General features: G+C 42.1%; 4 protein-coding genes across 7 annotated transcripts; 3 read left to right on the forward strand and 1 right to left on the reverse strand.

Moving 5' to 3' along the window:
- The first annotated feature begins 1,399 nt into the window (after positions 1-1,399).
- On the forward strand, positions 1,400-40,656 carry filip1l (filamin A interacting protein 1-like). Of its 3 annotated transcripts, XM_067260377.1 has the most exons (6): positions 1,400-1,977; positions 14,617-14,938; positions 15,869-16,042; positions 16,124-16,302; positions 34,272-37,077; positions 39,977-40,656. In XM_067260377.1, the coding sequence occupies exons 2-6, from the start codon at positions 14,627-14,629 to the stop codon at positions 40,172-40,174; spliced, it is 3,669 nt and encodes a 1,222-aa protein (XP_067116478.1). In that variant the 5' UTR covers positions 1,400-1,977; positions 14,617-14,626; the 3' UTR covers positions 40,175-40,656. The 3 variants fall into 3 exon arrangements, with proteins under 3 accessions (XP_067116478.1, XP_067116480.1, XP_067116479.1); XM_067260379.1 differs by lacking the exons at positions 1,400-1,977; positions 14,617-14,938; positions 15,869-16,042; positions 16,124-16,302 and adding an exon at positions 16,309-16,457; XM_067260378.1 differs by lacking the exons at positions 1,400-1,977; positions 14,617-14,938; positions 15,869-16,042; positions 16,124-16,302 and adding an exon at positions 30,522-30,628.
- Positions 40,657-41,097: 441 nt separating this feature from the next.
- LOC136966306 (uncharacterized) lies at positions 41,098-43,895 on the forward strand. Its single transcript, XM_067260780.1, has 6 exons — positions 41,098-41,354; positions 41,719-41,826; positions 42,076-42,200; positions 42,367-42,534; positions 42,684-42,910; positions 43,034-43,895. The coding sequence occupies exons 1-6, from the start codon at positions 41,288-41,290 to the stop codon at positions 43,131-43,133; spliced, it is 795 nt and encodes a 264-aa protein (XP_067116881.1). The 5' UTR covers positions 41,098-41,287; the 3' UTR covers positions 43,134-43,895.
- A 165-nt stretch (positions 43,896-44,060) lies between these two features.
- LOC136966075 (uncharacterized) lies at positions 44,061-47,701 on the forward strand. The gene is made up of 10 exons (XM_067260442.1): positions 44,061-44,200; positions 44,948-45,220; positions 45,376-45,642; positions 45,858-45,959; positions 46,195-46,215; positions 46,336-46,356; positions 46,525-46,551; positions 46,632-46,721; positions 47,185-47,240; positions 47,442-47,701. The coding sequence occupies exons 1-9, from the start codon at positions 44,137-44,139 to the stop codon at positions 47,205-47,207; spliced, it is 888 nt and encodes a 295-aa protein (XP_067116543.1). The 5' UTR covers positions 44,061-44,136; the 3' UTR covers positions 47,208-47,240; positions 47,442-47,701.
- A 1,225-nt stretch (positions 47,702-48,926) lies between these two features.
- On the reverse strand, positions 48,927-50,858 carry pjvk (pejvakin). Of its 2 annotated transcripts, XM_067260877.1 has the most exons (6): positions 50,648-50,858; positions 50,282-50,477; positions 49,956-50,097; positions 49,717-49,834; positions 49,470-49,613; positions 48,927-49,228 (listed from the first exon to the last, which is right to left on the reverse strand). In XM_067260877.1, exons 1-6 carry the CDS (start codon positions 50,856-50,858, stop codon positions 48,927-48,929), a joined length of 1,113 nt encoding a protein of 370 aa, XP_067116978.1. The 2 variants fall into 2 exon arrangements, with proteins under 2 accessions (XP_067116978.1, XP_067116979.1); XM_067260878.1 differs by lacking the exon at positions 49,470-49,613.
- Positions 50,859-55,368: the final 4,510 nt, after the last annotated feature.

The raw sequence follows: 55,368 nt of genomic DNA on the forward strand, positions 1-55,368 counted from the left end.
CATTCAGGCAGCGCTGTGGATTTTTCTTGATGAAAAAAGAGGAAACCTTGTTTTTCTGTCCCTGGGCAAGGTGGAAAGCTATACCCATGTTATCCTCTAGTTTTATCTTCTTATCTTAAAATAATAAAAATACAAAGAAAACACACACAGCCACATCCATCACTCTGCTAACTGCAGAGGATGTGAAATGGCATTGCAGTCTGCTGTAGGCCTAAATAAACCAGGAACCTAATACCCATCTCTCTCAAAATGGCTGACATAGCTGTACTGTAGCTGTCAATGAGGTCCATCAGTGCTGGCATCCGGCATTCAGCATCCTCCTGTGGCTAAGCCTTATTCATCAGGCCTCAGCTGAAGGGCAGCTATGAGCGAGTCATACCTGAGAGAGGCCAGGGAAGTCTGAGTTCTCGGTGACGTGAGATTCTTAAAGCAGCAAAAGAGACACCAAGACAAGTGCACTCTTTCACCTCTATCAATCTCACTCTGAAACCGACCATGTACGTATCCATGACAGCCTAATGTGTCTTCAAACAGAAGTGTGTGTGTGTGTGTGTGTGCGTTTGTACACGTACAGATTGTTCACAACTCTGTGGGGATGTAGCTTCAGACATGATTCATCACAAATCCTTTTTTTCTCCCCACAGTCTAATTAAACCAGGAGTACAGTACTGTACAAAGTGAAGTGGTGGAACTTCATGTTACCCTGAGAAAGACAACAGTTGCCTTTGACAGCCCACAAACACAAGCTGAACCCTGCTATGACAACGCAGGCCTTGTGGTAAATAGGAGGAGGAGGGGGGGTCTATAGCAGGGGTTGTACTGCTGACCCCAGAGCAGGAGTATGTGAAGCAAACCTCGCTGTGTTTTTCTGAGAAGATTTATGAGTGTATGTCAAGGAGAGGGTCCGGTGACAGCAGGGGACACTCATCCTGACGCAATGGAAGTCTCACACACATGCACAAAACACACACACACACACACACAGACAAACCCACATGTAGGCATGTGTCTGCAGGCGCAAATGCAAATACACATGTGGGTAGAGACACAGTTAACACATAGGATGCATTTCATTGGCGTAATGTACATGCTGTATAGCTCTCTCTCTCTCTCTCTCTCTCTCTCTCTCTCTCTCTCTCTCTCTCTCTCTCTCTCTCTCTCTCTCTCTCTCTTTCTCTCCTTTCCTACTGGGGAACAGTCCCCGACTCCCAAGGGCTGTGTCCACTGACAGCCATCTGGCTAAAGCTGTGTGTGTGTGTGTGTGTTTTTTTTGAGGCAGCAGGAGTGAGGTGTCAGGGGGAGGGGGTGGGTTATTTTTAGCAGAGAGTGGCTGATATCTTCATGCCAGGTCCTGTCCTATCCCTCCCTTCCTCCTTCCTTCACCCTCTCTGGTCATCTCTTGCTCCAATCTTCTGTTCAATCCCTCTGTTTGGCACTATTGTAATCTCAGCTCTTTCCCTCGCCTTTCTCTCTCTCTTGCTGTTTGTTTCCCTTACCTCTCATTTTCTGACTCTCATTCCTCTCTCTCTCTGTTTCTACCCCTCAGTCTCTCTTTTTCTCTCAGTTTTTTTTTTTCTCTCTCTCTCTCTCTCTCTCTCTCTCTCTCTCTCTCTCTCTCTCTCTCTCTCTCTCTCTCTCTCTCTCTCTCTCTCTCACACACACACACGCACACACACGCAGGCACGTTTCCCATCTCCAGTGAGAACCAACCAGGGAGCCATTCAGCACACACACATCCTCCCACCCCCCATCCACCTGGATCGTACAGAGAGGCAAGCTGAGGACATCACAGATCTGACTTCTCACCGGGGAAGGAAGGAGGCGAGTGACTGCAGAGGACGTCTCACACTGGATATCATTTCTTCTCTGCTGGCAGAGACCATAGCAACACTGACGCGGCACAAGTCTTAGCGGAAGAAGCAGACAGAGCAATAACTGCAGTCTGGACTAAAGCTTCGTGGCTCAGCACTCACGAAGGTAAGACTATCGTGAGGATTGTACTTTTATATTTGTATTAATTATAGCACACACACACGAATGCACCCCCAGCTATTTGCATGCACGGTTACAGAAATATACAACAGCCCCTTGCGTATCTCTCAGATTGTGCAAAGTCAGACTAGCTGTCAGTCAGTGATGAGACGAAGGAGCTGTGTGATGATGAGGCAAATCTACTCAATCTAGCCACAAACAGATCTATGGCATGGTTGTACACATCTAGACAGCAAATGCAATTTTCTGCAGTAGTACCACGAGTCCCTTGCAAGTGCGTTAATGCAATGCCTGTCCACTCACAGTAAGTGGATTTTCTGCGTAAACCTCAGTAACATCTGTGACTAGAGCATTCGCTTGCTGTAACATACATCAGCTGCAGGAAAGACATGAGGGGGCAGGGTAAAAAAGCTTGGACAGATATACAGCAATCATGCAGTCCTCTTAGCTGATTGTATGGGAAGGTATAGATGGAGAGCTTGGTGAAATGGGCTGTGAGATGGATCCTAATGCATCATACTGCATTGTCATCTGCTGTCTTGATGTTGCTGGCTGCGGCAGTCCAGATGATGCAAATGAATTGCAATGCATAACTCGGTAAGACATGAACTGATTGAGAATTTAGCCAAATGACTGCTGATGTACTTTACATCGGTTGACAAAGGGTGTTTGTCATGTATGTAAACTTCCAGTTCCAGTTGTATAGTTCCAGCTACTCCAGGGATCAATATATTTAGTCCTGCATGCTCATATCTACACACCACCGAAAGACAGCAGGCTATAATGCACCAGCCACCAATCCCTGGTTGCATTCATCGGTTACATTTACAGCCATCGCACATAGTTATTGGGCAAAGTAGCTGAGCGTATAGATTGCAGGGTATTTCCAAAGGGCATCCTGTCCAGAAAGCCCTGAGTGTCTTGTCGAGAGGGTGGGGGTGGGGGGGTGGTGAGGGTGGGGGGGGGGGGTCTCATTGGGCCAGTGCCTCCTCCGGTTACAGGGCCTCCACCCTCTGCTAGTTCAGTAATGATTGCACCATGGGAAAGAGAGGAAGAGGAGGAGAGGACTGCTTGGTTCCTGCTCCAAGCCTTGCTGTAGCCAGTTTCAATCAAACTTCAAATGTGCTATTGTTAGAAGGTGTTGACCACTGCACTCACAGGCGACCTGACCGGCCCATCCCAAGGTGGTGGATGTTGATCTCTTTCTGGGTTGCTGAGACCATCTCACACCAAGTTGTCTCAAGTCCATCCCTGTATCAGTCCTCAACACCCTATCCTACTTGTTCACCCTCTTGCAAACAGATGTTGGGCCACATGCTCCAATGTAATCTTTCCTTTAATCCTTCTCCTGTAAGTAAACATTTAGACTGACAGAAGGAGACCAAGCCAATGCTCCAGATGCACTTTTAAAAGGCTTTGGACCAAAGGAGAGCAGTTGGTAGTCCAAGTGTCGGGCTAATCTCTTTAGAGCAAGCACTGGAGCGTGGAGAGCCCCCCTGAGCTGTCTGCCTCAGAGAGGCAGGAGCAGCCCTGTGGTGGGATGTCTGTTCTGTGTGAAGTCGCTGTAGATCTTAGGGAGAGTGTAAAACTCAGATTAGAATGATCAGTTATATCATAGCATGTGAGGAGAGGTGTCGGATTGAGAGTACAGTTGTACAGACCTCTATCAGAGGCCTTTCCAGATCATGGAATCTTACCAAAATGAATATTCTCTGCACAGTAAAACCTAACAGTGAGTTTTTAAAGTCGGAGTGTGACCAATTTACTGGAATAATCTTACCAGGAAAGACGTTGGACAGCACTCATACTGGAGCAATCAGACTAGAGGTGACTCCCTCATTTGGCCGATGTGAAGCACTGAGAACCTGATCATCATCATTCTGTCCCATTAACATGTGGTGGTGGGCCATGGCCCCTGATACCAGCCAAGGCTGCATTAATTCGCCTCCCTTTCAACTCATGCCAGGCGCTGTCAAAGTTCTCAGAGAACAGATGTTTCAAAACTCCTGTAAAGTAGCCTATCGACACGTGGCTGGAAAGTGACAACCACCCCCACACTTTACAGAGAGCTCCATAAATACAAGCCGGAGTGTGAAGTTGGACCAGGGATGGTTGACCAAAAATGGTCGACCAAAACATGGGTTTCAATAATGTTTGTTTATCGTCCGAGTGGCCAAAGAGGAGTCAGGGGGCGGAGCTAGCCAGCGAGAGTAAGTAAGTTAAGTAAGACTTTATTTATATAGCACTTTTCATACAAGAATTGCAGCTCAAAGTGCTTTACATAAAATCAACAAAAACAATAATACAAGTGTTGATCTAAAACGTTTAACAAACCAAACTAGCCGCACTCTATCTGCGGTCTCTCGAATCCATCTTAGAGTGACAGCGGGTGTTGAGTTGAGGCTAACGTTGACCAGTGCGAAGTACATAGAATGCACATGGCGTTCCCCAAAGAGGGGCAGTGGGGCCAGAGTCGGTTTTAGACCAGGGGATCCAGTTTCCTCACAAAATGCCAATGGTGGGGCTCTGGGAAAAGAACTCTATAAATATCAGATCCTGGGTCAAATTCTATTTGCAAATACCGCCAAATACTTTGGGTGCACTTGATGACGTTAACCCAGTACATTGAAGCCAATCAAACCATCCAAAAGGTACTAGTTATGTTCTAAATCCAATCCAATACTTCAATACTTTGATTTGATGCTTTTGATTCAAGTACTGTATCTAACCCAGGTCTGAAAAACACTATTGCGAGAATATTTCATTACAACCACTCACAAACTCTGCCTGCCTGCCACGAAACTGTGCTTCTCAGTAAAACGATTGTGAGTTTGATGTTAATCCTATTGCTGTAATGTTTGGATGCTTAACTCTGATGTCGGCTAGTGGCTAAAGTGTTTAAGTGTGATTTGTAAAGACAAGTGTCTTCAAATGTCAGAGGCCATTGCAGTGTGGCCAACTGCCCCTACTTCTCTCTCCATAACATGAAATGAAGTAAATGAATGACTGCCAGTTGCTGCATAAAATATACCCAAGTCCAGAGTGATTCATGGAGTGTGTGCAGCATTCAAAACTCAGCAGCGAAATAAAAGGGCCTCCATTTAATGTATGAAAGAGCCAGAGGAATTCTAACCTGGGTGTCTCACAGCCGTGTGAATCCCCTACAGTATAAAGCTGTCAGAGGGAGCTGGATGCACTGCTGAAGACAGTGTACCTGCTGGGGAACAAACCTCTGGTTAGGTCAAATAAGAAATACCAAAGGTAGGGTGGGAATTTTCAGGCTATCCAAATATCCTCTGCAACACACAAACACTCTCAATCACACATTATATCTTACAATATACAATTCGAGTTATAACCAGGAGGTCTGATTGAACTAAATGTTCCAGTTTTTTTTTCACATTGGGGAGTTGGACATTAAAAGTGAAACAGTATATAGGCAAATCAATGTTTTCTTTTTGATAAAGGTACAGTGGATGTTCTACTACAGGAATCTTTCAGGATGTGGTGGGATGGTACTGTTCCATGTCATACGGTTATGATGGTTATTATTAACCATCATAACCATAACGGTTATTATTATCATACCTGATATGCCAATAGGAGATTGATTAAAATATTTTTATTGGAGTGTTTTGGCACCCTTGTCAGCATTCTCAGAGTAGCCTACAGTCAACATCTGATTTGCTAATTTACCTTCCCTTGGTGAATTAAGGTCCACAATACTGTAGTACATGCAACCTTTCACCATCCTCTAAAGCCTGGAGAATGTTCTATTTAGGCTATGTATTCTCAGCTTGGGTTGTGAAATTCTTAAAATGCACAACATGATTAGATACTGCACAGGTGCTAGCTCACTGCTAAATAAGTGCTGGTAAAGGGTAGAGGTCGCTAAGGGAAGGAGAGAAAGAGAGCGAGAGGGAGAGAGAGAGCTGAATAGATAAATATAGAGATAGAGAAACAAAGAGAGAGGGAGAGATGAGTTGTTAAAATGTCCCCTATTGTCCCATCAGCCCCATTGTTGTCCATGTGTGGTTTTGTGTCGCTAGGGACCGTCTCTAACAGTGACAGTGGGCTTAACAAGTCCACATGGCCCTTTTGCAAGTCTAGCATTCCTCAAATGACAGGGGCAATTATCTGTCTATTTTCTGCCCCTCTACCCTCTCTTCTTCCACCCTATACTTTCTACACCCTGTACCCTGAACATTGGTTTGCTCTCATTATTTAAAACTGCTGACACATGTACAGCACTTTGGGTGATGGAGTGGGATTCATGTAGGGTCAGGGAGGGCTTGATTGGGTCTGGGTTAAAGAAGGTTGGGTAAGGTGAAGACATGGAGAGCAAGGGAAAGGGCACATGGAGGAGGGAGGTTTGAAAGTCTGTCACAATGGAAAAAATACAACTATTTTGCCTAAATTAGATGAGAGATCTTTCAAACATCTCATGTACTCTGTAAATGTGTACATTTTTGCTGTCCGAGTTCAGATCTCCTGACGATAGTGATAATCAATAATGGTAAGTGGTTGTAAAGAGCCAAACCACTCTCTTTTTAGATCAATGAGGAGGCGCTCATTGATTCATCGAGTGCCACAGGGAAATCATTGGTCCCCCTATATGACCCCGACAGCTGGTCAATGGTCTGAAACTGTGTTACCTCAACTTGACGTGTTGTCGAAGCAAATTCCCTGCAGTCTCGTGTAAACAACCCATGGTAATGCTACATCCTCAGTGTGACCCTAGCACACCAGACAGGAAGGCAACCTGACAGACAGACAACCAGATTCTATCGATTGACAGAGACAGAGAGACACCTGGCCTAGAAAGACCTGCTGCTTGCGTAGAGCTAATCTGATAAACTGGTGATAAAACCACCATATGCGGTTCTTGGTGTGGCGCTAAGCAATTAGTTTGATTAAAAGGACCAGTCAATACTAATAGACTAAGACATTGGCCACCTCACTATTACACAAACATACACACACACACATCACACAGAATATTGCACAAGAGAAAGCTTCTGAAAGCCAGCGATGGAGGTCACAAAGTACAGTACACCCCCTGTGTCTGTGTCTGGCTGTCTCTCCCTTCACTACAGCACAGTGGATAGAGTGACCCCTAATAATAGCTACAGGTCCGTTGGCCGGCGAGCGGCGTGGATTACAGGGCGATCATCCGAACTCAAGCCCGGGCGCATAAACACAGCAGAGGAATGTGGAGGGGGGGGGGGGGGGGGATGTGGGATCAGCACGGTGGAGGCTTAATAAGGGCAACGCAGACAGCAAGCCCGGCTAGGGCCCACTCCCCTATGGACGTGCTGACCATATCAGCAGCGGCGGCCACAGCTATGTGTGTGTGTGTGTGTGTGTGTGTGTGTGTGTGGGGGGGGGCAGGGGGGTGAAACTGGGAGAAGACTTTACAGCATATAGAGTGAAGCATATATGGCCACTAAACCGCATTATAGACTAGACTAGGACAAAACATATGTTCATCAAATTAGTGCTTTCTCTGTAAGATCTGTTTTATAGCTGCATTGCAGGATTTATTTTGTCCAGTGTGTTTTCCATTTAGTCCTGTAGAGGGCACCATCCTAAAATGTGTGAGACGAAGCGGTCAGAACTTTTGCAGCAACTCTAAATCATATGATTCCTGGATTATAATATTCTTGAAATAAAAATACTTCTGTAAAAATACACACACACTTTAAATTGAGTGTGGCTAAAAGAGACTCTTACTATGCTGTAGTAAAACCAAAATACCTCACGCAGTCTAGATTTGGTAAACCTTGTATTAGCCAGTGAAATATTAGTAGGAGGTTAAAATACATTTCCATGCTGAAAAGATGAGACCAGTGATCATATAAAGCAACTTGTTTGCCTCCATTCTCAAGATTAAGTGTTTGTTGCAAATTTACTCTAATTTAAAGAGTACCTGTTCCTTATTTTAGCATTGTTGTGCCTGAACTCTTGAAAGGATTCAAAAGTATACTTGTGAGGATGCGAGGCAGTGAAAGTGATGAAATGAAGAATGGCACCATGGAGATGGATCACTATAGAGAGAAGACTGTGAAAACCCAACCTGATTGACCAACCTTCTGTTTAGTGGACCCTCTAACCCCCTAATCTAACCCTGTAATCTCACCCTGTCAGACCTCCGTCACAGCAGCATCAAGGAGACATGGATGCAGTGAGCCAGTTAGCCAAGTAGCTTGCTTTAAGGGACATGGCTAGCTAGCCAGCTAGTAAGCATCATTTGGATTTACCTTCCTCATGGAAATCTTGCCATAGTAGCTAGTAAACTGCTACATTTAGTGCAGTCGTGTTGAGTAATGGTGAACTTTATGAGGAATTGTGTTTTCTCACTAAAATACAATGTTAAGTCAAGACTTTTAACAGTTTTCATGTGGTGCTTGCTCCTCGCTCTCTTCAGCCACTTTCACCTAGCAACAAAGAGTGTTGTTTAGTCTTACTCTAACATAATGGTATTTTTCAGTCTCTGTGTGAACATTGAGCTTCTTACCCAAGAGGTGTCAAATTGCTGCCACCTAGATCAGAGACAGAGGCAGCTCTTACACAACATTCTTCAGACAGACCCTAATGGGACTTTTGCATATGGTTTTGAAACAATAGGACTTGCAGCAGGTCCACAGGGAGCAACAGTACAGTAGGAATGTGTACAGTATGTCTGATACAGGACGGAAAGACTACCACCTCGCTTGTGAGTGTATGGGTACAAAACGATCAGTCTTCCATAGCGGCCCTCGCGGTGACAGGCCATCCCCACTATACACACTACCGCGATGGGCCCCTGTCTGGGACTGCCACACCAGCCCCTCACCCTTACCTTATATTCCCTTAACACATGCTCCATGCTAAGTCAGTCCCAACATCTGGGACAGTACTCTAGGCAGCAGGCCTCTCCCTTCAGACAGGCGATCGCTGGACTCGGATGTCAGCTGCGTGATTTGAAAGCAGAAGCTGGTGTGACTATCTGACAGCTCTTGGCCTCATACACCGTCTCCCCTCAGGCTCCTCATTCTCCTCATTATCACTTGCAAAAGGGAAATATTACAGTCTGGTGCTGAAGATGATCCTTTGCTGCCTTGCCCTGCCAAACGAGGAAACCGGAGAGTTGGTATCAAATATGGTTTTACTGTACAGTAGATGGACATGGCCACACAACCACAGACTCACACACAAGCACATGCGCACACACGCACATATGCCTAAACATAAGCAAACTCATTGAAACACGCATATACTGTTCACAGACATACACACATTTCTTCCCCACATACCACCTTGCTCATAAACCATCCTATTAGACTTCGGCATCTGGATTAGACAATGACATCATGTGATAGAAGACTCTCCATGGCAACACTTCAACACAAGCGGAAACATTTTGATAGAGAGCCAATTCTCTACTATTGAATCTTTATTGTGAGTGTGTAGTGGGGTGTGTGTGTGTGTGCGTGCGTGTACTCTGTGAAAAAAAATGAAACTGAACAAAAAAGGAAAATGAAAGGTAAAGAAAGAAAAAGTGAAGGACAAAGACGTGAAGTTCCTGAACATCTTTAAAGTTTAAACCTTTCTGCAACGTGTACCTGGCAGGTAACGTCCCAGCTCAGACTGGTTGTTCTTCCTGGTTTACCTCCCTGAGGGGAAGTGGCCCCATTGTCCCCTCTGTCAGCGGTTCAGGTTATTAGAGAGAGCTCAGAGATTTGAAACAGATTTATCTGTTTGCTTTGGCTGAGTACGTGGGAGGGGATTTGTATCCCTCAATGTTGAATGTGTTTGCGTGTGTTTGGTTGCAAGTCTTCTCCTCTTTCTCTTTTTAATGTTGTGTTGCACGCTCTCTCTCTCTCTCTCTCTCTCTCTCTCTCTCTCTCTCTCTCTCTCTCTCCCTTTCTATCTCTCTCTCTGCTTTCTCTCTCTGTCCTTGTTTATCGCTTCTCATTTGGAAGTGGTAGTGGTTGATAGTGGTGATCATCTCATTTGGAAATTCTAAATTCACGTCCCTCAATCTAAAAGGCTGTGTGACCTACTTAAACCCCAAGGCTAACTTTTCTGTGAATGAGTAATCAAGGATTTAATTGTGTCACTGACCCCCGCAAAACGTACTGAGGCACTTTCTAGCATGTCTGTACGTGCTTCATGTACATGCATGCATGCTTGTTTGGACGTGAGTGTACATTGTGTCCAGTCTCTTTCTCTTCTTGAGAAGCATTAGCCTTCCACCACAAAAGCCACAATGAGCCACCGTTGTCATATTCCTCAGGGACATACTTTGTAGTTGAACTAATAGTTCCAGTTTGGCCTGGTCGGCCCAGTCTCAAACATCCCTCCTTCACTTTCTTAGGAGTTACAGTTGTGTCCCAGGCAGAGCCTTTCTATACCTCAGAGCAATGGAATTCCCAAATGAGTTCTCTGTTGTTTTACAGTTCGGGACTAATGTACCAGGAAACTCTCGGACGGTTTTATAGCCCGCCGTCCACCTCCTGAGGGAGCCAAGATCGCTGCCCGTTGCCACGGTGATCACACCGCTGTTTGTAAACAACTCTCCCCTTGGCCTGGCGACGGGAAAGCCAGAGGCTCCTGACTGAGAGACTTGGCTGAAGATTTTCTCGTTTCTTTTGAGGTGTTAACGGCAGGCCTACAGATGAACTACCACCAGCCGATCAAGTGACGATGTACTATTCCACAAGTAATTTGTTGTTAAAAATATTCGAGAAAAAAAATGATAATGTCCTTGCTCTTTCACTGTCAGTTCACATGACACTGACAGTAAAGGTGCAATTTGAAGTGTAGTCTACTGTACTCCATTAGTTGTGCAGTATTGGGAAACACGTAAACCCCCCCAACACCCCCCTACGCACACACACAGCAAAGGACAGTCCTGGGTCAAGGTTCTGGTGTGAAATATTTGAGGAAAGTGATAAAGGTAAGACATGGAGAGGGGCTGATGCAGTGGTGATTGATGACGCTGAAGCAGGGCATGACAAGGTGTCATCTACGCATTTGCTGCCAGAAGCCCGCTGTGTCAACATGCTGCACTGACACTGGAGCAGCAGCACTTCTGAATTGTACGTCTTGTTTTAAACTTAGTTCAACTTTAATTGTGTATTTGCTCAAATCAGATCAGATTCTTTCAGAGTTGTTCTTGTGTGTTCATGTGTGTTTGGCCAGTTGCATGCATGTGTGTGAGTGTGTGTGTTTGGCCAATTGCATGCATGCATGTGTGTGAGTGTGTGTGTTTGGCCAATTGCATGCATGTGTGTGAGTGTGTGTGTTTGGCCAATTGCATGCATGTGTGTGAGTGTGTGTGTTTGGCCAATTGCATGCATGTGTGTGAATGTGTTTGTATGTGTATGGGTAATTGTTTTCCCTGTGCAGGCAGAAATCAGACTGAAGAAAAATATGACATTGTGATGTGTTAGGAACGATAAATGACAAGCACAAAATGGACCCTTCAAATAAGCACAGGGGAATACTCCTTCTGGTATTTGCAGCAGAAAAAAAAAATCTATTCAGTAACACGTATGTGATAGCTGTCATAAATCACGGAACAAAAAGTGATCTACGATTACGCAGTCCGACAACGGATATGATCTTTCTTCCGTTTGCGCTTGCATTCAGGCTTCTTGCATTCAGGCTTCTTGCATTCAGGCTGCTTGCATTCAGGCTTCTTGCATTCAGGCTTCTTGCATTCAGGCTGCTTGCATTCAGGCTGCTTGCACAATGCTCTGAGCTTGAAAAGCTAGTGTGTATCCGGGTGGGGAGAGTGTGTAAGATAATCTTGTTTAACATTCTGTGCCATTATGTGTATTGTTCTCATTCTTACAGTGTCTCAGGAGACAACGACTACGTGAGAAGAGTGTTACATTAAATCATATTGTCACTATGTTTTATGATAAGGTGATATTAGCGTTTAACTTTTGTGCAACCCTGGGGGTTTTAATAATGTCAAATGTTGACAAATCTAATTTGGTGTATGTGTGTTTGTGTATGTTTGTGTCATCTTGACAAGAACTGACTTTCCTCTCCTCCGCCTTTCTCTTTTACCTTCTCTCAGTCATATTGACAGGGTCGTGATATGGGCTCCAAGAATTTGAACTGTATTTTAGCAGTTACGTGCATGTGCGTCAGTGTGTGTGTGTGTCTGTGAACTTTCATCTTTGTGTGTTTGTCTGTGTGTTTATGCGCGTGTGTATATTTGTTAGTGTTCAAGTGGAAAAACAGTGGAAAAGTTAACTGTTGGAAGCACACCTGCATCCTCACCTTTCGACCCGTCCCTTTTAACAACCTCCCCTCCCCCGGCCTTCCAGCACACACACGTGAAGTGAAGTCATCACCGTAACGGACTCTGCATTCTGGGACTGCAAACACCCCCTTTGACAGCCGAGGACTCCTGCTAAGAAAGACTTCATGCATTACGGAGTTGCTATAGTATCTATAGCATAGCACTAACAAGGAGAATAGCACTCTTATCCAGCCACAGGATAAATTATTAGAGAAATTGGGAGAGAGAAAGAGAGAGAAAACAAGGCATCATTGCATGGGTCAGGCGCCTTTGACCATTTTTGTTCCACTGGGTAAGGCTGGGTCCAGCCTGTCTCTCCGCCAGGTCCGTGACCTCATAACCAGGCTGGAGCACAGTGGATCCTTATGAATCCACAACCACACAGTCCTCGTTCTCCCCTGGGTGGCTAAACCACTTTCCTGTCACAAGCTGTCACAGATAATCTCATTACTGAGTGATGAAATCTTTAGCAGCGGCAATGGAATGTTAGGAGCTATGACATTTCGATTGTTTGTAAAAACGGCAGATATTCAAGTAAACACGGTGTGCTGGTCATACTGTGTGTGTGTGTGTGTTTCGGTGTGAGACAGAAATGTGTGTTAATCATAAGGTTGCAGCAAGTAAATAAGTTGTGAACCGAAAGGTGGGTTTGAGATATGTGCCTTCTAATATTATTCTGAAGCAATATAATTTCCTAAAACATGCAGGAGCATGAAAAAATGACTGTTGCGTGTGTACAATGTAGTCCTCTGAGCCAAAAACGAAGGCTAATCCCTTGAAATGGTATGAGCGGCTGGTCATCATTAGATCACCTTTTGGCACAGATCTGTGATCACATTACTACACAGAAGAAGGGGCCTGAACCAGCCAGTTTGAAAATGACATATGACGCTAGATTGTTGAGATTAATGAGAGATCACAGTGAAGTCATCGTTAGTCAGATTGGCACACAAACTACACTCACAAGAGTGTAGGGTAAGGTGATATTTGACCTTATCTGGTTTCAAAATGGGAAGGATGTTGTGGGTTTTTTGTGACTGTGTATATAAGCTTGGTTTAGTGAATTTCTACATTGATCATGGGTGGGATAGAAATAACAGAGAAATAATTCTTGATAAAGTTGCTTTAGATATTTTTAGAGATATATTGTTTGGTGTAAATAGTCTTTGTGTCTTGCTTTGTGTTCTTTGTGCTTTTAACATGGTTATCCCCTCTGACTCCCTATGTTACTAATGCCCTGCTTTGTCTGAACCCATTAGATTTTCCAGCGAGTCTCCGATTGACTCCTGGAACAGGTCTGCCTTAAGAACTGTCAAACTCAACACTGACCAGTGGTGTTAGCCCTTGGCAGTGTTTACTCTCCAAACACAGAGCTTTGTCTAAGAAATCAGTGCCAAATGAAGACATACACAGGGCGCTACGGTAAACTGAAATCAACTTTCTTTCAGTTTCCCCACAATGCTTTACAGGACTGGATGACATGTCTGAGACTGAAGAGATTGCACTTCACAGAGATTTTGTATACACACAGGGGCTCAGGCTGTGTGTGTGTGTGTATGTGTGTGTGTAAAGTTGAACAACCTCACTTGAAACCTGGATCCTTGAATTACAATAGCCATCTCACAAAGACATGGCAAAGCATACAGTGTGAGTAATAACCATGTCTAGTCAGGGTCTGAACTTGTCGTGTTGTTCTATTGCAAAACCTTACTCATCAGCAGAGAAACTGACAATGGGTTCTTGGAGGTCGGGCCTCAATACGGTTTTCCTGAGAATCTGCATTGTGATACCGTGAGCAAACACTTACGGATCTGGCTTTCTATGCCTGGAGCCCAGATCTGGGAGTTGATCACTCGAGCTAGTCCTAAACTGTAGGGATGACATCATGCTTGAATCATTCTGTTTTTTGCCGCAAATGTACATGTGCAATCACCCAGCCATCCTTCTTACTCATAAACTGTCAGAAAGGCACACTAATACAACTTGTGCTGATATAAATCACCGGGGGTGATTTTCATCAGCTCAAACACAAAGACAAAAGAGATTTTTAGTTTAGTTTTCACTTTCAACATTCTCTTTGTATTTTACACAGTAAATCATAAATTACAGCATGAAAGGAGTGGTTGGCTTTCCCAACTTACACAACTTAATCATTGTCATGAGTGACTAAATCCATCTACATACAATGCTTGGGTGAACAGTCCCTCAGGCCGAATACATCACACACATCACACACTCTGCCATTCATAGTCCAGCTGTCTCCCGTCCCGATCCCAACCCTGAGGCGCACACATTCACCACATCCCTCCCTGTCGCCCCCACAGGTAAACAAAGATGCGTTCCCGTAGCAACAGCCTGGAGGACGTGGCGAAGGCCAAGCTGGCGCAGCAGCCGACGTGCTCCCGGAGACGGGCCGCCGAGCGGGAGGAGCCGTCGGGCCGTGCAGGGGGGCGGGCGAGGCACCGCGAGCCGCCCGACGACACGGGAACCGTCCAGAGGAATCACAAGAGCGGGCGTGGCAGCGCCAGCAGCAGCAGCGCTGGAGGCAACACGACCCAGAAGGAGAAGATGGCGAGCGGGAAGGGCAGGGACCTTTCTCGTGATGACCTCCTGTTCCTCCTCAGCATGCTGGAGGGAGAGCTGCAGGTGAGGTGGGAGGTGGGGACTAATAGTTTGGCAGTCAGGGAGATACAGCTTGTAGAGTCAATGTATCTGGCCTGAAAGGAGTGGTTGTACAGTGGATCTGGCTAAAGGGGTCGTTGTGTAAATAGATGTACTGGATGGAGAAGAAAGCCGGACCTGTGTTGAAGGAAAGTGAGCAGAGAATGGTTTTCCGAAAACAAACAGATCAGGAACAAACCCAGGAAAATTCCTTGTGAACAAAGTTGGACTGGGCAGCGGGTTCATTTGGCATTGGTTCCACAGGCCTGGCAATGGGTCAACTAGGTCAGGCCTTGTCTGTGATATTGGTGCATCAAGCAATGAGTTGTCTGGGCAAAGGCCTTCTCCTGGTAACAGACAGACAACAGCTGGGGAGTGTTCCGACATCAGGCACCGGGGGCACTCCCCCCACGGTGATGGATGGCGCACACATCCGTAACACAGAGGCCTATAAAAAGAGATGAACCGGTGAGATGAACCTATTAAAAGAAAACAGCACATCTACAGCCTTTTATGAATCCTCAGACTTGAGGCCCCAAATCCTTTCCGCAGACGGCCGAGTCATGGTGACCTTGGCTGCAGGAGTGGAACGCCCCTCACTACCGTGGCTTTTTGATAGAGTGTGACCACGGTTGGTGGGATAGAGGGATGTAAGGACAGAGGGATGAAGGGATTGAGGGATGGTCTGGAGGCCCTGGACACTGTTCTTTAGTCTAAACATTAATTTATCAACTTCTGAAACAGAGGTTGGTGGTGGTCTGAAAATAAAACTTGCACAAACCTTTGACCAAAACCACTGGTGTAAGAAATATCTCAAAGTGAAATAAACATATTTTTCTTCATTCCTTTTAGTTCACATTACATTACATGTACATTAAGGTCGATTTACTAGGCTTGACTCTCCTCCACTCGCAGGCCAGAGATGAGGTGATCACTGTGCTGAAGGCTGAGAAGATCGACCTGGCTCTGCTTGAGGCCAAATATGGCTTTGTCACTCCACAGAAGGTGCTTCAAGCTCTACAGAGAGACGGCATCCAGGGCAAAGTAGACGTCTTCGAGGAGGACATCTACGAGAAGCCCATGGCTGAGGTACAACAGCTTCGAGTAATGTTGACGTTTCCCCCAAAGGTCTTTTGTCCTTAATTCAAACCCTTTGATGTTTGTCCTCAGCTGGACAAGCTGGTGGAGAAGCAGAGGGAGACCCACCGCCGCATGCTGGAGCAGCTTCTGATGGCGGAGCAGTCTCACAAGCAGGCGCTCTACAAGCTGGACGATGAGAAGAGCAACCACGGGGAGTTCATGAGGAAGAGTGACGAGTTCACCAACCTGCTGGAGCAGGAGCGAGAGAGGTCGGTCTAAATCTCGGAAACAGGAGCTTACGTAAAGCAAAGTTTGATTAATCATCAAATATTATAGAACAGTCTCTGGATGACTTTTCAATAGAAAGACCTACCTTGAGGAAAAGTGACGAGTTCACCAACTTGCTGGAGCAGGAGCGAGAGAGGTCGGTACTGTAGGCTGTCCTGGTGGTGATTGTGATTTTAGTGGTGCCGAAAAGAGGTTGGCGCACATCATGATTTATGGTGATTGTCAAGGTTGTTCAACTATACTGCTTGGCTGTTTGTAAATCATAGCAACATTATCAATAACTTGATGTTATGACTTCAAGTTTTCAATCTTTGCTGAAATATACTACCACTTGTGCCAAGTCTCAGAAGTAAGATGTCAAACAATTATTTTCTCTGTCTAAATCTCAGAAACAGGGGCTTACGTAAAGCAAAGTTTGATTAATCATCAAATACTATAGAACAGTCTCTGGATGGCTTTCAATAGAAATACCTACCTTGAAAATGAGCTAACTTCAGTTCTGTTGAAACATGTTACCCTGAAGCAAAGGAACTACAGTTTATAAGAAGTCTTTAGTTTCTAGCTTCAAAGCACCTTCAAAAAATAATGAAACAACAGCTGCCGAGCATCACAAGAAATCGACGACAGCGTAAGATGATTGCAAGCAACAAATCCAAATCTTTTAATTTATTTGAACAGAGGTACAGACTGTTACCCTGTTATAATTGTGAAATAGTTCACCCATGACCCACTCTTGGACAGGAAATGTGACTTTTGTTGGCTGGACACAACAGCTGGAACATAACTTGGCCTAAAGACTTGGCCCAGAATGAAACTTCCCTGTGTCGTTGTTATAGCAGTGTTTCACTAAAGCTTCCACAAACACATACGCTGGCCTAGTCTAGGGGCTCAAATGTGAATGTCTTTATTAGGCAGAAACATTGGAAGTATCAAGTCAAAGGGGAAGCGAACACTAACACCGTTACAACGCGCGATAAGGGAGGAAATGAAATTTGAGGAAATGTCCTTCAGTGTACCGATTACCAGTGTAATCGGTGTGAACCTGAATGGAGGGTACCGTACGTGCAGGTCGGTTACAGTAATGTCATAGGTAATCTAATCATGTTCGATCAAGAATCTTGACACAGTGAAAAAACAGTTGAACAAGGGTGGTGTGATATCCGTCCTCTAAAGCTGAGGTAAGAAAGAGCTCTCCCCGCTGCCTCAGATACTTCACACACTTGCCAAACCCCCCTCAGGCTCACAGGGTACAGATCAGTGGCAGGTAGCCCACAGAAGTGGTCTGTCTCTGGTGGCAGCATTATCTGTGCTGTGTTGGCGTACAGTATTATTTGGCTTAATAGTGGTGATGAGGATGAGGGCCTGCGCTCCGTCACTGAGCATGTCAGGAAAGAGAGGCCGCCATGAAAAACAGTCATCTGTCCAGGGTCATGTTAATTATCCCGTTGAGCAAAAGCGAAAGATTTATATGGGGTGAAAAAAGGCAAGGAATACAATGACTTGGAGAAGCATTAATTATAGCTCATGTTCAACAAGTTGTCAGGTTGTCATGGAAACGGACGGACCTTTTTTTTTTTTGTGCAGGGAGGCTACAAGTCTGCCAGAGGACATTTGGCTGCAGTGGACATGGATATGTGTGTGTGTGTGTGTGAATGAGTGTGAAAACAAGTTTCTGTATTTTAAAGAAGGAGTGAGAGAACAAATGAGCTGTGCTGAAGGTTTCTCTACATCTGCCATCGTCATCAATCTCTGCTCAGGGACTCTGCTCTATGTTTGTCTAACAGAGAGCTACGTTACATCAGCAGAGTAAATGTGTGTTTCTTAGGTGTTCTTTTACTTCTTCTAATCCCAGGTTGTTTGTCTAGACAATCCTCTGAAGAGAGATTAGCCTTTTCATTGGTCTAATCCGGGTAATTAAGAGTTATGCTTTACCATTTCATGCTATCAAATATCCCTGTGTCTCTGACCTTTAGGAGTTGTTTGGAGTTTTTATGTAGGCTCAGTGTAGCGAGGCTGGCAGCTGTCATGGGAGGATGTACAGTGTTTAGTGTCTCGTTTCCTTGTTCAAAATCAGCAAAGTAGGGCACTGCTTGATCATTTTAAAGCTTATGAAATCGGTTGGATGTAAACCAACATGGAACCTCGTAATGTCTTTTTTGGCATTCCTTTGTTTATGGATTAAATTGAGCCGAATTGAGCAGAAGTAGATACTGCAGCACACAGCCATCCAGCCATTCACGGACCTCAGTGAGTGCTGTTACGGCTTCTGTTCTTAAAAGCTCTTTCCTCCCTAAGACCCAGCCACGGAGGTTAGAAAAACAGTGAACTCCGGAACATTCAGCTTCTAAAAGGAACTACTTATCACTTCTCTGAAGAGGGTAACAACAACTGTCTCTGTTATCAAAGCCACAAGCTGGGTCGTGGCTGGCCTGTTTGAAGATCACAGCTCTGCACCGGGTTTTAATTTCACGCTTGTTAATCCATTGTTGTACGACGCATTTTAGCTGGATGTAATCATTTCCTTTCCTGGGTCCTGGCAAGCTGTGGCGGTGATTACATACTCTGTAGGCTATGTGTAGACAGCTTTGGGAACAGACACCATGGTCCTCTCTTTCTTTCTCCCTCACACACTCTACTCTACTTCTTTTTATTTTGACCTTGTTTCATGGCTCTGAGCCTCCGACTGTTGGGTGACCCCTCCTTGGAAAGCCCAAGCAGCATGTTAATCTGGGGGGGTTATGGGTCAACCGGTACCCCCCCCCCCCACCCCCCCCCCCCGGTCCTCCTCCGATTAAATGGCTATTGAGCTGCCGTCCAGGGCTGATGACCTCACTGCTGCAAGCCTGCTACAACAGGCCAGGGATGTGAGAGTCTAGCTCCACTCTAACCATGAGCAGATGTTGCAGCAAACATAACTTAAGCACACACATGCATACGCTCAAGCATACACACACCCACATACCCTGACCCTGCAACTTGCTTCAAATGTTCTCTTTGGACATTTAATTTATCTTGCAAAATAGCACTCAAACGTCCCAAGGCTGAAAACACAGATATCATATTTGCTTATAGCATTCTTCCCCTCCCAAAGGTTTCCCAGTCTCAGGTAGCTCAGTATTTTTGTGCAGTTGTGTTATTTCAGCAATGACATCATTCAGGTGCATGTGGAACATTCCATTGTGATGTCATCGTTGCCAGAGATGCTTATTATCCAGTCCTGCCTCCCTTACTCTTTGAAAATAGTACATTGCGTGTCCATTTGCTATCTTGAATCCATTATTATTTATGACCACCTTACACTTTTGCTTCAGGCTAGGTAGTGAACTTTCCATGTATGTGCATATCTGCTACAAATCGCTCTGTTACAGGAAGATGTCAGCCAGCTGCCCATTTCTTGCTGCAAGCGTGAGCAGCATCCACCTTCACAACTCTACAACTGCATGTCTGGTCCATGTACAACAGACACCATCACTCCAGTGCTCGTTGAAAAGACTGGCATCAAAAACATCATTCATCTAGCTGACAAATTGGATTCCTGAGCCCACAGCCAAGGTTCTTATGTCTGTCATGACTCTTCAGAATTGCACACCTGTATTCTGACGACTTCCCAAATGGTTTTCACTCGAGCATACTGTACATTCTTTTAGTTTTTTACCGCTGATTACCAGGGCATGAAGAATTCATCAAGTGACTGCGTGCAACATGTAAATCACGAAACCCTACTTGACATGAAATGTATGTTTTAGCCTTGCTTTGTGTGACGGTGACCATCAGGAATCACACAAATATGACACATTTACCAATTCCTTCAAAAAATAAAGAAAATACTTAATTGCCTCGAAGACACTTAATTGCCCAAACAAACTCATCACTATTTCCATGTGAACACATTTTACACAGATGTGTTTGTTGTAAAATATGTTTATGTTCATGCTTTTATTTGAGATGCTCTGGAATGGATACTACACAAGCTTCTCTTTCCCCTTCATGGCCTTCTTGAGTGTCTCACTAATGTCACTGTTTCAGACAGGCGTGGTTTTGGACACTTTGGAAAAAGTGAGCCAATTCCTGATTGTGCTAACTTCGACTAGTCTGCCAGCCACCCTGCCCCCCCCACCCTGCCCCCCCCCCTACCTCCTGCTCCTTCTATTACGTCCAGATAGTGACTGGATTGTCCCATTCACTCAGCCATGGGAAACCAAAGAATCACTGAAGTTGAAATCTGTTCGATAAGACCACTGTGATCAAAGTGTTCCACTTGAAGTTCTGTAACTCCAGCCGCTTGCTGATCATTTAGATTAGCCGGTTTGTTTGCTTGTTATTTAGCTAACACTAACTAGCAGAAGCTAAACTCAAGGCATTTTAGCATTCTGCCTTAGTAGCAAATAGATTTCCGTTTATAATACAGACTTTTCACGTCACCTAATACTCAAAGAGCAGCATCTTTGCAATCCCTTCATCCTGCAGATCCCAACTCAGCGTGTGTTTCAATGGGGTGGAGTACGACTGAGACCCACATGAAAGTCCAGTTTAAAGAGTGTGTTTCTGCCAGACAGAAAATCCTTCTTTACCTCCATAAATGTAAAAGGTATTTAGGTGGGAGTCAGGTGGCTGAGCGGTGATGGAATTGGGCTAGTAATCCGAAGGTTGCCAGTTCGATTCTCGGTCATGCCAACTGACGTTGTGTCCTTGGGCAAGGCACTTCACCCTACTTGCCTCGGGGGAATGTCCCTGTACTTACTGTAAGTCACTCTGGATAAGAGTGTCTGCTAAATGACTAAATGTAAGGTCCAGGGAGCCATCACTGTATGGCTTCATGTGATTACAGATCCCTGAGAGAATGCAGTGATTACCCCCACCAGCCACAGCAGCCTCACAGCTCGTATTATTTTTCCTCGTTCTCCAGTTTTTGTTGAGGGGTAATGCCTTGTAAGGAATACACGATTAAAGGGAATAGTCTTCCCTGGTTATCACACTGGATGGCATTTCCCAAAGATAAGGTCATGGAAAATAAAGGACTAAATATGGCAGAGATTTCTGTGGGGGTTTGATTGAAAAATACAGAAAGTCTACCATACAGGGATGTGTGTGGGCCCGAGTAAATTACACTACCTGACCAGTTCTGTGGCCAATTTTGGAATTTTTGGCTGAACTATCATGTATCACATTTTGCATCTTCAATTTAAACTTGCGTAGATTTGCCAAGTTTGTGTCACTGTCAAGAATAAAACAATTGATGCCTTCAGCTGGCTTCAATATCACTTGAGGGACTGTTTTCTAAAGTGGAGGCCAATGTTATATTATGAACTAAAGAGCTAAATAGTCAGTCAACAATCAGTCAATAGTCATCAACAGGGTTGGTCAAGCAGTATATTTCTACTGAAAGTTCAAGTCTGTCCGAGTAAAGAAACAGAACATAGAATCTATTTCCTGCACTTTCTGTGAACCATGTAATGTTACTACCGAAGCCAAAGACGGAGAATACAAAAACTGAAGAGCAAATATTCCAATAATGACACGTGGAGGGTACTTTTACCAACCAGGCCAGCAATTATTATCTAATTTATCATAGTTTCAGAGACATTACAGGATAACTCTTGAATTACGACTTGGCAAAAGTTGCAATAGAGGAAAACACCAGGCAATTTTTTTCCCTCTGGTTTTGTCAGCCTGGAAGGAAACGACAGTGAGAATTTGGACATGACGTCCTTAAGGCTGGCAGCTGCTGTGTCTGAACAATGAGGCTGTGCTTGTGCTCCTAGTAGTGCCAACATGGTGTCAAGATAGTGAGTGAAATATGGACGAAGAAAAAGGCCCTAAAGCTGCCAGTTGAAATCTCTTATCACGGTGAAGGCGTTCTCCGTCCGGCTCCAGTTGAATTGTGCAAACGAATGTGCTAATGTTCCTTGTTGTTTCATTGGAAGATCACAGAGAGATTTGTATATGTTTAAAGTGCTGACAAACATGGGCCAGTTCATTGTTCTGTATTGTTTCAAGTGGAGTGACAACCAGCAGTAAGAAACCAGACATGTCCTAGAGAACTGCTTGTAACATACAGTGACAAGGCCAGTTGTGAGTAGGTTTTGCTTGTCTTTGTCATTAGTTGCCACTGAGGTAAGGTGTTATGGTTTATTTCAGCTGCTGTTGAGTTTGTTGAGGCTTTCGCAAGTTTTATTGAAATACTCCAGATTGTTCTCTTCCCAGGAACTGCAAATCATCACAGTATATGGTCCAAAATATGACAGCTTCATAGACAGTGAACACGGTACATGGTACAGGTATAGCTCAGTGATTTAATATTTGACTGTACATTAAGAGGTCTCAGATTGAAATTCCCCTGCACATTGTTTTGCATGATAGCGTCTGCTAAATAAACACGTTATAATTATTATAAATTCAGAACAATGTCATATTAACTGAAAATTCTAAATGATTGCAAGAAAGCTATTGTATATTGCTTGCCATATTCCTGTTATTTGGATTACCAGTTAGTGGGTTCCTGGCACTGTGGTGTCAAACAGAGCTTCTGAAAGTGGTTAATTAGATTTGTTTAAAATCTTTTTTTGTGTGTGTTAGGAAACAACACTAGGTAAGACCAGTTAATTACTAACACGTACAGGGATGGGGCCTCAATTCACTTTTCCTTGACGGAGCTCAACTGATGCAGACTCAATAGGGTTGTCAAAAAGATCATTGTGTTGTTTACTTGCTCGTTGTGAATGCACCCTTTGTTTGAGAAGAGGTAGATTGGCTTTCTCATGCTCCTTTCTGTAACTTTCCCCACCCACATTCATCAATTTTGGGAATTTACAAGTGTCGACTTTCCAGTGTTTCAAGTCCAAGTTGAATAGAGCTGAAACTGAAGTGGGGGTGGAAGGAGGTGGGTTACCATGGGAGAAATAGATTCAAGGCCATATCCTGAAGCCCAACACTGCCTGTCGAGATTGAGGTGGTCGGATGTCAAGGCGGGATATAGAAACCAAAACTAAAATATTTGGGCTGGACTCGTTGGCAAGTAACAATGGATCTGTTCGAAGGATCACACTGTCCCAATCCATCCATTGGAGGACTAAGCACTAAAGAGACACTGTTGGGTCTTAAATTTCGTTCCTCCTTATGTCTTGGCAAGGTTTAATGTGAGGTGTTTCACATGATTGATGATGGACTATTCCTCCAACATACAGTAGGATTGAACATCAGAAGTATAATCTTTTCTTTGCTATTTTGTAATGTTAAAAATACCATGATATAGAGTGCCTCTTGTAGTAGTAATTGAGAATGTTGCAGCAAAATTATTATTTAAACTATTAATTTATAATTACATTATAAAATGTTGACAAAGGAGGTTATTAATCATTGCCACATGGGCTTACAGTAATTGAAACATGATGTATCAAACTGTTCATAGCCAACCAATTTTTATACGGAAAATTGCTTATGAAATTTAGACATGCATGGATTAACATAGAACTTGTCACATTTTTATAGAAACTGTAGAGGAATCATTTAATTCATTTAATGGTTGTAAACTGCAAGTCTATTGGCTCAAAGAGTTAATTATTCAGGCAATAATAATACATGGCTGTAACTATAATCCAAATGCAGAGTGGATTTGATTTAATCCAAACATGTTTTGTTCTTCTCAAAAACATAATTATAAAGTAATCTGCAAACTTTCTTTGTAATGCTAATCTCTTGTTGTTTTCAGTGGTTTCACCGCACAGGACCCAAAAACACAGTGTACTAAATATACTCCCCAAGGGTAACATAAGTAAGGGCCAATTTGTGTGACACTACTTGGAACATTAAAGGATAAAGGAACAGAACATTGGGGCCAGGGGATCACTAGGGATTAGGTATCATACTCTGACTTCACTTTAAGATTAGAATGATGAAACTGAACCCACCACCATCATAACCCCCTGTATATATATATTTTTTTTAAAGTTTTGCTCTTCTCTTCTCACACAATGAACACATGGTCTTACTGGGTCTGACTCCAGAAGCTGATATCTGAGGTAAACTCAGAGGGGTCACAAATAAGGTAATACCCTGGCTGTGAAAAAAGTGCCTTACATTTATGAGTGGGGGCTGGAGAGAGGACGGGTTCAAAGACATTTTAAAGCTGGCTATAGCATTTCGGGAGCCATGCCAAACAGTTGGCTTAAGTTAAAAGGGCAACTGGGAAGTTTCAATGTCAAGAGGATAAGTCAGGTTTTCACCTTTTTATCACAGAGCCTGGTGAACATCTAGAGAGTTTGAGACAAACCCTAAACATAGACAAAAACGACCAACATTTTCTTTCATTCTTTGCATTATGTAAATATGTTTGTTTACAGTATTGTAATTATTCCATTCTGGAGTTGTGATGCCAAATTAGAAGACATTCCTCCAGCCTCCTTTCCTCCATCTTTCTCCCTTTTTTCTCCCTCGTTCTACTCATCCTTCAAATGACATCATGCAATGAGTTTAGCCAATAGCCATAAAGTTTGAGTCTGCATGGAAGGTAGTGACATAGACAAGCAAGCACATGAGAATTAAATAGTGCTTAAACACTATGGCTGGATCTCTAATTTGATTTAATTATACCATGACTTCATGTCTAAAGTACACTTTTTTTTTACAAAGAACATTATGATCTCATGTTTCATGTACCCATATATTACTGGCAGTTGATTGCCCCAAAATAACATGAAAAATCTGATATACTTTTAGGGTTCTATCAATCTTGACTAAGATGCTTACTCACAGTAAATAGTTAAAAACATAAATCTCCAACCCCAATCAAATCGTGAAATTTAGAAATCTTCACAGTATTTACGTGCCCCAAAGGCAACACAACACTTTGAAATGGAAAAGGAAAAAAGCAATAGAGATGTGTTTTATGTCAGGGAGCATATTTCAAGTTGTCAAAGAATGCAATATAAATGCATCGGAATGATAACAAGGTTGCTTTCCAGACCATTCTCAGATCTCTCAGAGGTTTCCCACTGGCAGGATAGAGAGAGCACCCTCCTGTGCTCTACCAAAGGGCCAGAACAAATCCAAACCATCTGTTGTGTCTTGTCACTGAGGTGAGAACAGCTATGTCCCAGACTATGACATCAGCCACAGAACAGACCTGCAAGAGTCAAGGGAGCTCTCATTAATATCTCAGAGTTGATCCCCTCATGTCAGACAGGCCCTTGACACGGTCAATGATCTCCTACTAAAGTACTTGATCAAGATTATACACAGTACGTGAACTGTACTGTTCACTAACTATGTCTCAGTCTCTGTAACTCTGAGTATACAGTATGTCTCTCCTTATAACTCACTTGTTTAGAAAAGCTGCTGGCCAAATAGGGAAAGAATCAGAAGGAAATGATGTAATTGCCTAGACAAAGCTGTAATCTCACCCCCCTACAAACAACTAAAACATTTATCACAGTCCGACAGACTTGTCGCTTTTTACTGAACACCAGTGAGTGTCAAGCCTGGTTATCAAATCACTATCATTTACATTCTTAGTTGAATACAAATGCTTACATGTTTATCTGTGGTGTGGAAGGGAGGGTCTGGAGCAATCTGTTGGCTAGCTTTAGTGGAAATGCTGAGTGGACAGGGGAAATGTATGTGTGTGCGGTGTGTGTGTGTGATGGAAGCAAAGCTGAACAATCCCTGTGTCATTGGGTGGACTGTTCTGTTAAGCTGTCCAAAATCTTGCCACACTTTGATTAAAGATCAAATGTTGGCATGGGTGAATCTTCATTGACATGAGAGAGAGAGAGAGAGAGAGAGAGAGAGAGAGAGAGAGAGAGAGAGAGAGAGAGAGAGAGAGAGAGAGAGAGAGAGAGACTGGCTAACCACAATTAGTTTACTGTGTGTCTGTTCCTTCTCCTAATTGAAAACAGGCTGATGTGTTCAGTAGGTAACTAACGATTGAAACATTCAGCAAAACCGTCATTGCCATCTATAATTAGAACTGTTTACAAGGAAGAGACAAAAATGTCCACTTGACTGCCTCTGTTTTGACATAGCTATGTGGTGATGTTGGATGACAGAGGGCTTATTTACTAACAGAGAACCTCCTGCTTGTGAGTTTTTCCCCCAGTGCAATTGCAAAAGAATGAATAGATTGGGAAATCATTTCCTCTGTATATAATAACCCAGCAGTGTTTAGACATATAAGATAATAGCCTTCTATCAGCATCTCTCTCTTCCCGTCTCCATCCTCTCTCTCTCTCTCTCTCTCTCTCTCTCTCTCTCTCTCTCTCTCTCTCTCTCTCTCTCTCTCTCTCTCTCTCTCTCTCTCTCTCTCATCGAGGGGAATAAATCACTCACAGCAGCCTCCATTTTGCTTGCATTAACAAGTGTTGCTTACTGTAGGTTTGTTGGGTAATTGAGGGGGGCGCGAGCCGTGAAGACTTTGAAGTATACAGGTATGCTAATTGCACAAATTTTACCTCAGTATTGTTTCAAGCTGAGACTGGAGGGAACACCAGACGTTTGTACTGCTACTTAGACACACAGTAGGGGTAGAAAAGGGAGTGGCCAGACATTTTAAATGGCAGCTTCATATTCTTGGCATCTTTTTCTCATCTTTCAGGCGATGATGTAGCCTGTGATGTTAAGCATGGCAACAGCTGAGTGTATCTAAGGATAAAGCAGGGAGTGTTGGTTCCTTTTATAATAGGTGTTTACACACTCTCTGTTTCCTGTCCACAGACACTAACTGTAAACTAAGCATTGATGCTACAGGGAATGGGCTTGATTGGGTTGTATGGCCAGTGCTGGGACAAGGAGACTTAAGGCTAATAGTATCATCCATTCATCAGTGTTTTTATAGGACATCTTTTACTGACCTGGAGAACAATTGGCTCACTCTTCAGGGGTCTTAACCAAATTCAAAAACTCAAAAAAAACACCTTGACAGTTTGGGACTTGGGCTATTTGTAGCAAGTGGCTATTTATGGAGGTTAGCTGGAGCCAGCCTCTGGCTTCTCTGCATGGGGAGCTAACAAGTCGTTTGAAGAGGGGGGCGAGAGGCACAATCCCACACTGTCTGATGTCTAGCTGAGCTCAAGCAAGTGGTTGTGAAAACAGTTATTGGAGCATCCTCTGTTGTACCCCGGGGGGCATCAAAGTCCAAACACTCCCAGCAGTAATCATTATCAGCTGTGCCCAGCATCAGACATATATCCTGATGTCTACACACATTATGGACACACACACACACACACACACACACACACACACACACACACACACACACACACACACACACACACACACACACACACACACACACACACACAGTGTCAATAACAGTTATATGGCTCTGAATTATAGTTTGTCAGGTCACAGCTCACTGACTGTAGCTGTTCATTATGCAACATAGATAAGATTCAGGTTCACATTCTGTTTGAAAGAGACAAATACTCTATGTATATATGTGTGTGTGTGTAGGAAATAGTAAACCTGAACCTTATCAATGTTGCATAATGACAGCTAAAATATCAATATAGATATATACACTATACAAATATGTGTATAGAGAGAGAGAGAGAGAAAGGGAGAAATAGAAAGTCAACAGCTGTAAACACAATTAGTGATTGGTACTTGGTACTTGGTAAACACACAGGATATGAGCCAATCAGGATGTCCCCGTTTAAACACAGAGGCCCCTGGTGTATGACATAAACATTAACTTCAAACGCGTGTGTACATGAATCTCATAAAACTCACTCAGCGGTTGAACTATGTAAATCATGCAGAGGTTTGAGAAAGAGAGAGAGAGGGAGGAAGGGGGAGCGAGCGAAACATGTGGAGTTGATTATGAGCCAGTGATGTCATGTGTCAGGTGATCAGGCCGCAGGCAGCTATGTTGTAGCACTAGTCTCTTCACAAACGGGTGTCTCAGCCTGCAGTCTGAACACTCGCTGCAGTCATGAAGGAGAGTGCGTCCGAGACATCGATAGAGCCGTGCTCTGCCGCCTCACGGCAAGACCTTCCGGGGTTCAATTACTGCATGGGGCACACCCTATATGGTTGTGTGTGTACCACATAATACATAAAAAGATGAATCTTCTTCCTCTAGAACAGTGGTTCTCAAACCTGTCCTCAAGTACCACCATGTTTTAGATGTTTCCCTGCTCCAACACACCTGATTCAAATAAATGGGGCGTTATCTAGCTCTGTAGAAGCCTGGTAACGAACATGCATTTGAATCAGGTGTGTTGGAGCAGGGAAACATCTAAAACATGCAGGACAGGTGGTACTTGAGGACAGGTTTGAGAACCACTGCTCTAGAAGACTATAGTCACTCAGGTAAGACCAGCTGACTGGGCTTCGCCAGGCCTGATTATTTGGTTCGACCGATACAATAGTGTAGCCGGTGTTGATCGGTTAAACTCACTCCTCAGGTATGTAGCTGGCCACCCGCGCCAGCGAATAGCTAGCTTTTCGTTGGCGTAGCTGGTAGTGGTCGCGCATGGGATGTCAGAGGTGGCGGGTTCCATCCCTGTGAGGGGCGAACATCGGCCGAGTGTACCTCTGATGGAGCAAGGCCACGTCTGTTACAATAGCTCATTAAGGTTTTGGAGGGAAACAGAAAGGATATGCTTAGTTTTTCCTCTCCACAACACTTAGCAATGCACGGTTCCGAACTTGTGACTAGTTGTGTCTACAAAAGACTTCACATTTTGTACTGACGCATATATGACACTGGATCATGAGGTTTAGGAGCCCATGCTCCAGCATGAGGTGGCCAAAAACTGTTCTGGGGAAAACACACAAGTTATTGAAACAGGCCCAATCCTCGCACTTAACATTTCTCGTCACTGTGTCAGAGGAAGAGCTTGCACCAGAACGTTGCATAATACAGCTTCATTTTGCCATTATTTGCCATTTGGAAGATGTTCACAAAGCTAACTTGTTTGTGTGGCCAACTGTTACAGATAAATCTGAACATCTGGCTTGTTTGAGCCCTAAAGCCTTTGGAAATGTCCAAATTCGGTAACTAGGCAGATCTATTTTGGGTCTCTATTTAGAGGTGTGTGTTTGTTCCAACAAACTATTTATTTTGGGGTAAACAAGTAAGAAGCTGAGACATCCGTTCGGCAATCTATTACAAAGTAGTATGTGACAATCAAGTCTTTTGAAAGTCTCTCAAAAGACAGCAGCATTACATACTATAGGATAAATAGCCTTACTTTCCATAAGGCTTTTTTATTTTAGTGTGGTGACTGACATCTATTTGTTCTGGACAACAGAACAAAATGATGTTGGATGTTCTCAGAGACATCTCTATTTCCTTCTTTTTGGCAACTCTCCCTACATTGGTTTGGCAGCAGACTCCAGGCCATTGTACAAACTGTGACATATCAAGTGATTTAGAACTTTCCAGACAGAACATGTCTCTATGTTTCCTTGGTTCACCCTAATGAACATGACTGATGCCCCAGTAAATCCGTTCGGATGCTGAGTTCTCTCTGCTGTTCAAGCAAACAGTAGATTTTCTTCCAATGAACAATAGGAGCTTTTCAACAGGAAGATGGAAGAAGGAATGTGATCATGTTTATCACTATCACTGTTACATAAAATCAACTGAACCTATTGTTTCAAATTGGAATTATTCGAAACCACAATGTGGACATATATTGAGTATAAATAAGTTAATATGTAATAAGTGTGGATGTATTGATTTGGATACTAAGACTAATTAGCAAGGCACAGTATGGAACGTACAGTTGTTTATTATTCTGTACTATGGTGTCCAAGACAACTTACATTTATTTATCAAAATACATATATATATAATCCACCCACAGATTGTCTTACTAAGTGGTCTTTTACGGACACATTTCTTGACAGAATGAATGACCTTTCCTGAGGAAAGCCAGAAGGAAATGCTGTAGCCTAAACCACTTGTCTCTCCTCGCTCTCTGGTTTCTTCTTCTCTTAAGTACTGACAGAGAGAACAGATATTGCAGATGTTACACACATCACACTTTTCTTTCCTGGTTTTTAAGACACACACACGTTGGTTGACACTCTCTCTCTCCATGTCTCTCTCACACACACATGCACACACACACACACACACACACCGACGAGCACACCCCCATTGAGAGCCAGTAGAGCATAAAGCTCCATATAAGGACATGGTGATGATGTAATGCTTATGGGCAGGGAGCATGCAGTGAGCACATCTCTTATTGTTTGGTTTCCTTGCTGGAATGTCCACACCACAGTCGATGAGAGAGTTGAGAGTACGGCCAAGGATAGAGCTTCAATCAGTGAGAGTTGGATAGACGTATGGCACAGGTAAGAGGCAAAGCATTGAAAGTTTGGGTTCTCTGTACAGGTTTTGAAACTTTCAAAACTGTGGTCATTCTTTACATGTAAATCTCGAACTGTGAGTGAGTGCTGTGATAAGTTTCAAGATTGAAAGATTGTGGGGTTTCTAGATCCATTTAGAAGTAGCTTTGTCCAAAAGTATGTAAAAAAAACATTAAAAAAATATTTAGCAAGCAGATATTACTCCTAATGTACCACTTTAATAGCATTATGATTAAAATATATATTTTCTATGTAATTCACAAATTGTACTTTGGTATATATTATTTTGCTTATGCTATTTATCTTATTGATACAACATTGCTGTTGAGACACCTGTACCTTACTTGTTCTTAAACACTTGTTAAGCAATTACTATACTATGAAGTCCCTCTTAATAAGTGTCCCAAGATACTGTCTATGTAAGTTAAAGCATGTTTCTCTGGCAAGATCCTTTGAACCATTTTTTATTTATTTATTTTTAATATATTTTTTACTTTTTCAAATATATCAATGTCAAGAGAAAGCTAGATGACTGAAATAATGAAAAAGGATGATTTTTCGGGAGATCTGATCAGATTTGAAGGATACAGTACATAAGGCTTTACTTCAATTTACCAATTATACAATCTTTAATTTGTCTGCAGTAGATTTATGTCTTAACTAGAGTCAGATTAGTCGGGTTTGTTTCTCATGTTTTAATCTTGACTTTAGTTTACCGTACAGAACTGTCAGGGCTGCTGACAGATTGCCATCTACTGGCCCAACGCAAACTCATTCAATGTGCTTTAAACTAAAGGACACCCCCCAATTCACTAACAAATCTATCTTGACATGAATACATGGCATTTACATGAAAACCTCTACATAGCCCGATTTAATCAGTTATAGGAAATTACATTAGACACAGACATGGCCAAAGTACTCAATACACATGCCCAAACTTAAGTCTACTGCCAACATTAAATCGGCAGAAAATTGGAGCCAGAGTTTCTTAGATCGTTGTTTCTCATGTATATATGAGGGAATATCCTCTGTTAGTCAGTGATGATGCACTAATTCCTGCATTTAATTTTTACCATATGCATATTTTAATACATATTTTTACACTGCTTTCGGACGTCCTTTGACTCTTTTCTTGTGAATTATTTCAGTAATTTATTCAGTTATTTAACATTCAGGCTGCTGACATCCTGTGTGTTGGTGAGCTTAGGGATCATATCAAAAGGTTATGCATGGGTTGAATCACCATCTGTGCCCTACCCACACCCCACGACATTATTACTGCTTACTGTGCAGTCTGTACAACTTTCCATGACATATTAACTACTTTTGGGAGTGCACCATTTTTGAGCAACTAAAATGTGCTTGTGAAAATAAACTGTGACGATGTAAGTAATATAGTTAAGATTTAGATGTAAAGTATCATGCAATTAACAGTCAAGTAAAATATGAGTTAAATTTGAGTAATAATATGAGTGACATGAGTTATACAGATATTTTGGTATACTGAAAGATTTTAACTAAATTATAAGTTATAAACTACAAAAGATGACATGCTTTAGGATTTCTGAACCATTCTTATCTCATCTTAATTTCTCGGGGTAGTGTATTTACTAGTGGTTTTATAAAATTGTATTTAATTAATACATTTTTTAAAGAGGATTACTAACAACATGGGACATAGTCAAATTACATTCCTATAGAAGGAAACCCGTTCTTGGGTCAAGTGATTAATTTAGTGTAATATACACTTCCTACCTTGATCAATTTCATGTAACACATGACAGACAATACACAGTGCATTTCCCAGTCTTGGATAGCCTATATGTCAACAAGTTATGTTAAGCTTGAATGTTTCCGACTGGAGGAAATACGTTGACTGGCTGGCCAGTCTGAAGTCCAATCCAGGGACTCATTACATCACTGAATAAACAGTGGTGAGAGTAAAGTGATAAGGGTCAATTTAGATTACAAGAAGGCATTAGAGAGAGCTTTACTCATGGTTTCTCTTTGCCAAGGGTTGTATGCTCAACTAACCTGACTTCAGAAGAAAGTCTTCCTATTGAAAAATAAGTAAACTATTAAATCTTTCTGTTTTAGGTATATTAATTAAATAGGACCAGATGTTACATAGGTTTTAAATCACTTGAGCCCGTTATTAACAGCCACAAAAAACAGTGAAATTACAGATGATTTACCTAAAATCAGCTTTGATCAGATCTTTCCCTGCCACACTGGAACATGTGGAATACATTCAATCATTTACTTTTGCCTTCCCCCCTGCTCCTTCCATCCCCGGCAGCCGAACACACGGGGGTGACACATAGTGGGGTTGGGTGAGAGAGGGACCCGCCCTGCCTTGATGACATCATGATTCTACACTGGAGGCTTCGTGGAGTCACTGATCCCTCAGAGAGGGGGCTCTGCCCAGCTACGCTGCAATTGACTCTGGAAGAGGGGGGGGGCGGCGATTCCTCTTTGTATAAAAAGTAGTGGTACTGGTGGTGAGGGAGTTCGAGGTGGGAGGGGTAGAGGAACTCCTTAATTAAGGGATTGTTCCATGCCAGTACGACATCTGTGGAGCACGCTGGCAGCTGCGCACACACAAGTCATAACATCCCCTCCAACACTGCTGGCACTTGGCCTGGTGTTGTACTGCATGCCAGCCACCATGACCATGACTTCCCCCATATACTCCCAGCAATGTACCATACAATGTATGCCTTTGACGCAGATAAACTGGGTAAAAAAAAGACAGAAACACAACTACAGGCCCACAACACAATACATTTTACCACTACCCACCAAATTGGTTGTTAAACTAATGTTTTGAGCACAGAGAAGTAGTCTCTTGAGGCAAGTCTAAAGCTTTAACTCGACTAGGAACAACATTTTCAAATTTGGGTCAGTGCAAACTATCAGCACTCCAGATCTGTCTAGTTGGAAACAGAGATCAGAACAGACAGTTCAAACATTATGTAGAGGGTGCTCTTCCTGAGTGATTTGCAAAGCTCTTCATTTACTTTATCATACATGTTTGGAAAGACACCTGTACAGTAAATCCGTAAGTGTTTTGGTATTCTTTGGTGTGTCTTGGTTATTGGTTATGATTACATAGATCTATTTAGGAGTTTAATAAACCATTTGTGAAGGAATTGGCATCAGGGGAAATAAAAACTTGCCCTGAAAGTATTTTCGGCAATGGGCCTGGGATAGTTAAACACAGGGGAATTTATGATCTGTGAAAGTTTCCATGACATTAAGTTTCAAACTCTTACACCCTTACGATATTTTCAATGGTTGAATAAAATGGCTCTCATGAGTGTTTGAGTGTTTATTGTGTGCCTTTATTGGGACTAAGACAGGTGTATGGGTCCAAAATGCAACTGAAGGTTTACAATATATTAAGTCTATATGGTTTTCAAATTATCGACTCATTATTACCATTCAGCTATAACTCTTCTGTCCATTGTTTACTTTTTTGTGGATTTGTATTTATCACACTGTATCCAAATTCTCTTCTGTCAATAAATATGTTAACACATTTTTTGCATTTATATCTGACTTAATACTGTTATAGAGAAGTTCATTCTTTATCTTAAGTTCCTCTTTTGTTTTGTTTTTCCAGACTGAAGCTACTAATTGACCAAGAGAAGGCTTATCAGATAAGAAAGGAGGAAGAGAGCAACAAGAAGGTCAGCAGCCTCAAAGAAGAGTTGACCAAACTGAAGTCATTTGCGTTGATGGTTGTGGATGAGCAGCAGCGTCTTACAGAACAACTGACTCAGCAGACAACTAAGGTCCAGGAGCTAACCACCACAACTTCCCAAGCTCAGGAAGAGGTGAGCTCTGCTAATGTCAGACTGCAGGAGGAGGAGAACAAAGTATTTCGCTTAGAGTCAGAGCTACGCGACCAAGCCAGTCGCCACCACCAGGAACAGGAAGCCATGACTGCCAAACTGACCAATGAGGATGCTCAGAGCCGGCAGCTCCGACAGAAGCTGTCCACACTCAGCAGGCAGCTGGACGAGTTAGAGGAGACCAACAAGACTCTGCGAAGGTCTGAGGATGAGCTCCAGGAGCTAAGGGACAAAATCAGTCGTGGGGAGTGCGGCAACTCCAGCCTCATGTCAGAAGTGGAGGAGTTACAGAAAAGGGTCCTGGAGATGGAGGGGAAGGATGAGGAGTTGATCAGGATGGAGGATCAGTGCAGAGACCTCAACAAGAAACTGGAGAAGGAAAGCAGTCAGAGTAGAAGCCTAAAAGCAGAGGTGGACAAGCTCAACCAGAGGATTATGGATCTGGAAAAACTAGAGGACGCATTTGGCAAAAGCAAACAAGAGTGCTGTTCGCTGAAGTGTAATCTGGATAAGGAGAAGACCGTGTCCAAGCTTCTGTCCAGTGAGCTTGACGCCCTGAAAGTGAAAGTCAAAGAACTGGAGTCTGTTGAGAGTCAGCTGGAGAAGACAGAACTTACCCTGAAGGAAGATCTCACCAAGCTGAAGACACTGACTGTTATGCTTGTGGATGAGAGAAAGACCATGACTGAGAAGCTCAAACAGATGGAGGATAAGGTCCACAACAGCACAGGCAAACTGCAAGCCGAGCAGGACAAAGTTACCACCGTCACAGAAAAACTCATTGAAGAGAGCAAGAAAGCACTGAGGTCAAAGGCTGATCTGGAGGAGAGAATGTGCAGTGCCACCAAGGACAGAGATGAACTCCAGGCTCAACTCAAAGCCGAGGAGGAAAAGAGCAATGATCTGCAGTCCAAAGTCAGCATGATGAAAAAGAGGCTGCAATCACTGGAGGCAGTGGAAAGGGAATTCTTAAGGAGTAAAGCTAAAGAGGAACAAATCAAGGCACCAACTGCCAATCGTTTTCAACAAGAGGACAACAAAGTCAAGGACTTAACACAGGAAGTTGAACGACTGAGACGCAAATTAAAAGACATGAAGGTGGTGGAGGATGACCTGTTGAAGACAGAGGACGAGTTTGAGTCCCTGGAAAAGAGATACTCTAATGAACACGAGAGGGCCAAGTCCTTGTTGGAGGAGTTGGAAATATCCAGGAATGAACTCTCAAAGTACCAACTGGCAGAAAAGAAAGAATCTAACCAAGAGCATGTTCTATACAAGCGTTTGAAAGAAGAGGAAGCGAAATCTGGTCATCTTACCAGAGAAGTGGCAGCCCTAAAAGAGAAGATCCATGAATACATGGGAACAGAGGAATCCATCTGTCACATGAAGAATGATCACTCGACCTTGCAGAGGAAACTCACCCAGCAAGAGGTTCGGAACAAGGAACTAGCTCGAGAGATGGAGACCCTCACTAGAGAGCTGGAGAGATACAGACGTTTCAGCAAGAGTCTTCGTCCTGGCATGAATGGGCGGCGCTTCTCTGACCTGCATATGTCTACGAAGGAAGTCCAGACTGACCCAGCTGACCATCTGCCAGCCAACTCCAAGAGCGTTGCGCCACTGGAACGTGCTGTGGTGAATGGAAAACTGTACGAGGAGAGTGATCCAGAGGAAGATCCGAATTACAATCACGAACTTCCCCTCACAAAGTGTAACCCGTCCCTCATCAACAATGTCAATAACCTGAACAACAACATGAGAAGAGCCAGAGTCCCTTTACTTAAGAGCAAAGAGAGCCCCCAGCTGGTCAATGGCAAAGTGCAACCCAGACTGAATGGAAACCATGTTCAGCAAGATTTGGTTTTGACACACAGTCCTGGGCAGCCATTGCACATCAAGGTGACTCCAGATCATGGCCACAACACAGCCATGCTTGAGATAACCAGTCCCACTACAGAAAACACCCAATCATTCACCAGCACTGCAGTCATACCCACAAGTGGAGGTCCGCCTAAACCGAGAATCACCATCATACAGAATGCAGCCATTTCTCCAACAGCAAAATCTAAAGGTTCGTCGTCATCATCTGAGGGCATCTGCACTCCGGACAGGGCTGTGTCACCTTTCACTATGGCTACCTATTCGAGGGCCATGACCCCAGACTCTTCTGGTTCTGTGACTCCGGACCGAGCGATGTCACCCATCCAGATCGTGTCCGTCACAACCGGCACCCCTGACCGATCCTTGTCAACTGAGCCGGTAGAGGTCGTTGGGGGTCATGCCGTGTTTCGGGTGACACCTGAGAGGCAGAGCAGCTGGCAGGTTCAGAGGTCAAACAGCACGGGCCCAAAGGTCATCACAACAGAAGACAACAAAATTCACATACATTTAGGAAGCCCCTTCATTCAGAGTATTAACAGTCCATCCCAGCCTGTCAGTCCTTGCTATACACCTGGGCAGGAGCCAAGAACTCCACTGTCCAATGGTACACCTACAAAAAGCAACAGCAAAATCACAAGTAGTATCACTATAAAACCCACCTCCAACCCAATCCAAAGACCTTCACATATTACAGTAAGTAATGCCTATAACTGACACCTTACCGCCCCCACCCCCCCTAAAAAAAATCCCATCATACCCACCACCAACACTCATCGACCCATCCACCTTTTTCGTTTGATGTTGTTTAGAACCTGATCCATATTTAATTTCTCCATTCTATCAGTCGTAGTTGTAAATGTGTTTGGTTCTATTTGGTTTGTTAGTTTGTTGGATTCTGTTTGGAAAGATGTTTGCATGCATGAAGTCTTATTTCATCCCATAAAAATTAACACTTTGAAAGCACTAGAAACTTTAGTTTAACTCTTGTGTGCACTTACTGTATTCGCTCAATGGTGAATTGCCATGTAACAAGACTATTCACGGATGTACCCTTTTAATTCTGTTTATACTTCATATTACACAACTTGCATTGTTAAAGTTTATTTCTTTTCTAAAATTAAAGTGTGCCAAAAATTGTCATATGTTTTAGTTTGTCATCCATGCCTGCATATCTTATTTACTCACTCAAAATTGTGCAAAACAACGCATGATGAATGATGGAGTTTGAAGATAATGATCTGGTTTACAGAACCAGAATAAAATCTATATTCAGATTGGATTTTATTGCAAACAACGCATGTACATTTTAATTGAAATGTTGAAATGGTATTGTGCCAATGAAAGCTATGACAAAGTGACAGTCAATAGTTCATTTCATTACACTTTTTTAAGTATCTGAACCAGACAGGATCCTGGAGGAACCCCCATGTTCACAACGTGCAGCGTTTACATAAAAAGACAAGGAAGGAAAAAAAAAGGGATTCTGACATGTGTTTGCTTGGTTGGGTTAAATTCATAGGCTGATGTCATAGTTACTCCCACCATCCAAAACACAGAAACCCAGTTACTGAGAGTAAAAACTAGCATGAGTGAATCTGAAGTCCTATTTAATGATACAATGGAAAGTTTGCTTGGTTCTGAAATATTTTAACTGTAAGTCCTCCATAAATGTAGTTGATGGCTTTTCCAAACTTTTCCAGAAAAGGCTTATTTATTTTTCAGATTTTTCTAATTATTCAATCATTTGATTGCAGAGGGTTGAAGTCAAAGCAATTCAGCACACGACACTGCTTCAACATTTCACATATTTGAACTTGTCTTGTATTTGAGGCCATTGAACCTTTACTCAGAAAAATAGGTTATACAACACACATACGGGTGTACCTCACATCTTGGATAGATGATAGGCTCACTGTATGTTACAGTATGTATGTATCACTATATGCTAGCTTAAATGTTGCATGCTTACTGGACACAGGCAATTTGCAAATCAGCAAAGTGGAAGAAAAATCATTACAATCCTTAAGCTTCCGCTGTCGGTATTCATGAGATCAGAGACAGAATTTAAATTGTACTGCATTGGCTCATACACACATAGGCACACAAAACGACCAAGTCCAAGAATAAGTTGCCTGCCAAACAAGTTGCTATTCATTCATGGGGATTGGAACAGCTGTGAGTAAAAAATACATTGTTCTTTGTCCTTGCACATCCCCAAATGCCTCATTTAAGATCACTGTAGGCTGACTTCTACTGAGAAAGGCCTGATTTTAAACAATGGAGATTTAGTTAAAATAATGTACTCAAATCAAACCAAACTATTTAGGCTAAATCACTTTCTACTTCTTCGGGGTACCAATTTCCAGTGTCAGTTTTCGAAACTTAACCCTAATCAAAGCAACCCGGGTGATGTACACACCTCAAAATACAGAAGTGTTTTACATAATAAGAAAACAGCAAACCACTCAGTGACATGGCCAATTGTTAACAAAGGTCCATGTGAATAAAATAGTATCCTGGGGAGTTTAACTTGAGTTCAAAGTGCCTCTTTACCACTCGAATCCAAGCGCCCCCAAACAAATCCTGTGTTTGGTTGCCATGGAGAGAGCTGTGCCAGTATTGCAGAACACATGCTGGTCCCTGGCAGGAGAAATGCAAACCCTGACTCTATCCTGCTCCTGGGATTCAATAGGAGACATTTAATTATGGGTCACCAGTGTAACATCAATATCACGGCCCCCTTGACATGATCTCTGTAGAGTTTTTTTGGTCAACTGCCTTTGCTAAAGGGATTAGGCTCTGCCCAAAACCATGTTTCATATGTATGACCACATTAGGTTCACAGTACTGTCCATCGTACAAATAATTATGTTCAAAGGCACGTTGTGGTTTCATCCTCAGAAAGCAACCACACCAAACTGACCTTATCCTTGAATTCTTCAACAACTTAGATGTTACCGCACAGGTGTGGGATTCACAAAGGAGATCTTTGATGAATAGTGATCAGTTGTTCCTAAAGACCACAAAACACACAAGCACAAGCACATATTCTCAGAGCAATAATGACTCGTATGTGAATTCACCATGTGGCAACACTGAGTAAGATAATTATTTACATTTTAATAATTTTGCAGATGCTAACATTACATTATACAACAGTTGAGGAGCTGATTCTGCAGGAAACAGAAAAGTCATCCAAACAATGTTAATGGATTTGACACCACATCACAGAAACCTCCAAATATACACATACTCCATGCTTTCTTTTTTGTTCCCCTCTTACTCTTATTGATATTATTTGGTGAAACTTATTCCATTGACTCACTTTAAGTTTAGATGACCAGACCAAAAGCACAGATTATATTATATGTATTCTCACTATACATTATGTCCGCTTAGCAATTACATGAAAACACTGTCATTTTGGAAACGCAGCAGAGGCACTCAAAAACATATCATTTGGCACCATCTAGTGGTCAAGGGTATTTTGTAATGGTTTGGGACCTTCATTATGTTGAATTCAGAAATAGTTGAATCAGAGGGTAAACTACATGTTTGTTTTGAACTTTTTTATTTCTCTCTCTTCTCCCAGATACCTATAGAAGCATTCCGACGTCCAGGCCCAACAAGGATCCCTAAACCCAAAGGCTACAGCATGCCTAAAGGGACAAGCAGTGTGGTAAATCCAGGCCAGGGCAAAGGTCAGCCTCTTCCTCTAGCCACAGGGAAAGACCAACACACAAGTCCAGCAAACAACCTCAATATGATCAACCGCCCCACAAAAATATGACATTTATGATTCTGGTTCCATCTGAATATCTTTTTAAAGGGTGTCTTGACACCCTTTTAATACATTGGCTATCCTACCTGTGCAACAAGACTAAAGCTGGCAAGGAACTTTATTTTATGGCGTGCACAGACACAGTTCTACTTACCGATGTGTGAACACTAACCCATATATGGCTCATTCAATCACAGAAAATATATTTTCACACTGATCAGATGATGTAGACCTGTTACTGCAAATTGCAGATCAAATACTGTGACATTATAGTATTGTAAGTAGATAATAAATAATAATAATGTTCTTGTTGTATCGTTTTTGATGTTATCTGATGCGCATCCTGTACTTCAGATATGTCCCAAGTTCATGGCAAAAGAATCATTCTCTGGAAATAATGTACATAAAGATGTATTGTTGGTTATTGATGTATTATGAGTGTAATCTTCTCAGAGATGGTCTATACAGTGTAATAGTTACATGTGGTTATCTTGATGTGGTTATCAATAAAGATTTTTATACCTTCCTTTTGTTTTCCTGTTGTTGACTGACTTATTATCGAAACATGTAGCCTAGGAGTAGTATGCTGGAAACGAACACGTATTGCTTATTTTTATATATTTTATTGAGTAATTTATTTCCTTATAGATTGCACAGATAACATTTTAGGAAATTAACAGTAAGGTTCTTTTTTCCACGTTTCCTCTGTTTCCTTTAATGTTCATCGCCTTTACATTTTGCGCCTGACCGATTTTGACCAATCTGTGGTTGAAGCCAAATTAAACCACGCCCGCGCGGCAAATTCTTGTTAATGCAAGTTGCGCCTCTTCTTCATTTGAGTTTAGCATAGGCGGGAAGAGTACTTTTCTGATTTGCTTACCTTAGATATGTAGTTTGTATAGCAGACTATCAAGAGTTAGTTTAGGACTGTCAATGCACTTTTAATAATTTACGTGTTTATTTTTTTCTAAACGTTTACCTTTACACCGAGGCTAACCGAGCGGCTCTGTTTCATTTGACCAGGATAGCTACCCAACTAGTTTTCGCAGGCTAACAGAAACTTAGGGTCAAGGGAAAATAAATTGTGTATCTTATTTTTGTAAATAAGTACTGTACTGTACAATGGCAGCCATTTGTCAGCCCAGACGTGCCTTGATGGAAATTTGTCCTCCACAGCCCAAAATTGCAGGTATGTGACTCTAATGTTGCTGATGATGTTTGCTAACTACTAACCACAACTTGATTTCTAGCTACCTAAACTAGAGATTGCTAGCTAGCTGACAACAAATGTATTTATTTTTTTGTAAAGAAAGTGTTGATGCTCCACGCGCCAACTCCATATACGTCTCATTGGCACGCGCGCAATCATGGAGACAATCACTGTTCACCAAGCAGATGGCTGGCTAACTAGCATCTGTAGCTAGCTAACTTGATAAACCACACTTTAGTGTTTATTTATTGCATAGCGAACCCATACTGATAAATATGGCGTTGCCATTAAGCAATCTTGTTACATGCAAAGTTAAAGTTTACGTTTTGTCGATGTATTGTAGCCCGGATACGAAGGTCCTATATGGAGATTCTGAGTTCCCGATTGGACCCGTTGTCTGCCAACAGCAGAAGCAGGAACCTGAACATCAGTTCTAGGCGTGGGCAGTCGTGTAAGTTCCACCTCCAGTTTCCAGTCAGAATTCACATTACTGATTGGACACACTGCAACCATGTATAAGTTAGCTTCAAGTTTTTCCCTACAAAATCAGGACCAGTGGTGCCTGTATTCTGTACCTTGTTGTGTGCCACCATCTTGGATATCCTCCATAATATTTGACTTGGCAACCACATGTTAGCAATACATGAATAAAATAAACTCAAAGAAGTTGCCTGTGATTCATTTAACTCATTGTCCACAGTAGATACAACCCTCACCAGACCACTCAGTCTCCATGATGACCACAGTGACAAGATGGAGGACAATCAGGCTGTTCTCTCAAAGCAGCAGCTGGTGCAGCACATCAAATCCCTTATCACTAAACAGGTGAAGATAATGATGCCATCTCCTATCATCTGATTGAACTCACAATGAGTTACTACTTTAAATTAACAGATGTGTGCAATTTAATTGTTGGAGGTATAGTGTTCAAATGTTTTTCAAACTATTCTCAAATATCTGTATATTTGACCTACATTTGTCTGTGTATCAGTCACAGAGACAGCACGCCCAGATACCAACCTCAGACTTGAAACTCTTACAAGAGGACCTTCACCTAAAGAAGGCCAACGTCTACAGGTCTATACCGTACTCACGTCTGGAGTCAAACAGAGATGCACACTGCTACAGAAAGGCCTTCCCACACTTGGTGGCATTTAAAGTGAGTGAAGGTTGTTCATCATAGACAACGGCGTACAGTCTATTTTGCCTAATGCTCCTTCTGTAATAGATTGTATCTTTGCTTTCCTCATGTCCTTTTGTAAAGATTGATCCACGAGAATGTCTAAATCATGTTCCTGTTCTTCTAAGGTTTCATGCCAGGAAGGAGGAAGAGCACTGCTACAGATGGAGGACTGGGACTCGGTCCTGGAGCATGCCCTAGTGGCATGGCGGTACACGAGCGAGTTGCCCCAGTGGGACACCAGCAGCCACAACACAGTGAGGGAGCAGTGTTTCAGCGTGTTGGCTGCACACTGCCTCACTTCTCTCCAGCACCAGCCCCCTCTGCTGAGCAGAGCCACAGAGCTCCTTAGACGGTAAACTAGCTAGTCTGACTTAAGGAAAATATAATGGCGGAATACCAAGATATGGGCTACAAGGACTACAAGTTTGACATGCTCATGAAACATTAATTTTGTTTTTCTTTCTTGGGTTTCTAGCTTTAAGATGGCACAAGTGCACAGCTCGATAATTGTGCCCTGCATTCAGGAGTTGCAGAGGATCCTAAGGCAAGCTCAGGAATCTGCCACAAACCATTGAAGTGTATCACAACAACTAACCATTGCTGACAACATTCACATGTGCCTTCAAGTCTGCATGGTTTTGTATTGACCAGGGAGGCCTATGAAATGAACAATGGTTGCCATGCCAGTGAAAAGTTGTCACTCAATGAACAATAGTTTTTGTGCGGTGACCCAGATGTGGCCCTCATTGTACTGTCTGTTCTGGTTGGGTTACTTGTACTTAGCGTACCTCCAAAGTTAGTCATGTTAAAGCTTTTATAAATGTGGGTTGGGTGTTTAACGAATTCAACGCAGGAGATGGCTTTGATTAATTTATAATGAGAAGATCTTGAGAATTTTAGATCTATGGTATAATATTTTCATATGAAATCAGTTTTGGACCCTTCAACCAACCATTGAAACAATGACTATTTCCATTATAAGAAAATGGTGGAATAGCCTTAACTTTTTGTGTTACCTTAATAAGGAGAATGTCTTTGCTGAAAGCCACAATACTTGAAACTTTCTTAACTTTGGCTGAATGACTTGGCTGAACCTGTTTTAATGTCTTTGTTGAAATACTTTTGTCTGTGCCATCATTGTTTACACTGTTCCAACGTCCTGAAAACTTGATATTTTTGATGAAAGTAGCTAATTTAAATAAATGTTGAGCTGTTAAATTGAGCATATTTAGTTGATTCATTGTTAGACTTTATATTGCACTCATGGAATTATATTGGACGTCATCATAGAACCTCTGCTGCCTCACTGGTGATAAGGTGTAGTGGGCCAGCATACTAAGATGCATACAAAGTTGATTGATTGACAAGGAAATATTAAAATGGCCCAAACCTTTAAAAACACATCTGAGGCAAAAAAAAATTATATCATTGTTTTACATGTAGCCTAGCCTACGTAATTCACTGAAATGACGTACAAGCCTGGCTTCCTACTTTCATTTTCGTTTTTGTCCTAGCGAGGAACATTTTTTTGCGTTAATACAAGTTTTTTTCCTTTCTCGCAATTAAACTATAGTCAGGATGAACTCTAAGATGTTTATTGTGTTACTCGTTCTGGTAAATACTGTGAAGGCGACCGAATCAAGTAAGTACAGTATAAGTTATAGCCTACTAACGTTGCAAAAAACTTTAAAGGAAAAAAACAGGATATAGGCATACTGTAGACAATTCTTCATTTACAGAGTCAACAAAGTCTAGTTATTCGAGCTATTACTGATGCGCTTTATCAGTATCAAAAACAAATTTGGATTTTGATTAAATCCCATATCGTAGTGTTTTTTCCTTTAGCATTCATTGGGGCGAAGGGCGTAGCCTTCTATCTTATTAACTTATCTTTTCGACGTTATGTAGCTAGCCTACATATGGTTTTACGTTTACCGTTTTCACTTTGACTTTAAAGAGAACTTTACTCCTTTCTTTTTTTTACTAAAACGTGAATTGCTGAATGTTTTAAGAGCACAACATAAATTGACCTTATATTTGCCTATTCAACTATGTTTTACTATACGTCAGTTTTCACGCCTACTGGTCTCCTCTCATTATCATATTGGGAACAATGAATGAATGAATAAATAAATGAATATATAAATGAATGATGAAATCAATCAATAAATCAATCAATAAATGAATACAAAAATAAATACATAAATGTAAAATATATGTAACTATTGATTGACAATTGTGTATTAATTAATACATATATTCGTTTATTTCTGTCTAAATGCATGGATGTGGACATTTATTTATTCATTCATTCATTCATTTGTAAATATGGTAGGTTTGGTCCTCCATATACCTCGGTTCTTTACTAATGCAATCTATTTCTCTCCAGATACCATTTCCTTAAAAGTTGGCGACCAGCTTGCGCTTCCAGGTGGAATAAATAAGCCTGTAACTCAAATCCTTTGGAAACTAAACGCCAACAAGGTGGTAGAGTGGGACCCATTCTTTGACATAACTGTGTATGGTGAATTCAAGAAACGCACAACTTTGGACATTGCCACTGGAAATATTTCAATTCGTGACGTGCGGACATCAGACAGTGGAATGTTCTCTTTTGAGTTCAATCACACACAACATAAGTCATTTAAAATAGCAGTGATCGGTAAGTGAGAAATTGTGTGTTGTGTCTTTCAACAGTATACTGGCTAGTCATAGCATATAATAGTACTTTTGAATGCGTTTGTGAGAGAAAAGGAGGGTATGAATATGGCTGTAGATATCTCCTAACCAATGGCTTTATCTGTTCCCCATTGACAGACGAAGTACCCACACCCAGAATTAACTTTACCTGTGACACACCCATGACCTCATGCTCTCTTACCTGTGTGGGAGACGTCGCTGGAGCCGGGACAGTGATCTACAACTGGAAAGCAGATGGAGCGAAACTCGATGTTTCAGACAAAACCCATATCACTGAAAATAACAATACTGAAGCATTCACCTGTATGATGGAGAACAGTGTGAGCCAGAAGGAGAGTGCATCCCACAAAAACCCATTGTATTCTCCTGTTCCGACTCCTTCAGGTGAGTACCCATGGGCTATAAACATGTACAGTATGCCATACACCTTCCAGAAATATTTTAGCAAGCATCTTTTGGAACCATGAACATGTAGAAAGAAGGAAGTGTTTGAGAAATGTGTCATGGTTTTACAGGGAACCAAAATGGAACTATTTGCAGATGGTAACTATCCAGTATAAGTATAGATTTAAAATGACCTTACTACCTTTTGTTTTCAGTGGGATATGGATTGACACCAAAGACCCATCTTGGTATTTTACTCTTTAGTTTGTTCATCACTGTAATCTTTGTGCTCGTCTTCATTCACAAATGGAAATCAGGTGAGGACCATTTGGATTTGTATCATGTTCATGTTGTCACTGGGGACCTTTTAATTGAAGTATAAAAGACTAGGTCTGCATATGGTTCTCTTTGATATATATTATGTATGTTCCTATAATTTCAGAATAAGAGATAAGATACAGTGTGTAAATGAAGACAGTTTATGTTTTTGTCTTTTGTAACTCGGCATGTTCAAATGTTTGAATCTGAATCATGTATTTCTGTATTTCCCAGGAGTTTGGTTCTATGAGACAGGTAAGGTGATACTATCTCTATTTATTTTGTCATGTTTTCTTTTCCTCTGATTACAAACATCCAACTTCCTAAGTACTCATTTAGGAGCAAATATAACTCTCTTGTTTGGCTGTTCCTTAGACTCCATGCCTTGGGAAACAGGTAAGAGTCGATCGATTCTTTATTTGACTGTGCTTGGAATTCTTAGGGTCTTTTTAAAAACGGTCTTTTATAATACAAGCCTTAAGAGGTACAACACGTGAGTCTGTTCCCTTTCTAGACTACTCTGACCCCATGTCTGTCTAATTATGCATCTCTTGACCATTCTAGACTTTTGGAGAAAACAGGGAAACTCTGGTAAGTGTTTTACAAAATATGAATTGCATCACCCATCGTTTAACCTAATATGAGTCACTGTATAGAATTTGCTGATGCAGGTGACCAAGAGTCCCCGGAGATCAACCAATCAGAGAAGGGCGTTAAAGCTGGAGCTGCTGTGGATGCAGTACCAGAGGGGCCAAATGAAGGTGAGCTTCAATATACAAATGTAGGACTACTACAAATGTTGACATTTTTACTTTTTTTTTTTTTACATTTTTAGTCATTTAGCAGACACTCTTATCCAGAGCGACTTACAGTAAGTACAGGGACATTCCCCCTGAAGCAAGTAGGGTGAAGTGCCTTGCCCAAGGACACAATGTCATTTTGCACGGCCGGGAAACTGGCAACCTTCAGATTACTAGTCCGATTCCCTAACCGCTCAGCCACCTGACTCCTCCCCTTGACACCATAATCATGTGGTGAGACTCCTTTTTTAACTTATGAAAGTAGATTGGAATATGGTAAAAAGGTGCGTTCTCGGCAGTACCTCCAAAGACATCGGAATGAGATAGGTTATATATTTATTTTGTTAGTAAACCCATGATTTGCTTGTCAGTGTGAAGAGGGAAAAACTTACCTTTATTTCGTGTTGTGTATGTTTTTATTCAGAAGACAAACTGATGACTTCATGAGCAGAACTGAAGAAGATGCTAGTTGTTTGAATGGTATGTTTGACCACAGTTGGTGTTGTTGAATAAGTCACAACATTTCTAATGACAACATGATTGTTGGTTGAAAATCCAGGCCACCACTAGATTTATTACCTAGGACTATATACTATTTTACCTTGTATTATCTAGCTGTTGCAGTAATGTAATATTCTAAAACAATCATTTTATAACGGACTTTGTGTTTATCTGTTTTAGAGAATGGAGCCTAGGTTACTTATGAACCATAATGATGGATCATGATGAGTGATGGCACAGAGGATCACTGTCACCAATCTCATCCAGTTACTCTGTACTATTGGTGAATGAAGAACAGCCATGCTGACCCAATGTCTGAACTATGCCGATGTCGAAAGTACACCTGAGATAACCCTGCTTGTACAGTATTTGTGTATGTATGTATGTATGTATGTATGTATGTATGTATGTATGTATGTATGTATGTATGTATGCGTGTGTGTGTGTGTGTGTGTGTACACAAACCTATACTTTGTGGTACTTTTTTATTATTATTGTGCCTATATGTTACACGTAGTGCACAGTGGATGGGTCACACAAAGTATAGGTCACCCAACTTATGCGGTTGTAAAACAGTTTGAGCTATTTCAAAATAGTTTGAAATGACTCAAGCACTGTTGTCATAAAGTATTCTGTTCATTTCATGGAATGACATTTCTCTTGTTTTTGTAGTGCTTATGGGACAAACTGGAAGGTGTAAAATGTGAGCCTTTAACCCTTGTGTTATCTTCTGGTCATTCTGACCCATCAGTCATTGTGACCCACCGCCGTATTGCGACAACTTTACCGCATACAAAAACAAACTGAAGCATTTTCTTTTAACCATTGGACTGTCTCAGACCCCCCACATTTCGAAGGTTAAAAGAAAATTATATTTATTTGTTTTTGTATTGGGTAAAATTGGGTAAACACAACGATGGTTCGTTATGAACCTTTGGGTCATGTGACCCGAAGGCAGCACAAGGGTTAAACTATTTCAATAGAATGAACATTGAAAACTATTTTTTTAATCGCATGACTTCTAACATTTGAATGTAAACAACCTGTATTGATTAACCCTGTGTGTTTGTCTCTTTGAATAAATCCACTCTGTTCTGTGTGTAAGAGTTTTGATATGTATAAAATAAAATGTATAGCCATTAAACAGTGCAGACCTACAAAGATGTCTATTAAAATCTCTGGTAATTTCTGAATTGAATTTATCTGAAATGCATACAGTCCAAACAGGAAGTTTGTCTGATCTGTTACATGACTTCCCATGTCAGCCCTCTCATGCCATCTACTGGACATAGAGAGCACTGCTGTTCAGGTCAGCTACCAACACAATTATATTTCAGGCTTTGACTCCTACCATACTTAAGTTTCACACCCTGTGCTAAATTGTGGGACAAACCAATATTTGTATTTTTTATTTAAAATCCAAAACACTACATAATTCGACCGTTTTCATATCACAAAAATGTAACAAATTCCCCAAATACGCCCCCAAAAGACAGTCTAAAGCCAGCAGAAGTAAGCTTCTGATGCTAAACACAAGTGTTCAGTCAATCTGACAGGATCCCAAGGGACTGTGGTCCCTAAACCTTGGGCAGATGTCCATCTCTGCCGCAAGGTGGATGAAGGATAGAGACTAGGGAGATAACTGAAGGATCTTCCCAGACCTCTTCACCTCAGCGTTTTGTGCCACAGGTCAAAGCAGGGCACCACGTGGAGCCGGACGTACTTCTGCCCGCCGGTGGAGCACTCCAGACAGCCGTAGACCGTCTCCCTCCGCTGGTGTCCCATGCCGCAGAGAGAGCATGGACCTTTCGGGATGTTATGGTTGAGGAGGTTGACACGGGTGTGTGAGCCCTCCCTCAGGTAGGTAGTAGACAGGTCTGTCATGCTGGCTGCTTTCTCATAGTAGTCAGTCACCACGTCATCCATGTAGGTGTCTGATTGGGTGAGCTCCTCGAATGTCCGGTCATCTGAAAAAAAAGAGGAAAAAGACAGCAAAAGAGGGGGTTATGGGGATAAGAATTGGAGAAACCTCAGTTTAAACTGATTGTGCTGATTTGAACCTTATACTTTTCCAAATTGTCTTTTGACCCCATACTGTGCAATAAATGAGAAGTCAGTTTCTCAACAAAGCTTCATCAGATATTTTTGATTAGTCGTAGTTCTGCTATTGAAATGCGAGGGAGAGCCAGGAAGTTAGATGCGTCCCACCTGCTCTGAAGGGGTTGCCGTAGACGATTCCGGATAAGAACCTTCGTAGGCGTCCCATAGAGAAGCGACCAATGAAGCCTCCCAGCTGTTCTCTGATCTGCTCCTTTTCAAATCCACCCAGTGAATCCGGGGCCACACATATGTCTGTTTACATAGTGTAGAAGTTGTGTGTGTGTAAGAGAGAGAGAATTGTGAGTTTTTTGACACGGTGTGACTGTATGAACATAACCCTTAATGTGTAACTTACCTAGTCGGCCATCGATTCGAACATAAAGCTCAAATATGCTGAATGCTATGGTGGTGTGAGCTGGGATAACTATGGCCTTGTCTCGCCCTTTGGGGTTCCGACCATCGTCGATCTGAAACTGTTGTACAGCAGTAGGTGAGACAGCAGGTGATCAACCGTTCAACGCTTAACTTAACCGTGACCAACACACATCTCAGGTGTCAGTGTGTGTGTGTGTGTGTGTGTGTGTGTGTGTTTACCCTCATAGTAGTCCCTCGCATGCCTGCATGGACGGTGAGAGAACACTGGCGTGTGGTGCGTATACTTTCCATGACAACACAGAGAACACTCCGCCCACTTTCCTTGGACTGACGAACGAGGCAGTGATCCAGATCCACCTTCCTGAGGATGGTGGAATGGAGGAAAAGCCAGAACACAGACATAAGTCAGAAACACTAGATGCATATCATTATTCATGAGTAGGCCCATGTGTAAACATTACCTCTTGTCTACACAAATGCCTATTGGCAATGTCTTCAAACTGGATCAACACTTGACTGAAACTGTTTTCCGGTCTGGTGTGTACCTGGAGGTGAGTTCCCTGAGTAGAGTTGGCACCTCCACCTCGTGCTTGGTGACGATCCCAAAGGAGGCTTTGACTGCCACAGAGTCCGACCCACTGATGTTGAATCCCACATCATTCATCAGGTGGTTCCCAAGTCTGCCGTTTAGGGACACGTCTGACTTGTCCTCATAGTTGAGGAGTTGGTAGGATGACACACCTATTTGGTTACATTAGGACACAGATTAGGACAACCAGTCAAATACAGTGTACACAACACAGAATTTGTTGTTGCCCTTATCAATCTTACATTAAGTTATAATTGACTACATGCAATCATTTTGTCTCACTTTAGATTGAATGAAATTCCCTTCATGCAATTTTATGTACCTGCTGTGATCTCTTTCTCACCCACCAGGATGTCTTTTAGTGAGAATGGGGTTGAGGCATATTTTGTTTTCTTCCAGAAATGCCTCTTCCTCTTTCTCGTGACCAGGCTAAGGGGCTGGTAGCGGTCAGCTTCACTCAAGCTTGGCACGGGGATCAGACGCCCTGTGTCCCCGACCTGCTTCACAAAGTTCTTCGTTGCCGCTGCAAACATTCTAGTATCCGCAAAAATGGGGTCTTGCTGCTAGGAAAGCATGACGAGCTCAAATACTTTGGCTTGTTGTTAAGTATTTGGTGTTGAATTTGGTATAGTTGAGTTTGCAGCTAAAAGGCCCATGTTTTCTTCCCTTAGACTCACACTGAGTACGAGACAGGTGTCCTCACTGCAGGAACGGTGTGGCTTGTGGATTGAAGCTCTTGAATAATAGAAAGACACTGTAAGGGGATATGGGACAAGCTGTTATGTTAACCTGATAGTCACCCACTGCCCTGGTTCTTCCTGTCAGGTGACCAATGTGCTCATTGATGCTTGCGGTCCAAGTCATAGTGTACCTCTGCTTTGTTCGGGTAGAGACTGATGTAGACGGAAAGCATGGCCCACGACCCAATACACAGTGCCTACCAGGCAGGCTGAAGGTCATGGGAGAGATTTACAGTATACTGTATGTTCAAGGCAGCACCACTGTATGATGAGTGTGTTCTTTCTCCCTTGGAAATTTCAGGGCCCCATTTCAGCTAATCTCCAGGCAGAATATATTTGATAAAGTTTACAAATTAAAAATCCATATGTTGTGTACAGTACGTAAACATCTGTTCTTCGTGTCATGAAGACACGAAGCCAGGTTGTATTTTTAGAGTCATGGGGAGGGGGGGGATTTGGTCTGTATAGTATTTGGAAAGTCCTGGGCTTAGATTATTACTATTAAATGAATTATTTATAAGGATTATAAACAAGGGGACTGAATTCCTCATAACTCCTGAAACGTAAATTCCATCTTTTAAGGTCTTTCAAGGTCTGCTAATATAGCATTTGACATATTTTTACAAGTTGAAAGAGTTGCAAACCTGGATTGTAAAAAAAAGTACTTTCCTGCATAGTCCACACATTTGTGGACAAAAAAAATACTAAATACAGAATAGGCTATAACTTTGTTCTGTCCATGTAATTCTGTTTACTGTTTTAAATGAATTACAGTAAAAACGTTGGGTAGTTGGCAAAGAAATGCTTTCTATGGTTTTTCCACACTAGTTTTTTGTTACATTGGGCAGTCTCTTCAGGTACAGTAAATAACCAGATAAGCATTATAAAGATAAGATAAAACGTTGCCAAAATGCAATTGCATAATGTTAATACAAATGGAAAAAAGATAACACATGCCTCAACTCTAAATCTTAAACCAAATTCTAATATGATTCATCAAACCAATATCAGTGAAGACGATCAGATATAAATTCAAAACACATATTTGTGTCACATACTGTACATGTACTCGACAGAACATATTTCTAATTGTACAGATGACAGAATTGTGTATGACTGCATGTTTAGAGGGAGCTTTGCATTTCAAACTGACCCGATGGTCCCAGTTTCCCTTGTCGGTAAATCATCTGCCTGGTCTTTTAACGCCTCTAAAACAGGCCACACAACTGTGATAACCTCAAAGCTGCTCTCTGTGCTCAACACCAGAATCACAGGTGGACCAGCAGACAGTGATGGAGGAGATGGTAGTGTCACAGTCATCTTCTGTCCTTTACTTGAAGGGTTTTGTGCTTTCTTCAAAGAAAGGAACAAATCTCTGGTGTTGTCATTCCCACAAACTGGCCCACAAGAGTAACGCTGGAAAACAAATTAAATGGAGATGCATGTGACTTCAGTAAACAGTCCGGAATAGCAATCAGCAAAGACATGCTGAAGATATAGGTAAAAAATATGTAGCCAAACACTGTATTTCTCCTCTAGTAAAGTAGGAGTTGAAAAGTATGTTCTGGAAAATTATTTCTTTTAATCTTGCCTGAGTAAGTAGTCGTTTTAATGGTTGTATCCACAACTGTTTGTAATGACATACTGTATTTTGTTCCTGAGTCTTTTTCATCTTCACAGAGGGCATCCCTCACTGAGGCACAGCTGTCTGGAGACCAAAAAAATAGGAAAAAAGCAGGCCAAATGATAGGTTGAGTCAAAGCATGGAGAGAGGGAGAGTGGGGCATGAGAGAGAGAGAGTGAGAGAGAGCTAGTTTGTTATATCCTATCCAGTTCAGGCAGTCGTTCTGCCTTCACAGGAATGCTTGGATGTTATTCTGAATGGTATAACTTCTTCATCCTCTTGTCCTGACCCTCTGCCTCTCGGTTTGGAGAAGGTGCGTGTTTCCCCTACAGACATGGACACCTCCGGGCGCTCCAGGATTATTCTATGTGTGGCAATATCCTTGGCTCAAGTGTTTTCAGTGACCACTCAGAATTTCAAGCCAGGTGAGTAAATGTAAAAGTCAATACTGTTATCAAAGTACTGTATCTCTGAATGACACAATGTGATGCAAGGTGCGGCTGAATTTCGGAACGAGTGTAGGCTGAACTCTCAGTCTACAGTACTTATTATTGTGGTGTGAAGAGAGAGAGAGAGTTTAGGTTGGCATAGTTGCTCAGATCACCAATATCAGTGAGAGCTTTTTTTTTTTACTTCATGACTGTAATATTTTGCAATCATTGTAATCATTTGCATCCCGAAAACAATTAATGATACAGAATATCTGTGTCTTTAATGTTGTGATGGTCATTGTTTGCTTGAAAACATATAGGATTGTATATTAAGTGAAGACAGTTTCTATATACGTAATTCTCTTCTTTTGAGCATACACAATACCACACAATATCTTCTTCTTAAACTTTCAGGGTGCTTCATGCTGTATTTAAATATTACTATCTATAAAGTATGTCTAACTATGTCTAATGTTCAGAGTATTGTACACTCATTTCCGCCACTCACAGCAGATATAGTCCAACTTCCACACTGCTCTGCCACCCAACATCGAAACCACAGTGGCCATCATGGTGTCTGACCCTGAATCAAACATCACACCCAAATAGACTAACCCAAACCAAACCATAATTATTGTTGAAGGAAGTCAAAGGACAACACAGGTGTTGAACGCTGGCTGACAAATAAAATGTCAAAAGATTAAGCATGCAATTCTTTTTTTTGTGCATTTATTTGAATTAATAACTGATTCAACATTCCCTTGTAAAATAGACAGCTAAAACCAAAATATGATTAATCAATGATACCCTTTAATCTGAAATGTCTCAAACAGATCAGTTCCTGATTAAATGGACTGTTTAAAAGAAAAACAATAACAATATCTAAGGTGGGAAGAACTGACACAGGATCTTTGTCAGTGGATCTGATCTTCGGAACATTCTCACCACAAAGAAAAATGTAGAAGTCGCAATCAAAAATACACTCAAATCCTGTGCTAAAGTCTCAATGTGTGCAGGTCTGGCTGGGTTATTTTGGTACGAGGCAGAGGCAGAATGAAGGGTTTTTGAAGGCCATGGTTATAATGATGTGGGCTCCTGGTGGGGACCGACTAAAACAGGCCAGTGATTTTGGTCAGACTTCGTGCCAAAGACAAGACACACCCAGTGAGATAATGCTGGATATGAGAATATGCTTCATACTATACTCATCTCTTCACATAACTGTATGAGGATTTCAACTTTTCTGCTGCGCAGGGAAGAATGTGGTTTACTGGTGTGTCACCTGACATGACACATCTTAATTCCATCTTAATACCAACCAACACCTTACAAGTTTTACTGTAACTGAAAAAGCAACTCCCATTTAGGGAGGATTGGCAAACATTTCAAAGCTGCAAGCATTGTTTGCCCTCTGAAGTGCAGTCCATTTTCTTACTTCATTTGGAAGGATGGGTCATAGATGAGAGAGACAGCAGCACAGAAATGTTTAGGACCCGTATTTTAACCACGGTAGATATCCAGTATATTCTTCATGTTGGAGATAGTTAAGGCCGAACAGCTGAAACGATGGAATCCACGTGGCTTGTTTTATATCATGGTGAGTTGGAGCTGGAGTAAAATTAGAAAGATAGACAGACAAGAAGGAGTGCATGACAGACTGGGATGTCATGTTCCTATCAGTAGTTACAGCAGGTGTGACGTGAAAATGACGTAGTAAAAGTCTATCACACATGTGACATGAGGTTTGAAACTTCCAGCCAACCTACAGGATGGATGCCATACATTGGATTAGATCCTATACCTTTTAAAAACAAGGCAATTGAAAACAAAACTAAAATGTAAAAAGATAAAATGTTAGCTAATACCCAGAAATAAATCATCTACGTCTAACAAAGTCAGGATAATGTACACAGATGGGTAACTGATTCAATTATTACACTTTTTGCTTGTTTTTAGAATGTTAAATAACAGTTATGACACAAGTTGAAACATTTAGATTTTACAGCACTGGAGTTCACTGGGTGTGGCCCTTCAGCTTCTGAACGGCACAGGCTCTCCAGAAGCCCAACATATAATACAACCTCTGTGGTTTCCCTTGAAATAACTCCTGCTTTTAAAAATGGACTACTCTCTTGGGGAGAGGCTCTCCCACATAATTAGTGCTTAGAGCCTTGCTAAATCTATTTGGATTCAGATTTGATCTGGGTTTATGTTGCAGGTGGGGTGTGTGCCCCACACATTATTTTTC

This window comes from Osmerus mordax, chromosome 22 (assembly GCF_038355195.1).
Source record: "Osmerus mordax isolate fOsmMor3 chromosome 22, fOsmMor3.pri, whole genome shotgun sequence".
Lineage (NCBI taxonomy): Eukaryota > Metazoa > Chordata > Actinopteri > Osmeriformes > Osmeridae > Osmerus > Osmerus mordax.

Coding starts and splice junctions, on each gene's coding strand:
- filip1l (XM_067260377.1), top strand. CDS start 14,627: ATGCGTTCCCGTAGCAACAGCCTGGAGGACGTGGCGAAGGCCAAGCTG. Junction 14,939..15,868: donor TGCTGGAGGGAGAGCTGCAG/GTGAGGTGGGAG, acceptor CTCCACTCGCAG/GCCAGAGATGAGGTGATCAC. Junction 16,303..34,271: donor CTGGAGCAGGAGCGAGAGAG/GTCGGTCTAAAT, acceptor TTGTTTTTCCAG/ACTGAAGCTACTAATTGACC.
- pjvk (XM_067260877.1), bottom strand. CDS start 50,858: ATGTTTGCAGCGGCAACGAAGAACTTTGTGAAGCAGGTCGGGGACACA. Junction 50,098..50,281: donor CTCAGGGAACTCACCTCCAG/GTACACACCAGA, acceptor CACCATCCTCAG/GAAGGTGGATCTGGATCACT. Junction 49,229..49,469: donor CGGCAACCCCTTCAGAGCAG/GTGGGACGCATC, acceptor CTTTTTTTTCAG/ATGACCGGACATTCGAGGAG.
- LOC136966075 (XM_067260442.1), top strand. CDS start 44,137: ATGAACTCTAAGATGTTTATTGTGTTACTCGTTCTGGTAAATACTGTG. Junction 44,201..44,947: donor TGTGAAGGCGACCGAATCAA/GTAAGTACAGTA, acceptor ATTTCTCTCCAG/ATACCATTTCCTTAAAAGTT. Junction 46,216..46,335: donor AGTTTGGTTCTATGAGACAG/GTAAGGTGATAC, acceptor GCTGTTCCTTAG/ACTCCATGCCTTGGGAAACA.
- LOC136966306 (XM_067260780.1), top strand. CDS start 41,288: ATGGCAGCCATTTGTCAGCCCAGACGTGCCTTGATGGAAATTTGTCCT. Junction 42,201..42,366: donor AATCCCTTATCACTAAACAG/GTGAAGATAATG, acceptor TCTGTGTATCAG/TCACAGAGACAGCACGCCCA. Junction 42,911..43,033: donor GCCACAGAGCTCCTTAGACG/GTAAACTAGCTA, acceptor TTGGGTTTCTAG/CTTTAAGATGGCACAAGTGC.